At 40.2% G+C, this 72,089-nt stretch overlaps 4 protein-coding genes and 2 pseudogenes across 4 annotated transcripts; 1 reads left to right on the top strand and 5 right to left on the bottom strand.

Annotated features, from left to right (window-relative positions):
* Positions 1-7,173: 7,173 nt before the first annotated feature.
* On the bottom strand, positions 7,174-8,118 carry LOC129558413 (olfactory receptor 7E178-like). The gene has a single exon (XM_055429555.2). The coding sequence runs from the start codon at positions 8,101-8,103 to the stop codon at positions 7,174-7,176; it is 930 nt and encodes a 309-aa protein (XP_055285530.2). The 5' UTR covers positions 8,104-8,118.
* A 10,811-nt stretch (positions 8,119-18,929) lies between these two features.
* On the bottom strand, positions 18,930-19,957 carry LOC129558404 (olfactory receptor 7E178-like). The gene has a single exon (XM_055429531.2). It carries the CDS (start codon positions 19,857-19,859, stop codon positions 18,930-18,932), a length of 930 nt encoding a protein of 309 aa, XP_055285506.2. The 5' UTR covers positions 19,860-19,957.
* Positions 19,958-34,459: 14,502 nt separating this feature from the next.
* Positions 34,460-35,449, bottom strand: LOC129559007 (olfactory receptor 7E24-like; annotated as a pseudogene).
* Positions 35,450-44,899: 9,450 nt separating this feature from the next.
* LOC129558499 (olfactory receptor 7E24-like) lies at positions 44,900-45,829 on the bottom strand. Its single transcript, XM_055429686.2, has one exon. The coding sequence runs from the start codon at positions 45,827-45,829 to the stop codon at positions 44,900-44,902; it is 930 nt and encodes a 309-aa protein (XP_055285661.2).
* Positions 45,830-51,644: 5,815 nt separating this feature from the next.
* On the bottom strand, positions 51,645-59,953 carry LOC129558422 (olfactory receptor 7E178-like). Its single transcript, XM_055429573.2, has 2 exons — positions 59,943-59,953; positions 51,645-52,587 (listed from the first exon to the last, which is right to left on the bottom strand). The coding sequence occupies exons 1-2, from the start codon at positions 59,948-59,950 to the stop codon at positions 51,645-51,647; spliced, it is 951 nt and encodes a 316-aa protein (XP_055285548.2). The 5' UTR covers positions 59,951-59,953.
* A 7,056-nt stretch (positions 59,954-67,009) lies between these two features.
* LOC129558596 (olfactory receptor 7G2-like) lies at positions 67,010-67,985 on the top strand (annotated as a pseudogene).
* The last annotated feature ends 4,104 nt before the right edge of the window (positions 67,986-72,089 follow it).

Here is a 72,089-nt window from a genome sequence, read left to right as displayed (position 1 = left end):
GTGTCTGACTCTTTGTGACCCCATGGACTGCAGCATTCCAGGCTTCTCTGTCCATCACCAACTCCCAGAGCTTGCTCAAACTCATGTCCATCGGGTTGGTGATGCCATCCAGCCATCTCATTCTCTGTCATCCCCTTATCCTCCTGTCTTCAATCTTTCCCAGCATCAGGGTCTTTTCCAGTGAGTCAGTTCTTCACATCAGGTGGCCAAAGTATTGGAGTTTCAGCTTCAGCATCAGTCCTTCCAGTGAATATTCAGGACTGATTTCCTTTGGATGGACTGGTTGGATCTCCTTGCAGTCTGAGGGACTATCAAGAGTCTTCTCCAACACCACAGTTCAAAAGCATCAATTCTTCGGCACTCAGCTTTCTTTATAGTCCAACTGTCACATCCATACATGACTACTGGAAAAACCAGAGCCTTGACTAGATGGACCTTTGTTGGCAAAGTAATGTCTCTGCTTTTTAATATGCTGTCTAGGTTGGTCAGAACTTTTCTTCCAAGGAGCAAGCATCTAATTTCATGGCTGCAGTCACCATCTGCAGTGATTTTGGAGCCCAAGAAAATAAAGTCTGTCACTGTTTCCATTGTTTCCCCATCTATTTGCCATGAAATGATGGGATCAGATGCCATGATCTTAGCTTTCTGAATGTTGAGTTTTAAGCTAACTTTTCACTCTCCTCTTTCACTTTCATCAAGAGGCTCTTTAGTTCTTCGCTTTCTGCCATAAGTGTGGTATCATCTGCGTATCTGAGGTTATTGATATTTCTCCTGGCAATCTTGATACCAGCTGTGCTTCATCCATTCCAGCATTTCTCATGATGTACTCTGCATATAAGTTAAATAAGCAGGGTGAAAATATACATCCTTGATATACTCTTTTCCCAATTTGGAACCAGTCTGTTGCTTCATGTCCAGTTCTGACTGTTGCTTCTTGACCTGCATACAGATTTCTCAAGAGGCAGGTCAGGTGGTCTGGTATTCCCATCTCTTCAGGAATTTCCTACAGTTTGTTGTGATCCACACAGTCAAAGGCTTTGTTTGGCATAGTCAATAAAGCAGAAGTTGATGTTTTTCTGGAACTCTCTTGCTTTTTCGATAATTAAATTTTAATAAATATTCTGAACTTTTTTCACTTTTGCAGTTTTTCTCTATCAGTGTTAGACATGCTCGAGAAAAAGTCTGAGGTTGGTTTTTGTTGTTTTTGTGTGTAGTGGCTAGGTAACCCTTCTTAACTGTGTCTCTACTCCTAAAAATTTATGAAGCATTGATTTCTCATCAAACCTAACTCTTACAAACAGTTGGAGAGCCTAGGATCAAAGCCAAGTCTCAAACCCCAAGTTGTCCTTCTTAGGATCACCTTATGATCTCTTCAAGTCATTCTTCCTTATTGAGAAATTGCATTTTTTCTACATTCAGCTCCATGAAAGCTACTCAGGCCTTCATTTCTCCTACAGGTCAAAACATGATGCCATTTGGGAATAATCAAAAGGGGAAAAAACCCCAAAGACTAATATCCCAAATACCTGGGAAATTTGTGCATCTGTAAAATGAGTATATTAACTGTACTGAAGTTATAGGGTTGCTGGAAGAAATCAAATTAAAATAAATGTAAAATACTTAACCAGTGTTATTAGTGCTGGCTGATCAATCTAATTACCTTTTGATCTTTCAAAATTTAGCTATGGACTAGCCACAACCTAGAACCAATCAGATCAGAATCTCTACTCATAATTCCTTTGGGCAAATGAACATATTGTCGGGGTAGAGAAACATTGTTAAGCAATTGATAAATATTGCAGTAATGTTATCTATCATTAAAACCATATTACCCACTAGTGCTCATGCTTAGTCGCTCAGTCGTGTCTGACCCTCTCCCACCCATGGACCATAGCCCACCAGGCTCCTCTGTCCATGGGATTTTCCAGGCAAGAATACTAACGTGGATTTCCATTTCTTCCTCATATTACCCACTGCCCATATTAAAATAAAAATATTTGATAATACTTTCTTTAGAATGTATATTTATTACTAATGAAAATAGAGGGATTTTGCTGTCCCTGAGTGATCTTATTCCCCTGCACATCACCAGCTCAGAGGCAAACACATCATGAATTGGGTAGACACAATTTTCTTTCAGTGTTTCCATAACACTAGTCTTAAACTATGTATTCATAAGCAATTTTGTTGAAAACTTACCTAGGTCCTATCTAACATAGATAAATTCTCATTGACCACAGTATTGGTAATTTGGGATTGACATGCACACACTACTATATTTAAAATAAAATGCCTCTCATTAAAGAAATGATGCATAACATGATCAGAGGGATAAATATCACTTTATTTTTTGAGTTTTTTATTATGACATAGCTATGAAAATTCTTACAACCTTATGTACATTACACTAGTGAGAATTTCCAAAAGGTATATGCATACAAGAGTATTGATTCAGTGTTAAAATTTGAAACATGCAATTTTTCTGTTAACTACTTACAAAAGTTATGCTAGTGGAAAAATCAGACCAAATCAACTACATGTTCTGATATACAAGGTGTAGAATTAGACAGATCCTTGAAGGCTGATTAGGAATAGTCCTTTCAGGACAGAGCCATATGAAAATTCACATCTTGTATAGGAAATGATATTTCTATAATTTGGACTTACAAAATGGGCTGGAAAATGCATTATTATCCATGGAAAACCATATCATTGACAATATTCATACCACAAAGCCCCCTGCAAACAGTTTGGTTCATTCTGTTAATTTAGATATGAGCTCACCACATCCCAATTGAAGGAACTGATGGCTATACTTCTGTTTGATCATCTGGGACTAAAGTAGGTTTTAAAAGAAAATAATCTGGTGGGAAAGAGCTCTGGGGTGGGAATTAGGAGGACGATTCATGGGGTCGCAAAAAGTTGGACACGACTGAGTGACTGAACTGAACTGAACTGTCTGAGTCCACTTAATATTTCACTCACTTAATGTGCATTATGTGTAAATCTCCCCACTTCTCTGCACTTGTATCCCTCACATTGAAGTAGGGCCAACAACACTCATTTGTAGGACGTGTGTGGTGTTGAGGAAAGGGAAATTTCCTCTTCTACCCCTCTGGAGTTCTTGTGGCTGCAATAATAACAAAATTGACACAAGACAGATTAACAGGAGATAAAGAAACAAATTTGAATTCCTATACATGGAGGTCTCATAAAAATAGGACTTAAAAAGTGGCCAAAGCAGGTAGTTTTTTACTTTTTAGACAAAGACACAATAAATTGGTGAGAAATTGAGAAGAGAAAGAAACACAGGCTTTAGGCTTGGGGCAGAGAATGAAAGAAACAATCAGATTTGTTTGTATAGGTTTCTATGCTTCAAATTCCCCATCTCTGGGAACAAAGTTGTCCTCCAACTTCTGGGGCAGGAATGCCCCTTTCATGTGAGAGCTTTATTCCCTGCCTTTCCAGGAGTCACAGAAGGATCAGAGTTTCCCTCTTGGATTAGCTGCTTCTCAAGCAACTTCAGTATAAACTAATCAATAAACCATTGCAGCACATTTTGGAGCAGTCCACCCAGATCCCCAATAGTAGTACCTAAGAGGCCAGGACTTAATAAATATTCAGCTATGGTTTTTATTTTATCTATTTGCTTTTTATAAGTTTTTTTTTAAATGTGGACCTTTAAAAAGGCTTTGTTGAATGTGTTACATTATTGTTTCTGTTTTAGTTTTTTGGCTGTAAGGCATGTGGAATCTTAGCTCTCCAACCAGGGACTAAAGCCATACCCCCTGCACTGGAAGGTGAAGCCTTAACCACTGGACCACCAGAAGAAGTTCCAGTCACAGCTTTTAATTCAGAAGTTGAATCTTTATTGGACTAGTTAGCTTATTGATGAAATACAATCCTAATAAATTTTAATGATCTTACAGTCTATTATATGAGAGAGAACTAGAACCCTGTCATGTCCCAGAGAATTCATTTATAGAACGAGTGGAAATCCTAAACTGTGTCTCAGTCTACACAATTAAATTAACTTTCCTTTCTCTTTCACTGTCTCTCCTTTAAAAAAAAATTTATGATTCACTACTTGTTAAAATAATATTGTAGATTCTATTAAATGGGAAATGATAGGTCCCTTAGAAAATCACACAGAGGCATATTAACCCTGCTTTATGCTTTGTCTAGGCCTACAGGACATGACTGGAAGGAATGAAGGGGCAGGCAGGCAGGAAGGGTCCAGCATGCATGCTAAGTCACTTTAGTCGTGTCCCAGCTCTCTGTGACTCTATGGGCTGTTGCCCATCAGGTTCCTCTGTCCGTGGGGTTCTCCAGGCAAGAAAACTGGAGTGGGTTGCCGTGCCCTCCTCCAGGGGATCTTCCTGATCCAGGGATTGAACGCAAGTCTCCTGCAGCACTTGCACTGACAAGTGTATTCTTTGCCTCTGAGCCACTTAGGCAGCCTAAACTTGAGGATAACAATATCTAAAATTTACTTTGCAGTTACTGCAATGCATCCATGAAATATTTAGCACCCACTTTGTTTCATTCTTACTCATGTAGTTGTATCAACTGGATATCAATTTAGTTGACCAGTTTCAGGCTCAAAATTATTAAGTGCTTACTCAGTGTCATTCAGGTACTAAGTAGAGCAGATCAGTTCAGTTCTGTCACTCAGTTGTGTCCAACTCTTTGCGACCCCATGGACTGCAGCACGCCAGGCCTCCCTGTCCATCACCAACTCCCAGAGTCCACCCAAACTCATGTCCACTGAGTCAGTGATGTCATCCAACCATCTCATCCTCTGTCATCCCCTTCTCCTCCCACCCTCAATCTTTCCCAGCATCAGGGTCTTTTCAAATGAGTCAGCTCTTCACATCAGGTGGCAAAAGTATTGAGTTTCAGCTTCAACATCAGTCCTTCCAATGAACACCCAGGACTGATCTTCTTTAGGATGGACTGGTTGGATTCAAAATTAACTTGTGGGTGTATGAGGCTCATGCACTCTCCATTCTGTTTCTCTACACTTCAGAGGGTTTAAACAGAGGTTCAGAAGTCTCTTCCCAACTTTCCTTTTTTAAATTATTTATTTTAATTGGAGGCTAGTTACTTTACAATATTGTATATGCCTTTATACTGTTTCTTGTTTCCTGACCAGCACCCTGACTCTACTCCCTTAGAAATCCACAGAGTATAAATTACAAGAATGAAGGCACAAGTTGATAATGAAGCAAAATCCAAGGTTAAAGGCAAGAGAGAGAAGTGCTTTGAATTGCATAAGGTGATGCTTTCTAGGACCCCCAGTGTCAACTCAGCCTTCCTTTCTATAACCGATGTAGCAGGTGCCACACATGGTCTCCACTGAGTCTACTGTGAACACCCAAAAGGAACAGCACAGTGAGCACGGGGTCTGTGCCTGGGAGGAAAAGGAAGAGAGTTTGCTTTTTGCTATTTTTACTTATAGTGGCTCGATAAAACTTATATATGTCTCAAATCCTTAGCATTTGTGAAGAGTTCTCATCAAATCCAACCCTCTAATGAACAGCTGAGCAATTTAGGACCAAAGCCATTCTCAAACCCTAAGTTAGCTGGGATTCTCCAGGCAAGAATACTGGAGTGGGTTGCCATTTCCTTCTCCAAGGAAGAAGGACAGTTTAGAGAGACCTATTTCCTGATCAGGTAGAAAAGATGCCCAAGGAAGATAGAAACAGTTTGGGAGGAAAATAGAAATTTAGATGAGCTCTTGGATCTCCACCACTAAAAACGACATCAACTTCATAAGCCTTTGAGCTGATATATGCATTTTGGTACCCTCCTACTGTCTCTCCTATCAGTTCTCTGCTTTGGTGATGAGAAAACACCCACCCCACCCCCACCCCCCACTCAATCCCTCCTGCATTCGTGTCTCCCACTGCACTTGGCACTCACTGGGTTGTGCTTGTCTCCACTGGACCAGGACTGAGGGATGCAGATCACCTGTGCCTCCCTTACCTGGTGTTTGATGAGGGCTGAAGCTTTGTGGTGAGGACTGGCAGCAAGACAGCCTCAGGTGTGGGCTTTTTGGTGCAGACAAAAACTCTGGGAGGAGGAGACACACAGGTATGGAATCCATTGGACTGGAGCTGGCTAACTGAAGGGCTGGGAAGCACAGGTTGACTATCTAAAGTGATGCAGTCTAGAGACCTCAATACACTTAGAAAATAATTAATCATCTACGATCTCTTAAACTCTGAGGATTTGCTAATTTCATGAAGAAAGAAAAGGAGAATAGTGAATGTATTAGGAATGATCTAGACTCATCAACTTCTCAGGGGAGTTTGACCTCTACTCCTCAGCTCTGACTTCCAAGTTTTTTTTTTTCCTTCTTATTTCAGTTAGATAAAACATGTGACTTTCATATCTACAAATCCGTTGAATCACTTATGTAATTTAAAGATATTTAGATCCACCTAACACACAGAGAATAAACATAAGAAAATTATAGAAACAGTATGTAACAAGAAAGAGAGAGCTGTGTTTATTTTGTGAAGATAGGAGCAAGAATACCTATGACCAGGAGTCCTGGGTCATAGGCAATGAAAATAAGAAGGGTATACTGATGCACCATGCAAAATCCTAGAAGGGTGATGACTGATTTGGGGCATCCAGATAGTCTCCCAATTACATTAGAGATAGTAGTGTTGGAAAAGACTCTTGAGAGTCCCTTGGACTGCAAGGAGATCCAACCAGTCCATTCTAAAGGAGATCAGTCCTGGGTGTTCATTGGAAGGACTGATGCTAAAGCTGAAACTCCAATACTTTGGCTACCTCATGTGAAGAGTTGACTCATTGGAAAAGACTCTGATGCTGGGAAGGATTGGGGGCAGGAGGAGAAGGGGACAACAGAGAATGAGATGGCTGGATAGCATCACCGACTCGATGGACATGAGTTTGAGTGAACTCTGGGAATTGGTGATGGACAGGGAGGCCTGGCATGCTGTGATTCATGGGGTCGCAAAGAGTCAGACACGACTGAGCGACTGAACTGAACTGAAGAGGAAAAAAATGTGTAAACAGAACAGAGGACCAGATAGGTACATGTAAGCTATGTGACCACAGAACAGAATCACTGCGTATGTTTGGTTTTGCTAGATTTTCTACTCCTATGAACCAAAATAAGATACTATGGTGTTGAGATTAGGCTATTCTGCTGATAATCCTCCACAGGGTACTCTTAATGTCTTTGTTCCTTAGGCTGTAGATGAAGGGGTTCAGCATAGGAGTGACCACAGTGTACATCACCGAGGGCACTGCACCCTTCCTGGGGGAAGACAAGACAGCTGAGCTGAGGTACACCCCAAGGCCTGTTCCGTAAAATAAGCAAACAACAGACAGGTGAGAGCCACAGGTGGAGAAGGCTTTGGACTTAGCAGCTGATGAAGAGACTCTCAGAATGGAGGATATAATTCGAATATAAGAGTAAAGGATCCCTGAGAGTGGAATCCCACCAATGATGGTACCAATGAAATAAATTAATATTTTATTGGTGGTGGTATCAGAACAGGCAAGGTTGAGAAGTTGAGGAGGGTCACAAAGGAAATGAGGAATTTCCACATTGGTACAGAAGGTAAGCTGTGACATCATCAAGTAGTGTAGCAGGGAGGTCAAAAGACTGACGGCAAATGATGCCAGGACCAGCAATATACATAGGCGGGGGTTCATGATGACCAGGTAGTGTAGGGGGTGACAGATGGCCACCAACCGGTCATAGGCCATCACTGTCAGAAGGAGACTCTCCAAACCTGCAAAAAGGGACAGGAAGGTCACCTGTGCTAGACAGCCTGCATAGGTGATGGATTTGCTGTGTGTCTGGAGGTTCACTAGCATCTTGGGGATGGTAGTGGTGCTGATACTGATGTCAGCCAAGGACAAATTGGAGAGGAAGAAGTACATAGGGGTGTGGAGGTGGGAGTCAGAGCTGATGACCAGGATGATGAGTAGGTTCCCAAGCATGGCCACTAGGTACATGGACAGGAAGAGCCCAAAGAGAAGGGGCTGCAGGTCTGGGTCATCTGAGAGGCCCAGGAGGAAGAATTCTGAGACACCTGTTAGATTTTGTAGTTCCATGTAGAGGGGATACCTTTGAAAAAGAAGAGAGTATTGAATAAACAGAACAATTGTAGGGGCATACAGATAAGTGTCCATACTTTGGATTTAATCAATTCACAAATATTAAAAAATTTTTTATTATGATACAGCTCTGAAAATTCTTGCAATCCTCTGTATACTACACTAGTGAGAATTTCCAAAAGACATATGCATACAAGAGTATTGCTTCCATTTAAAAAACTGAAACATTAAATTTTTCTATAACTATCTCTGCTGCTGCTGCTGCTAAGTCACTTCAGTCGTGTCCAACTCTGTGTGACCCTATAGATGGAAGCCCACCAGGCTCCCCCGTCCCTGGGATTCTCCAGGCAAGAACACTGGAGTGGGTTGCCATTTCCTTCTCCATAACTATCTCTACACATTATGCTAATGGAAACATCAGACAAAATCAACCACATGCTCTGATTTTCAAGGTGTAAAACTAGAAAGATCCTTGAAGGCTGACTAGGAATAGTCTTTTCATGATAGAGTCACATGAAATTTTGCACCTTATTTTATAGGGAAATTTTGCATTCCCTATAGGGAATGATGGGGCTTCCCAGGTGGCTCAGGTGGTAAAGAATCTGCCTGCCAATGCAGGAGATGCAGGAGACTCAGATTTGATCCCTGGGTCTGGAAGATCCTCTGGAGGAGGAAATGGCAACCCACTCTAGTTTTCTTGCCTGGAAAATTCCATGGACAGAGGAGCCTTGTGGGCTATGGTCCATGGGGTTGCAAAGAGTTGGACATTACTGAGCAACTGAGCACAGATTTATAAAATGGGCTGGAAAATGCATTACTATCCATAGAAAACCCCATCATCCTTAATATTCATACAGTAAAGATCACTTGCAAGCAGTTTGGTCCATTCCGCTAATTTACCTATGACTCATCACATCTCAAAAGAAGGAATTCATGGTTTTACTTCTATTTGATCATGGGACTAACGTAGGTTTTAAAAGAAAATAATCCAGTCTTTTGGACTCTGTGGGAGAGGGCGAGGGTGGGATGATTTGGGAGAATGGCATTGAAACATGTATATTATCATATGTGAAACGAATCGCCAGTCCAGGTTTGATGCATGATACAGGATGCTCGGGGCTGGTGCACTGGGATGAACCAGAGGGATGGGATGGGGAGGGAGGTGGGAGGGGGGTTCAAGATGGGCAACACATGTACACCCGGGGCAGATTCATGTCAATGTATGGCAAAACCAATACAATAATGTAAAGTAATTAGCTTCCAATTAAAATAAATAAATTTTTTAAAAATTAAAAAAATAAAAACATAAAAAAAAATTGAAAATAATAAAAGAAAATAATCTGGTGGGAAAGAGCCCTGGGGTGGGAATTAGGAGGACTTTGTCTGAGTTCCACATGTTTCACCCACTTAATGTGCATTCTGTGTAAATCCCTCACTTCTCTGCACTTGTATCCTTCACATTGAAGTAGGGCCAACAGCACCCATTTGTAGAATGTGTGTAGTGTGGAGGAAGGGGAAATTTCCTCTTCTACCCCTCTGGAGTTCTTGTGGCTGTAATAATAACAAAATTGACACCAGAAAGATTAACAGGCGAAAAAGTAATAAATTTGAATTCCTGCACATGGAGGTCACATTATAATAGGGCCTAAGAAGTGGCCAAAGCAGGTAGCTATTATCTTTTTTAGGCAAAGAAACAGTAAGTTGATGAGGAATTGAGAGAAAGAAATGTAGGCTTTTGGTATTTCATGAGTGAAGAATCTAAACAGATTTAGACTTGGGGTGGTAAATAAAAGAAACAATAAGATTCGTTTACATTGGCTTCACAAAGAGTCGGACATGACTGAGTGACTGAACTGAACTGAACTGAGTTGAACACTGGCTTCTAGTATCCAAATTCCCTATCATTGATCATAAGGGTATCTTTCCACTCCCGATGCAGGAGTGCCCATTTCAAGTATGGATATGAGACTTGGACCATAAAAAAAGGCTGAGTGCCAAAGATTTGATGCATTCGAACTCTGGTGCTGAAGAACACTCTTGAGAGTCCCTTGGACAAAAAAATCAGACCAGTCAGTTCTAAAGGAAATCATCCCTGAATTTTCACTGGAAGGACTGATGCTGAACCCAAAGCTCCAATACTTTGGCCACCTGATGCGAAGAACTGACTCATTGGGAAAGACCCCAATGCTGGGAAAGATTGAAGGACGGGGAGAAGGGGACGACAGAGGATGAGATGGTTGGATGGCATCACTGACTCGATGGACATGAGTTGGAGCACACTCCAAGAAATAGTGAAGGACAAGGAAGCCTGGTGTACTGCAGTCCTTGGGGTTAAAAAGAGTCAGACACGACTGAGCGACTGAACAACAACAAATACAGGCTTCTAGGCTCCAAATTCCCTATCTTTGATCATAAGGAGGTCCTTCCCACTCCTGATGCAAGATTGCCCCTTTCATGTCAGAGATTTATTCCCTGCTTTTCCAGGAGACAATGGACTTTCCCTCTTGCACTGGCTGCTTCTCAAGCAACTTCTGTAGAAACTAATCAATAAACCATTGCAACACCTTTTGAGACCAACCTCCTTAATCCTCAGTAGTGGCACATAAGAGTGGTCAGTACTTAAAAAATATTCAGTTACAGTTATTTAAATTTTTTTTAAGTTTTTTTATGTGGGCCATTTTTAAGGTCTTTTTTTAATTTGTTACAGTATTGTTTCTGTTCTAGTTTTTTGGCCATGAGACATGTGGAATCTTAGCTCCCCAACCAGGGATTGAACCCAAACCTCCTGCATTGGAAGGTGAAGTCTTAAGCACTGGACCACCAGGGAAGTCCCCAGTCAAGGCTTTTAAATCAGAAGTTGAATCATTATTGGGCTATTTATCTTATTGATGAAACACAATCCTAATAAAGTTTTAATGATCTTACATTCTATTATATGAGAGAGAGAGAAGAATGAGTGGAATCCTAATATGTGTCTCAGTCCACCTGATAAAACTAACTTTCCTTTTTCTTTAACTGATTCTGCTTTTAAAAAAACCTTTATGTTGTCACAGCCAGTGCTCTGTGACAACCTAGAGGGATGTGATAGGGAGGGAAGTGGGACAGGATTCAAAAGGGAGGGGATACATGTATACCTATGGCCAATTCATGTTGATATACGGCAGAAACCATCATAACATTGTAAAGTAATTACTCTACAATTAAAAATAATAGTAAAGTTACAAATTTTTATGATTCACTATTTGTTTAAATAATTGTGTTGTACACAAAAAAGAATTTTACTTTTTGAAATGTTAATGTTTTTCTTTTTGCCAGTTTTTCTAAATGTTCTATGGACATCTAATAACAACGTATGAGTACCCGGGGTGGATTCATGTCAATGTATGGCAAAACCAACCAATATAATATTGTAAAATAGAAAAAAAAAAAGAAAGGAAAAAAAAACCAAAATCTAAATATATTTGTGTAGGATATGATTAATATAGATTAATTAAATATAAATTTCTATATTTAAATTATTAATGACATAATTCAAGATTCTCCTATTCTTGTTTTTTCTGCATTTGATAAAATATTCTCAGAGAAATATTAATATGTCTCACTATGATTATATATTTTTCTTTTCCCTTATATTTCTTCTGATTTTTTCTTTATGTTTCTTTATTGTTAAGGTGTCTAATGATATATGATGTCTATGTTTGTGACTTGTACCTTTGACCATTAAAAATATTCATCTTTGTTTCACATAGAGGACAGACTTATGGACACGGGAGAGGGGAGGAGTGGGTGAGATGTATGGAGGGTAACATGGAAGCTTCATTACCATATGTAAAATAGACAGCCAATGGGAATTTGTGTTATGTCTCAGGGAACTCAAACAGGGACTCTGTATCAACCTAGAGAGGTGGGATGGGGAGGGAGACGGGAGAGATGCTCAAAAAGGAGGGGGCATATGTATACCTAAGGCTGATTCATGTTGATGTTTGACAGAAAAACAACAAAATTCTGTAAAGCAATTATCCTTCAATTAAAAAATAAATAAATTTTAAAAAATTAATCTTTGTTTCGTTAAAAATAAATAATTTTTTAAAAATTATTGAATGTTGTAGATTTTATTAAATGGAAAATGATAGGTCCCTTAGAAAGTGACACAAAAGCATACAAGTACTGGTTTATGTTTTGTTTAGTCCTGTAAGACATTGTGCTGCAGTCCATGGGGTCACAAAGAGTTGGACACAACTTAGCAACTGAACAACAACAACAAGAAACTGTAGGAAAGAATGAAGGGACTAGCAGGAATGACCCAGCATATGGAAGCCTTAGCCTTACTGCCTGTGCTGTGTTCTGAGAACCCAGGAAGGGTCTATTCAATATTTAACAGAGACTTTTGTTCTTGTAGCCTATTCTGTGCCAAGCAAAGAGAGGCTCTGAGAAATTGGTTATGAATAAGACTCAGTTTTCCCTGGAGGCATTCAGAATCTATTTGCATAAGGACAAGAACTATCACATAAAATGTTCTTTCAGGATCTGGAAAAAACCAAATCTCAGACCACAGAATATTTTAATTGAGTAATTGGTACTTAAACTCAAGGATAATGATAATAAAGCAATACCTAAAATTTACTCTGCCATTGTTGTAATGCAAATGCATCTAGGGAACATTTAATCACATGCTTTTTACTTCTTTTGTTTCATTCTTACTTAGGCAGTTGTATCAATTGGATATCAATTTTGATGACCAGTTTCAGGCTCAAAGATATTAAGAGCTTGTCCAGTATCATTCAGATAATAAATAGAGTGTAAGATTCAAAGTTAAATTGTGGGTTTCTGAGGTCCATGCACTGAACTTGTGCACTCTGTTTCCCTACACTTCAGAGAGTTGAAGCAGAGGTTGAGAAGTCTCTTCCAAACTTCCTAACATATATACCTTTATACTATTTCCTGTTTCCTGATCAGCACCCTGACACTATACTCTCTTAGAGATCCAGAGGTTATAAATTACACGAATGAAGGAGCAGGCTGACAGTGAAGCAAAATTCAAGATTAAAGACAAGAGAGAGAAGTGCCTTGAGCTGTCAAAAACGGATATTTTCTGGGATCTCCAGACAGTTAAGAATCGGCCTGCAATGTAGGAGACATGGGTTTGATCCCTGGGTTGGGAAGATCCCCTGGAGAAGGGAATGGCCACCCACTCAAATATTCTTGCCTGGAGAGATCCATGGACAGAGAAACCTAGCACGCTACAGTCCATGGGGTTGCAGAGTTGGACACGACTGAGTGACTAACACTCCTACTTTTTCACTTTCACCTTCAACTCAGTCTTCCTTCCTATCACTGATGCAGCAGGTGCCACATATACTGTCCATTGTGTCTACTGTGAACACCCAAAAGGAAGAGTACAGTGATTAGGAGCTCTCTGTGTGCTGTGCTGTGCTTAGTTGCTCAGTCATGTCTGACTCTTTGTGACCCTGTGGACTGTAGCCCACCAGGCTCCTCTGTCCATGGGGATTCTCCAGGCAAGAATACTAGAGTGGGTTGCCATGCCCTCCTCCAGGGTTTCTTCCCAACCCAGGGATTGAACCCAGGTCTCCTGCATTGCAGGCAGATTCTTTATCATTTGAGCCACCAGGGGAGCCCAGGGGGTTTCTGCCTGGGATGAAAAGGAAGAGAGTTTGCTTTTTGGTGTTTTCCTTTTTAATAGCTTAATAAAACTTCTTTGATATGTCTCAAATCCTAAACATTTATGAAGGGTTGATTTATCATCAAATCAAACCCTTTTATGAACAGTTGAACACTTTAGGACCAAAGCAGTTCTCAAATGCTAAGTTGGCATTTGTATGCCAGCTGAAGAGCTTTATTTTTTATTTTTTAAATTTTGAATTCTTATTTTAAAATTTTTAATTGGAATATAGTTGATTTACAATGTTGTGTTAATTTCAGGTGTACAGTCAAGCGAATCAGTTATTCACATACATATATCTGCTCTTTTTTAGATTCTTTTCCCATATAAGCCATTACAGTATATGGGGCAGATGTGCTATACAGTATGTCCTTATTAGTCATCTATTTTATATATAACAGTGTGTATATGTCAATCTCAACCTCCAGATTTATCCCTCCCACCCTTACCCCCTGGTAACCACAAGTTTCTTTTCTACATCTGTGACTCTATTTCTGTTTTGTAAATAAATCTATTTTTTTAAAAAGAGTCCACATATAAGTGATATCATATGATATTTGTCTTTCTCTGTCTGACTTACTTCACTCAGTATGACTGTCTCTGGCTCTAAGAATCTAAATATCCATCAACAAACGAGTGGATAAAGAAGATGTGGTAGATATATACAATGAAATATTACTCAGCAATTTTAGAAAAGAACAATATCATGCCATTTGCAGTCACATGGATGGAAGTAGAAATTACTATGAACTTTTCAATAAACTCTTATTTAGGGGTTACATTTTCCCCTAATTCACCCTTGCATGCAGTTTGGATTGGCAGGAGAGAAAATGGTCTAGGTGCCCTATGAATGGAGACTCAAAGTTTACATTAAAATCTGACTTTACTTCCTTTTTATCCCAGGGCTTGATAAAATTGTGTTAAAATACTGTGATCTTATCCTCAGTTGTAAAATAATTCACATCGCTGTCTTTTGAGGCTGGTAATGCATATAAAAGGAAAGAAACAAGCTACTTAAAAACTAAGCTTGAAAAATAAAAAAACTAAGCTTAGCCCTTGGCATATCAATTCCTACATAAGACTTTGTGATTCTGTGTTTACAGTCATCGTTTTCATCACCATCACCTTCATGATCATTTGGTGCACTTAGGAGACAATTTAGAGGGACCCATGTCATGATTAGGTAGACCAGATGCCCATGGTAGACAGACTCAGTGTGTAGGGGAAGTAGAGGTTTAAATGAGAGTTCTAGGATGCCCAAAATGTCCAACAACATCAACTTCATAAGCCTCTGAGCTGATCTTTGCATTTTGGTGCCCTCCCACTGACTATCCCAACTACCCCACTGCCTTGATGATGAGAAAACAAGGTTCCCCCAATCCCTTCTACCTTCAGTGTCTTCCACTGCACTGGCACTCACTGGGCTGTGCCGTGTCTCTGCTGGAGCAGGGTTGAGTGAGGCAGATTGCTTTCCCCTCCCCTACCGGCTCTTGGATGAGGAATGAGGCTTCAGACTGGCAGCAAGATGTACTCGAGACTGGGCCTCCTGGTGCAGACAACAACTCCAGGAGGGAGAGACACACAGGTATCAACCCCATTGGACTTGAGCTGGCTAACTGAAGAGCTGAGAATCACAGGCTTATTTACAGTGATGCAGCCTTGAGACCTCAATGCAGGTAGCACATAATTTGCCAGATTTGTCCAAGGTCTCTCAGTCTCTGAGGATTTGCTAATTTTGTGGAGGAAGAAAAGAAAAAAATGAGATTTAAACTTGTCCTCTTCTTGGGGGAGTTTGACCTTTACTCATCACCTCTGACTTTCACAATGTTTATCTCATCATAATATTCGGACAACTTTTTTTCAATTAGAGAAAACAATGTGACTTTTTAATCTGCAGATCCACTGAATCAGTTATGTAATTTAGAGAGATTTCCATCTTCTAAAACATGATTTTTCTATTTCCTTAATTAACACTGCTGTCCTGGGAAACCCTATTTTTCATTCTGAGGTTCTGGTTTAGGGTTTTGGGAAATTATGTTTAGAGATTGATGGGTTTTTTTTTTCTATTTTGAATGAGAGTTCCAATTCTAGTTCTAACATTACAGAATTTTAAATTTTAAGTTCTAGCTATTTAATATTCTAGCTCTAATTTTTCTGTCCTGTTGTTGTATATTGTATGTTATTGCATGCATGCTCAGTCATGTCTGACTTTCTGTGACCCCATGGACTATAGCCCACCAGGCTCTTCTGTCCATGGGATTTCCCAGGCAAGAATACTGGAGTGGGTTACCATTTCCTCCTCCAGGGAATCTTCCTGACCCAGGGGTTGAACCCAGGTTGAACCCAAGAATCTGCACTGAAGGCAGATTCTTTACTCACTGAGCCACTGTGCTATATTACACAACTGTGAATTTTGACATACTTATCTGGAAACTTGCTGGCTTGTTTGAACACTTCAAGGGGTCTCAGAGAGTCTACATTCAAAATATAGGTCAGGACTTCAGTCTTATCAAGGCTTAACTAGGATAGTATCTGATTCCAAGCTCACTTTCATGGCTCTTGGTAGGATTGAGTCTTTTGAGGGCCAGAGGACTCCCTTAGTTTTTTACCAAATAGGTTTCTGACAGCATGGCAGCTGGCTTCCATCAGAGCAAGGTGGTCAGTTGGCGGGAGCAGGCTGGCAACCTGAAACCCGAGCTGTTCTACATGTTAAGGTTGGAAGGGACAGTCCAATATTTTTCCAAATTCAATTCATTGAAAGGAAGTCACTGTATCCAGTCTATACTCAAGAAGACAGATATACAAGGGCATGAATATAGGAGGAAGGTTCATTACAAGCACATAGACCTCACACTTTTTCAGGAGCATTGACTCTAAGAAGAATTGAAACTATAGAGATGTTTCTGTGTTTGATAGCCTTGTTGTCAACCCATCACAGGATCATCTTTTCAAGAAGAATTAGCTGGAGAAGACCTGGCAGAGGGAAGAGTATGCCCTGTTGTGGGTACTTCTGCAGATCCCGCCATGCTGCTCCTGGACATACAATCAGGAGGCCAGAGGTATTCCTTTAGGCATTGATTACTGATGGCTGAATACACTTAACATTGGAGCAATAAGCCCTTCATTTCTGACAGGACATATTTTTATTATTATTATTTTACAGTATACAGTTCAATGGCATTAATACATTTACATTGCTTTGCAACCATCACCACTATCCATCTCCACATCTCCAGAACGTTTTCATCTTCCCCAACTGAAACTCTGTGCCCATTAAACACTAACTCCCCCTCCTCCTCCCAAAGTCTCTGGCAACCACCATTCTACTCTCTCTCTCTCTCTCTCTCTCTATGAACTTGACTATTATATCTGTGGAATCATTCAAATTTTGTCACTTTGTGTCTGGTTATATAATATGACTGGGGTAAAGTTAGATGGAATGGGAAGGAGAATTATTAGAAAAAATGGAAATCAGTTTTGCTCTGATAGGTTCTCTCCCATCTACTCCTTGGGAAACACACATCCCCGTTTTCCTAGGAAAATTCCAGTTGATAAATTTATTCAAACTGAATATTAACTGTATCCTGTTTCATTTTCAAAACACTCTGGTTTGGAAATGAAATAGGCATCCCATTTGCTCAAAAATCTTTAAGGAGCAAAAATAGATGCCTTGGTTATTAAGTTAGGGTTTTTGTGCGTGTTTGCTAAGTCACTTCAGTCATGTCTGACACAGCACTATGAACTATAGCCCACCAGGTTCCTCCATCCATGGGGCTTCTCCAGGCAAGAATGCTGGAGTGGGTTGCCATGCCGTCCTTCTGGGGATCTTCCTGACCAGGGATCAAACCCATGTCTCATGTCTCCTGCATTGGCAGTTAGGTTCTTTACCACTAGCACCACCTGGGAAGCAAGTTAGGGTTTAGATTCACCTAATACATAGGGAAAAAAATCATGCAAAAAGTACATAAGTAGTAAACTTCTCCCGCCCGAGAAAGAGGGAGCTATGATTATTTTGCAATGATAGAGACAAGACTACCCATGATGAAGAGTCTTGAGTAAGACATAATGAAAGTGAAAATGGTACACTGCTGTGTATTCAAAATCCTGGAAAGGATATGACTCGTATGAGGTGTCCAAATAAGCCCTCAATTCCATTAAACTTATTATAAGAGGAAAAAGCTGGAAACAAGATTGCCAGGAGAAATATCAATAACCTCACATATGCAGATTACACCACTCTTATGGCAGAAAGCAAGAAGAACTAAAGAGCCTCTTGATAAAGGTGAAAGAGAGTGAAGAACTTGGCTTAAAACTCAACATTCAGAAAACAAAGATCTTTGCATCCGGTCCCATCACTTCATGGCAAGCAGATGGGGAAACAATGGAAACAGTTAGAAATTTTATTTTGGGGGCTCCAAAATTACTGCAGATGGTGACTGCAGCCATGAAATTAAAAGACACTTGCTCCTTGGAAGAAAAGCTATGACCAACCTAAACAGCATATTAAAAAGCAGAGACATTGCTTTGCCAACAAATATCTGTCTAGTCAAAGTTTTGGTTTTCCCGGTAGTCATGTATGGATGTGAGAGTTGGACTATAAAGAAAGCTGAGTGCCCAAGAATTGATGCTTTTGAACTGAGGTGTTGGTGAAGACTCTTGAGAGTCCCTTGGACTGCAAGAAGATTCAAGCAGTCCATCCTGAAGGAAATCGGTCCTGAATATTCATTGGAAGGACTGATGCTAAAACTGAAACTCCAATATTTGGCCACCTGATGTGAAGAACTGACTCACTGGAAAAGACCCTGATGCTGGGAAAGACTGAAGGCAGGAGGAGAAGGGGAGGACAGAGGATGAGATGGTTGGATGGCATCACTGTCTCAATGGACACGAGTTTGAGTAAGCTCTGGGAGTTGATGATGGACAGGGAAGCCTGGTGGGCTGCAGTCCATGGGATTGCAAAGAGTCAGACATGACTGAGTTTCTGAATTGAACTGAAGAGGAAAAAAATGTGTAAACAGGAAGCAGATACAGAAAGACACATATACGCTATGGGACTGCAGATCAGAATTTCTTCTTGCACATGATTGACCTTGCTGCCTTTTCCAGTCCTATGAATAAAAAGAAGATAGCATGGCTGTTGACTTTAGGCTATTCTGTTGATAATCCTCCAGAGGGCACTCTTGATGTCCTTGTTCCTCAAGCTGTAGATGAAGGGGTTCAACATAGGGGTGACCACAGCGTACATCACTGAGGCCACTGCGCCCTTCCTGGAGGAAGATGAGGTGGCTGAGCTGAGATACACACCAAGGCCTGTTCCATAAAATAAGCAAACAACTACCAGGTGAGAGCCACAGGTGGAGAAGGCTTTAAACCTCCCACCTAATGATGAGATTCTCATAATGGAGGACATAATTTGAGTATAAGAGTAAAGGATCCCTGAGAGTGGAATTACACCAAAGACTGTACCAATGAAATATATTAATATGTTATTGGTGGAGGTGTCAGAACAGGGAAGGTTGAGGAGTTGAGAAAGGTCACAAAAGAAATGAGGGATTTCCACTTCTGCACAGAAGGTAAGCTGTGACATTACCAAGTAATGTATCAGGGAGGTCAAAAGGCTGATGGAAAATGACACCAGGACCAACAAGCCACAGAAGCGGGGGTTCATGATGACCAGGTAGTGTAGGGGGTGACAAATGGCCACCAACCGGTCATAGGCCATCACTATCAGAAGTAGACTCTCCAAACATACAAAAAGAGAAAAGAAGGTCAACTGAGCTAGGCACCCTGCGTAGGTGATGGATTTGCTGTGTGTCTGGAGATTCACTAGCATCTTAGGGATGGTGATGGTGCTGAAACTGACATCAGTCAATGATAGGTTAGAAAGGAAAAAGTACATGGGGGAGTGGAGGTGGGAATCAGAGGTGACAGCCAGGAGGATGAGCAGGTTCCCAAGGATGGTGACCAGGTACATGGACAAGAAGAGCCCAAAGAGGAGAAGCTGAAGTTCTGGATCATCTGAGAGGCCCAGGAGGAGGAATTCTGAGACACCTGTTAGATTCTGTGGTTCCATGTTGATGGAACACCTTTTGAAAAAGAAGAGAATATAGAATAAACAAATCAATTGTAGAGGGACCCAGATAAATGTCTATGCTTTGGATTTAAGCAGGTAACAAAGTGTTTAGGCTTGAAGACCACACATCCCATGGTCTTCAGCAATACTTCTTAGCTGTGAACACATATTTTGTTATTGTTGTTCAGTTTTTAATCATGTTCAACTCTTTGCAACCCCATGGACTGTAGCATGCCATGCCCCTCTGTCTTCCACTATCTCCGGGAATTTGATCAAATTCATGTCCATTGAGTCAGTGATGCTATCTAACCATCTCATCCTCTGCTGCCCACTTCTCCTGCTGCCCTCAATCTTTCCCAGCATCAGGGTCCTTTCCAATAAGTTAGCTCTTTGCATTAGGTGGTCAAAGTATTGGAGCCTCAGCTTCAGCATCAGTCCTTCCAATGAATATTCAGGGTTGATTTCCTTTAGGATGGACTGGTTTGATCACCTTGCAGTCCAAAGGACTCTCAAGAGTCTCCTCCAGCACCAAAAATTGAAAGCATCCAATCTTTGAAGGATCACAGCTGTGTTGTGTTGAAGGAGCTTGCATAAGTCAATGAAACTATAAGCCATGCTGTGCAGGGCCACCCAAGATGGATGGGTCATAATGAAGAGTTATGATAAAATGTGGTCCATTGGAGAAGGAAATGCAACCCATTCCAGTACTCTTGCTATGAGAACTCCATGAACAATATGATAAAGACAGGAACACATCTTTACTGATGCTCAAAGTACTGACCAGTTTTTTTGTACATCTACTTTAAAGGTACGAGGCCAAAGATTTGAGAGAAGTAATGATAATTTGAGATCAGAACTTAATGAACACAGTAACATATTTGTCCCCTGATTTTGAAGGAAGTGTATGAAATTGAAAGTATTCTTTTCTCTATTTTTTAAAAAAAATCTGATTAAAGGACACTAAGAAACACTCAAATGTACTGTATCTAATCCAAATGTAGTACAAGAAGTTTCCTTGATGTGCATCTTAGTCCTAAAGAGCTAGAATCATGTTAACTGGATCCTAAATTAAAATGAAATGTTCAGAGATAGCATTCATATGCAAATTATCTTTAAGAGTTTTTCCATATTTACTTGATTTTATGTCCTCCATCTTCCATGGAGATAAGGCTGGGTTGTCTGTCAAAATTCCTTCACATATTACTCAAATACAAATATTTGGCCTTGGTGGACTTCATATTTTGATAAATATATTTTGTTGAAAGCATAAAATCATGCAACATCACTGATCCTGATTACTATATGATATGCCAATGATTAAAAAATAATTCACTTTTAATAAATGCTTTTTTTTTTTCATTTTTAAAGTGCTATCAGTTCAGTTCAGTTCAGTCTTTCAGTCATGTCCTACTCTTTGAGACCCCATGAATCACAGCATGCCAGGCCACCCTGTCCATCACCAACTCCCAGAGTTCACTCAAACTCACGTCCATCGAGTCGGTGATGCCATCCAGCCATCTCATTCTCTGTCGTCCCCATCTCCTCTCGCCCTCAATCCTTCCCAGCATCAGAGTCTTTTCCAGTGAGTCAACTCTTCGCATGAGGTGGCCAAAGTATTGGAGTTTCAGCTTTAGCATCAGTCCTTCCAGTGAACACCCAGGATTGATCTCCTTTAGAATGGACTGGTTGGATCTCCTTGCAGTCCAAGGAACTCTCAAGAGCCTTCTCCAGCACCACAGTTCAAAAGCATCAATTATTCAGCGATCACTCTCACAAAAAGGTCTGAAGTTGAGTTTGCCTTTTGTTGTTTTTGTTTGTAGTGCTAATTAAAACTTCTTAAATATGTCTCTAAATTGTTTTAGTTGAGTCTGAGTCTTTGTGACACTATGAGTTGTAGTCTTCCAAATTCCTCTGTCCATGGGATTTTCCAGACAAGAGTACTGGCATGGGTTGCCATTTCCTTCACCAGGGGATCTTCCTGACCCACGGATCAAACCTGCACTTCTTGTGTCTCCTGCATTGGCAGGCAGGTTCTTTACCACTGGCACCATCTGGGAAACTCCAATATATCTCTTCCTAAACATTTGTGAAGGGTTGATTTCTCATCAAATCCAACTCCCTCACACACTTGAAAATTTTAAGACCAAAGTCTGTTCTCAAATGCTACGTTGGTCTTCTTATACCAGCTTTTCAAGTCATTTTACCTTATTGAGAAATATTTCTCCTACATTCAGCTTCCTGAAGACAACTCAGGTCTTCATTTCTTCTGACAGGTCAAAACATGATGTAATTTGGGAAAAATCAAAAGGGGAAAAGCTAAAGACTAATATCAGAAAAGTAGGATAAAAAGTATATTTTTCCATCTTGGGCAGAAAAGCTGGTAACCCCTGATAAAGATTAGTAAAACATTTAACCTTGTTTCTTGGGATTGAGACTATGTACCTCTTGAAATTTACCAATAAAAAACTTCATGAGAAAAGAAAAACAATACATGAGTAGTTTGTACATCTGTAAAATGGATATATTAATTGAACTGGACTCAGGGTTGCTCTGATAGCTCAGTTGGTGAAGAATCCACTTGCAATGCAGGAGACCCCAGTTCAATTCCTGGGTCACGAAGATTCACTGGAGAAGGGATAGGCTAATCACTCCAGTATTCTTGGGTTTCCCTTGTGTCTCAGCTGGTAAAGAATCTGTCTGCAATGCAGGAGACCTGGGTTTGATCCCTGGGTTGGGAAGATCTCCTGGATAAGGGAAAGGCTACCCACTCCAGTATTCTAGACTAGAGAATTCCATGGACTGTATAGTCTATGGGGTTGCAAAGAGTCGGACACAGCAGAGTGACTTTCACTTACACTTTCTTTCAAGGTTGCTATAAAAATTAAATTAAAATAAAGTACTTTAGTAGTGGTTATCAGTGCTAGCTGATTGATCTTCTTGATCCTTTTGATCTTTTAAAATTTAAGCAAAAGAGACACAGATGTATAGAACAGTCTTTTGGACTCTGTGGGAGAGGGCGAGGGTGGAATGATGTGGGAGAATGGCATTGAAACATGTATATTATCATATGTGAAACAAATTGCCAGTTCAGGTTCAATGCATGATGCAGGATGCTCGGGGTTGGTGTACTGGGATGAACCAGAGGGATGGGATGGGGAGGGAGATGGGAGGGGGGGTTCAAGATGGGGAACACATGTACACCCGGGGCAGATTCATGTCAATGTATGGCAAAACTAATACAATAATGTCAAGTAATTAGCCTCCAATTAAAATAAATTAAAAAACTACTCTCTTAAAAAATAAATAAAATAATATTTAACTATGAATAGACCACAGCCTAGAACCAATTAGATCAGAATTTCTACCTGTAGTCCTTCAGGCATACTTACCAGGTGGCACTAATGGAAAGAATCTGCCTGCCAATGCAGGAGACACAAGAGACGTGGGTTCAATCCCTGGGTCAAGAAGATCTCATGGAGTAGAAAATGGCAATCACTCCAGTATTTTTGCCTGGAGAATTCCATGGACAGAGGAGCCTGGTGGGTGACAGCCCATGGAACCACAAAGAGTCAGACACGACTGAGCAACTGAACACACACACACATCTAGCCTGGATAGAGAACCAATACTAGTATATTAATTGTTGCATTAATGTTATATATTATTACTACCATTATAACCATACTAAAAATATAAATATTTAATAATGCTCACTTTAGAATTCATAGTTATTACTGATAAAACCTGAGGATTTCTTGCTATTTCTGCATGATCTTATTCCCTTGAACTTCAATTGCCCAAAGGTAAGCATTGTCATGAATTTGGTATATGCATTTTCCTTTCAATGTTTCTTTAATATTGGTGTTGATTTTTGTATTCACAAGAAATTTTCTTGAAAACGCACTTAAATACTATTACAGTAAGCATATTGTTAACTGAATTCTGATATACAAAACATTGTCTTTTAAGCCTCTTGAAAAGAAAAGATATATCCATTTGAATGCAGAGTTCCAAAGAATAGCAAGAAGAGATAAGAAAGCCTTCCTCAGTGATCAATGCAAAGGAATAGAGGAAAACAATAGAATGGGAAAGACTAGAGATCTCTTCAAGAAGATTAGAGATACCAAGGGAACATTTCATGCAAAGAGGGGCACAATAAAGAACAGAAATGGTGTGGACCTAACAGAAGCAGATGATATTAAGAAGAGGTGGCAAGAATACACAGAAGAACTGTACAAAGAAGACCTTCATGGCCCAGATAACCACGATGGTGTGATCACTCACCTAGCGCCAGATATCCTGGAATGTGAAGTCAAGTGGACCTTAGGAAGAATCACTACGAACAAAGCTAGTGGGAGTGATGGAATTCCAGTTGAGCTATTTCAAATCCTGAAAGATGATGTTGTGAAAGCGCTGCACTCAATATGCCAGCAAATCTGGAAAACTCACAAGTGGCCACAGGACTGGGAAAGGTCAGTTTTCATTCCAATCCCAAAGAAAGGCAATGCCAAAGAGTGTTCAAACTACCACAAAATTGCACTCATCTCACATGTTAGCAAAGTAATGCTCAAAATTCTCCAAATGAGGCTTCAACAGTACATGAACTGTGAACTTCCAGATGATCAAGCTGGATTTAGAAAAGGCAGAGGAACCAGAGATCAAATTGCCAACATCCATTGGGTCATTGAAAAAGCAAGAGTATTCCAGAAAAACATCTACTTTAGCTTTATTGATTACACCAAAGCCTTTGACTCACAACAAACTGGAAAATTCTTCAAGAGATGGGAATACCAGACCACCTGACCTGTCTCCTGAGAAATCTGTATGCAGGTCAGGAAGCAACAATTAGAACTGGGCATGGAAAAACAGACTTGTTCCAAATCGGGGAAGGAGTACACCAAGGCTGTACACCCTGCTTATTTAACTTCTATGCAGAGTACATCACGAGGAACCCTGGGCTGGAAGAAGCACAAGCTGGAATCAAGATTGCTGCGAGAAATATCAATAACCTCAGATATGCAGGTGACACCACCCTTATGGCAGAATGTGAAGAAGAACTAAAGAGCCTCTTGATGAAAGTGAAAGAGGAGAGTGAAAAAAAAGTTGGCTTAACACTCAGCCTTCAGAAAACTAAGATTATGGCATCTGGTCCCATCATTTCATGGCAAATAGATGGGGAAACAGTGGAAACATTGAGAGACTTTATTTTTCTGGGCTCCAAAATCACTGCAGATGGTGACTGAAGCCATGAAATTAAAAGATGCTTGTTCCTGGAAGAAAAGCTATGACCAAGCTATACAGCATATTAGAATGCAGAGATGTTACTTTGCCAACAAAGGTCCATCCAGTCAAAGCTATGGTTTTTCCAGTAGTCATGTATGGATGTAAGAGTTGGACTATAAAGAAAGCTGAGTACAGAAGAACTGATGCTTTTGAACTGTGGTGTTGGAGAAGACTCTTGCGAGTCCCCTGGACTGCAAGGAGATCCAACCAGTCCATCCTAAAGGAAATCAATCCTGAATATTCATTAGAAGGACTGATGCTGAAGCTGAAGCTCCAGTACTTTGGCCACCCGACGTGAAGAAGTATCTTATTGGAAAAGACCCTGATGCTGGGAAAGATTGAAGGCAGGAGGAGAAGGGGATGACAAAGGATGAGATGGTTGGATGGCATCACCGACGTGATGGATATGAGTTTAAGTAGGTTCCGGGAGTTGGTGATGGACAGGGAAGCCTGGCATGCTGCAATCCATGGGGTCGCAAAGAGTCAGACACAACTGAGTGACTGAACTGACCTGAACTGAACTGAAGTACATACATTTGTTTCAATACATAAAGTGAGCATAGTATATCCTGAGGGATAAGCTGAGTTTTCAGTTAGGGAAATTATTGCACCATCCTTCATAATGCACAAATGAGAATTTCCAAAAGATATATGCACACATTATCATTTCAATTGTAAAAACTGAAACCTGTCCAATTTAACTATTAATTATCTGTAATTGTTTTCCTAGTGGAAAAATCAGACAAGATCAAGTACACGTTCTGATTTTCAAATTTAAGTCAAAAAGATTCCTGAAATCTGACTAGCAATAGTTTTTCATGATACAGCCACATGAAAATTCCCGTTTTGTAAACGACTGTTATTTTCATGTGTCAAATTTCCTAAATGGGCTGGAAAATGCATTGCCATTCATAGAAAATCTTTGGCCCATAATATGTATTCAAAAAGTCCCTGCAAACCATTTGATGCATTCTGCTAACTCATAGATGGAGCCACCAAATCACACTAGAAGGAATCCATCATTCTATTTACTTCCATTTGGTCATTTGGGACTAAAGCCGGTTTGGAAAGAAAGTAATCAGTTGTGGCACTCTGGTGGGACAGAGCCCTGGGATCGGAATCAGCAGAGTTCGTCTGGAGTTTTCACCCACTAAACATGGAGTGTGTGGAAATCTCTTCACTTCTGGGCACTGGTACTCCTTACATTGAAGTCGGGCGAATAACATCCACTTGTAGGAGATGTGGGTTATCGAGGAAGGAGAAATTTCCCTTTCTACCCTCTCGGGTTCTTGTCCATGGAATAATAATAGCACTGACACAATAGGAGAAAAAGAAACACATTTGAATTCATGCACATGGAGGTTTCATAGAAATGGGACCTAGGAAGTGTCCAGAGCAGGCAACTTTTATACTTTTTAGAGGAAGAAACAATAAATTGGTGAGGAATTGGCAGGACAAAGAATTTTAGTATTTGGGTGCTTAATTAGTAAAGAATCTAAATAGTTTGGGCTTGAGGTAGTAAATTAAAGAGATGCAGAGTATTATTTATACAGGCTTCTAGGCTCCAAATTCTCCATCTCTGATGATAAGTGGGTCCTTCTATCTCCAAATGCAGGGAGTACACCTTTCATAAGAGAAATTAATTTCCTACTTTCATGGAGACAGAGAAGGACAGAGTTTCCTTCTTATATCAGCTCCTCCTGAAACAACTTCAGTTCATACCAATCAATGCATCATTTTGGCATGTTTTGGGGTGACCCATCCTGATCCCCTGGAGGAGGACATGGCAACCCACTCCAGTATTCTTGCTTGGAGAATCCCATAGACCGAGGAGCCTGGTGGGCCACAGTCCATGGGGTTGCAAAGAGTCTGACATGACTGAAGCAGCTTAGCACATAGCACAACCTGATCCCCAATAGCGGCCTCTAACAGAGGTCAGTGCTTAATAAATATTCAATCCTGATTCTTAAATCAGAATTTGAGACATCCCTGGAGTAGTTTCTCCTTTGCTTTTCGCTTCCCATCTTGTCACAACTATTTGTAAGGCCTCCTCAGACAGCCATTTTGCTTTCTTTGCAAGAATTGATGCCTTTGAACTGTGGTGTTGGAAAAGACTCTTGAGAGTCCCTTGGACTGCAAGGAGATCCAACCAGTCCATCCTAAAGGAGATCAGTCTTGGGTGTTCATTGGAAAGACTCATGTTGAAGCTGAAACTCTAGTACTTTGGCCACCTCATGCAAAGAGTTGACTCATTTGAAAAGACCCTGATGCTGGGAAAGATTGAGAGCAGGAGGAGAAGGGGATGACAGAGGATGAGATGGCTGGACGGCATCACCGACTCGATAAACATGGATTTGGGTGGACTCAGGGAGTTGGTGATGGACAGGGAGGCCTGGTGTGCTGCGGTTTATGGGGTCGCAAAGAGTTGGACACAACTGAGTGACTGAACTGAACTGGAGTAGTTAGGTATTGATGAAGTACAATCTTAATAAATGTTCAATGATCTTATATTCTATCCTATAGCAGAGGCACAGAAACCTATCATTGTTCAGGGAAGTCATTCATACAATGATTGGAGATCCTAAAATATGTCTCAGACCACACACTCAGATTAGTTTCCCTTTTTCTCTCTCTCTCTGGTTCTCTCTCTCTCTCTCTCTCTTTTTCTTTTTCTGAAAAGGGCTGTTTATTTTCTTTTTTTCCCCATTTTTCTTTCTTTTTAATTTTTAATTGGAGGATAATTGTTTCACAATATTGTGCTGGCCTCTGCCACACATCAGTGTGAATCAGCCATAAGTATACATATGTCCCCTCCCTCTTGAACCTCCCTCCCACCTCCCACTCCATCCCACCCTTCAAGGTTATCACAGAGCACCTGATTTAAGCTCTCTGCATCATACAGCAAATTTCCACTGGGTATCCATTTTACATATGCTAATTTCTTTTGGGACCTAGTGTTGTTTTTTAAAAATAATCTCATGTTTTAAATTCTATTAAATGGAAAATAATAATTCTTGTAGAAAGTGACACAGAGGGTTACAAACACTGATTCATCTATTGTCTAGTCCTATAAGACTTCACTGGAAGTAATGTCAAAACAAGCAGAAAAGTGCCCAGTGTGTGGAAGTCACATTGCCCACACTCTTTTTGAGAACCAAAGAAAGGTCTATAAATATTTTAACAGATTTTTGTTCTTGTATCCTGTTCTGTGCCAAGCAAGGAGAGGCTCTGAGAATTCAAGAAATGAAAGAAGCTCAGATGTGTCCCACCAGGCACTCTAACTCTATTTGCAGAAGAACAAAAATAAAATGTTCAGACTTCCCTGGAGGTCCAGTGGTTAAGAATCTGCCTACCAAGGCAGGGGACACAGATTCAATCCCAGGTCCAGGAAGCTCCCACATGCCTTGGGGTAATTAAGTCCGTAAGCCACAACTCCTGAAGCCCACACACCCTAGAGCACCTGCTCTGCAGTGAGAGAAGTCATCACAATGAGAAGCCCATGCACCGCAGAGAGTAGCCCCTACTCGCTGCAACAAGAGAAAACACATGCAGCCATGAAGACCCAATGTAGCCATAAATAAATAAATTGTAAAAAAAAATGTTCTCTCAGGATTTAGGGAAAAATACTTCTGATCACGGCATATATCACTTAACCTTAATGCTGCTGCTGTTGATGATGATAAAGATATCTAGTTTACTCTGGTATTGCTTTAATGCATCCATCACACATTTAGTCACATGCTTAATACTCATTTTGTTTAATTCTTATGCACCACGGTTCTATCGACTGATATCAATTTAAATGACAACGTTCAGGCTGAAAGATATTAAGATCTTTCTCAGTGTCTTTTAAATACATATAGAAGATATGACTCAAAATTGACTGTGAGTCTCTGAGGCCTGTGCACTGAACTTCTTCACTGTTTGCCTACACTTCAGAGAGTATAAGTAGGGGATCAGAGGTGTCTTCCAAACATTCTAAGGTATACCTTTAAACTATTTCTTATTTCTTGCCTAAGAATAAAGTCCAACACCCTCACTGTGTATTCCCTTAGAGATTAAGAGGATATAAATTACAAGAATGAAGGAGTAAGTGGATACAGAAACAAAATCCAAGAGCTGGCTCAAGAGAGAGAACTGTCTTGAATCCTTATAAATGGAATCTTTGTGGAATTCCCATCATCAGCTCAACCTTCTTTCCTATAGTTGATGCAGCAGTACCACCACAGCTTTCCACTGTGTCTACCATGAACCCCCAAAGGAAAGAGTCCAGTGAGCAGGACATCTCTGCCTAGGATAAAGGAAGAAAGTTTGCTTTTTGCTATCTTTGTAGTGGGCTGATAAAACTTCTTAAAGATATTGCAAAACCTAAACATTTGTGAAGGGTTGATTTCTCATCAAATCCACTCCTCTTATGAATACTTGAGAAATTTAGGACCAAGGCCATATCTGAAACCTAAAGTTGGCCTTTTATGACAATTTTAGAATTTTCAAGCCAATTTTCCCTTTTCAGTTCAGTTCAGTTCAGTCTCTCAGTCGTGTCCGACTCTTTGTGACCCCATGAATCGCAGCACACCAGGCCTCCCTGTCCATCACCAACTCCCGGAGTTTACTCAAACTCATGTCCATAGAGTCGGTGATGCCATCCAGCCATCTCATTCTCTGTTGTCCCCTTCTCCTTCTGCCCCCAATCCCTCTCAGCACCAGAGTATTTTCCAATGAGTCAACTCTTTGCATGAGGTGGCAAAAGCACTGGAGTTTCAGCTTCAGCATCAGTCCTTCCAATGAACACCCAGGACTGATCTCCTTTAGGATGGACTGGTTGGATCTCCTTGCAGTCCAAGGGACTCTCAAGAGTCTTCTCCAATACCACAGTTCAAAAACATCAATTCTTCAGCGATAAGCTTCCTTCACAGTCCAACTCTCACATCCATACATGACCACTGGTAAAAGCATAGCCTTCACTAACGGACCTTTGTTGGCAAAGTAATGTCTCTGCTTTTTAATATGCTATCTAGGTTGGTCATTACTTTCCTTCCAAGGAGTAAGTGTTTTTTAATTTCATGGCTGCAATCACCATCCTTTTAGAGGACTGCATCTCTTCTAAATTCAGCTCTTTGAATACAGGTTGAGTTAGCAGAAAAGAATACTATCTACATGCCCTATAGATGGAATTTCATTTTCTACATTCAAATCTGAATTTAATCCTTTTCTACCCCAGAGCCTAGTAAAAAATTGCATTAAAGTCCTGTGTTCCTATCCTTAACTGTAAAAGCATATTTGGGAGGTGATAATGCAGATAAAAGGAAACAAACTATATGAAATCTTAACTGATCTCCTGGCATGTGGAATCCCAGGTAAAAAATTATAATTTTGTGGTTACTGTTCATTTTCATGACCATCCCCCTCATGATCATCTGGAGTACTTAGGATATAGTTTAGAGGTTCCTATTTCTTGTTCAGGTAGAAAAGATGCCCAAGGAAGAGAGAAGGGAGGAAAATAAGCACTTAAATAAGAGTTCTAAAATCCCCACCAGTAGCAACAACATCAATTTCCTAGGCCTCTGAACTGAATCTATGTATTTTGGTGCCCTCCCACCGGCTAGCCCAACTGTCCCACTGCTTTGATGATGAGAAAACAAGGCTCCCCCAATGCCTCCTGCATTCAGTGTCTCCCGCTGCACTTGGCACTCACTGGGTTGTGCTGTGTCTCTGATGGGGCAGGACTGAGGGATACAGATTGGCTGCCCCTTTTCCACCTGGTGTTAGATGAGGGCTGAGGCTTTGTCCTCAGGACTGGCAGCAAGGCAGACTCAGGTGTGGACCTCCTGGTGCGGACAACTCTGGGGGGATGGGACACACAGATATGGAACCCATTGGAGTGGAGCTGGCTAACTGAAGGTCTGGAAAGCACAGGCTGATTATTTATTGTGGTGCAGTTTTGAGACCTTAATGTACATAGCATATAATTAGCCAACTTGGTCCATGGTTTCACAGTCTCTGAGGATTTGCTAATTTAATGGAGGAGGAAGAGGAGAAAGTGACTGTTTTAGGAAGGATCTAGTCCAGTCCTCTTCTCAGGAGAAGGCTGATCTCTTCTTCTCAATTTTGACTTCCAGGTTATTTGCCTCATCATAAAATTCAGGCACATTCTATTTAATAAGAGAAGGGAATATGTGACTCTTATATCTGCACATTTATTGAGTTCATCATGTAAACTAGAGAGATTTAGGTCTTCCATAACAGGATTCTGACAGTGTTTCTAATTCTTTAGTTAAGATTTCTTTTTTTTAAATTTCAAGCTCTTGTTTTTAATTTTCCAATTTAGAAGCAGACTGTTGCCATGGTTTAAGGACATTAGGATGGCACAAGTCTAACAGAGTTTTTGTATAAGCAGAATGAGCTTTTACATGTCTACAAACCCGAAAATTGGATTAATTTGTAAAACTAGCATAGGATCAGGCCTATGGTAGAAAAGCATTTGATTTATATGAAGAGGGCTAAGAAGTCAAGAAAACATTATAAATGATCATACAAATCAGGTCCAGCATCTTGGGCAAGCTGTCTACCTCTGATGTTGTCGTCTTCTCATCCCGGTGTAGTGTAGTTTCTTCTGAAAAAAGTCCTTCCATCCAGGTTGGAGACAGTCCTTTAAATTATGTCTTTTATTTATTTATTTTTTTAGTCCTGGTTGCATGTCACGAGGCATCTGATCTTCATCCAAAGATAGGTCACTGAGATAAGCTTCAGAAACAAACTTAGGGTGTTCTTTAAGAATTCAATTAAATTTTACATTACTATCACATAACAGCAAGGAACTATCCAAGAAATAAGTCTTACTACCTCCATTGGTAGACCGCCATTAACAAACTGGGATTTAACACTTATTGAAACATCATTTTCTCCCTAAAATCACCCTCATTTTTACCAAATATAACCAAATTAAGACTTGTTTAAAAAATAGATCTGTTCTCAATAAACTTGACCTGATTATTTATATAACCATAGACCCCCCCTTTTTTTTTTTGCTGAGACTTTTATGGAGTCTCAAACTTAACTTTATTTTTTTATTGGAGGCTAATTATTTTACAATATTATATTGGTTGGTTTTGCCATACATTGACATGAATCCGCCCCGGGTGTACATGAGTTCCCCCTCCTGAACTTCCCTCCCACCTCCCTCCTCTGAAAATTTCTTACTTTTTATGTAGTCTTGCTTTGAAGTTTTAGATTTTATGCCTTGGAGATGTATTGTGTTTGCTATTTTGAATGACAGTTCAAATTCAAGTTCTAATTTAGGTGGAATTTAAAATTTTTAATTGAAATTAATTATTTTTGCTCTAATTTTACTACTCAGTTGAAGTACGTTTTCACATTGCACAAATCTTTATTTGATGTATTTATCTGCCAGACCACCTGACCTGTCTCTTGAGAAACCTGTATGCAGGTCAGGAAGCAACAGTCAGAACTGTACATGGAACAACAGACTGGTTCCAAATAGGAAAGGAGTACGTCAAGGCTGTATATTGTCACCCTGCTTATTTAACTTATATGCAGAGTACATCATGAGGAACGATGGGCTGGAAGAAGCACAAGCTGGAATCAAGATTGCCGGGAGAAATATCAATAACCTCAGATATGCAGATGACACCACCCTTATGATAGAAAGTGAAGAGGAACTAAAAAGCCTCTTGATAAAAGTGAAAGAGAAGAGTGAAAAGGTTGGCTTGAAGCTCAACATTCAGAAAACAAAGATCATGGCATCTGGTCCCATCATTTCATGGGAAATAGATGGGGAAACAGTGGAAACGGTGTCAGACTTTATTTTTTGGGGCTCCAAAATCACTGTGGATGCTGATTGCAGCCATGAAATTAAAAGACGCTTACTCCATGGAAGGAAAGTTATGACCAACCTAGACAGAATATTGAAAAGCAGAGACATTACTTTGCCAACCAAGGTCCGTCTAGTCAAGGCTATGGTTTTTCCCATGGTCATGTGTGGATGTGGGAGTTGGACTGTAAAGAAAGCTGATCGCCGAAGAATTGATGTTTTGAACTGTGGTGTTGGAGAAGACTCTTGAGAGTCGCTTGGACTGCAAGGAGATCCAACCAGTCCATTCTAAAGGAGATCAATCCTGGATGTTCATTGGAAGGACTGATGCTAAAGCTGAAACTCCAATACTTTGGCCACCTCATGTGACAAGTTGACTCACTGGAAAAGACTCTGATGCTGGGAAGGATTGGGGGCAGGAGGAGAAGGGGACGACGGAGAATGAGATGGCTGGATGGCATCACCGACTCTGTGGACATGAGTTTGAGTGTACTCCGGGAGTTGGTGATGGACAGGGAGGCCTGGCGTGCTGTGATTCATGGGGTCGCGGAGAGTCGGACACGACTGAGCGACTGAACTGAACTGAACTGAACCCATTCCTCCTCCCAAATCTTCTCTATGCATGACTCTGCCCTCCAGTAGTATGAATTGGACTTCATTTAGTATCTAATACACATGGAATCATTTAATATTTGTCCCTTTCTGTCTGGCTATTTAATATGATTGGGGAGAAGGGTGACTGACTAGGAAGAGGAATTAGCAGAAACATTGGGGATCAACTTTGCTCTGGTAGGTACTCTCCATTCTATTCCTGAAGGAGCATTTGTCAGTTTTCCTAGAAAAGTTCCATGTGAAAAATAAATATTAATAGTGTACCACTTGAATTTCAAAATATGAGCAGGACCTTACTCATACTACATGTTAAAAAATCTGGCCACAATCATTAAGAAACAAAACTATACTAAATGTCTATTTAAAATGTCTAAATGTAACTAAATTTCTACTAAAGTATACTAAATATACTAATTTCTACCTAAAGAATGTCTACCTAAAGGTAGCATTTAGATACTCTTATTAAATAACGGGAAAAATCATAGGCAAAGTATAGAAATAATCAATAAGAAAAAAGAGAGAGCTACAATTGTTTTGCAATGATAGAAACAAGACGGTCTGTGATCAATACATTGTCTTTATGTATCCTGGATAATACATAGGAATGTGAGAATGGTATACTCATATGCTATGCAAAATCTAAGAAGAATTATGACTAAAGTGGGAAGTCCAAAATAATTTCCCAATTCTGTTAAAGCTATTCCAAGAGGACAAATTGTGTAAAGAGAAAGCCAAGAGCTAGATAGATACATATATGTGACATAACCACAGCATCTTGTTTCCTGCAGCACATATTTGATTTTCCTGCCCTTTCCAGTCTCATGAACCAAAAAAGACCAAAAACCAACAAAAAAATATGACATTAGCACTGAGATTAGACTATTCTGCTCATGATCCTCCAGAGGGCATGCTTAATGTCCTTGTTCCTCGGGCTATAGATAAAGGGGTTCAGCACTGGGGTGACCACAGTGTACATCACCAAGGCCACTGCACCCTTCCTGGGGGAAGATGAGAGAGCTGAGCTGAGGTATACACCCGTGCCTGTTTCATAAAATAAATAACTGCCAGGTGAGAACCACAGGTGGAGAAGGCTTCGTACTTCCCACTTGATGAGGAGATTCTTGTAATGGAGGATATAATTCGAGTATAAGAGTAAAGGACCCCTGAGAGTGGAATCCCACCAATGATGGTACTAATGAAATAGATTAATATGATACTGATGGAGGTGTCAGTACAGGAAAGGTTGAGAAGTTGAGAAAGGTCACAGAAGACATGAGATATTTCACTATCTGCACAGAAGGTAAGCTGTGACATCATCAAGTACTGCAGCAGGGAGGTCAAAAGGCTGATGGAAAATGACACCAGGACCAATAAGCCACAGGGGCAGGAGTTCATGATGACCAGGTAGTGTTGGGGGTGACAAATGGCCACCTACCTGTCATAGGAAATTACCATCTGAAGGAGACTCTCTAAACATGCAAAAAGAGAGAAAAAGGTCACCTGAGCTAGACACCCTGCATAGGGGATGGATTTGCTGTGTGTCTGGAGATTCACTAACATCTTGCAGACAGTGGTGGTGCTGAAACTGATGTCAGCCAAGGACAAACTGGAAAGGAAGGAATACATGAGGGTGTGGAGGTGGGGGTCAGAGATGACAGCCAGAATGATGAGCAGGTTCCCAAACACGGTGACCAGGTATATGGACAGGAAGAGCCCAGAGAGGAGGGGCTGCAGGTCTGGATCATCTAAGAGGCCTAAGAGGAGGAATTCTGGGACACCTGTTAGATTCTGAGGTTTCATGTTGATGAGGTATCTTTAGAAAAAAGGAGAGAGTGTTGAATAAACAATTATGGAGGCACCCAGATAAGTGTCCAAACTTTGTATTTAATAATTCACAAATAGTTTTCACTCTTGAAGACCACACACTCCAGCACCTTCAGCAATATTTCTCAATTATGAGGACGTCTTTTTTGATGCCCAGAGTATTCACCAGTTTCCTTTTCTTCTTTTTTTTCAATCCAGAGCTTCTGTTTAATCAAAAGACACTGTAGGAAATGAAAGCAAAGTCACGGAGGGACAGAACCCCTTGGTAACATGTTGGTTACTAGTTTTCTACTGCTGCCTCAACTCATTACCAACCACATGCTGCTGCTGCTGCTAAGTCACTTCAGTCGTGTCCGACTCTGTGCGACACCACAGACAGAAGCCCACCAGGCTCCGCCTTCCCTGGGATTCTCCAGGCAAGAACACTGGAGTGGGTTGCCATTTCCTTCTCCAATGCATGAAAGAGAAAAGTGAAAGTGAAGTCGCTCAGTCGTGTCCGACTCTTAGCGACCCCATGGATTGCAGCCTACCAGGCTCCTCCGTCCATGGGATTTTCCAGGCAAGAGTACTGGAGTGCGGTGCCATTGCCTTCTCCGACCAACCGCTTAGGGACTTCAAAAACAAGGGAAATGTGTTATAGTTCTACAGGCTAGAAGTCTGGCATGGGTATGACTGGGCTAGAAGCAGATTGTCAGTAGTGCTGGTTTCTTCTCAAGTTTCCAAGGAGGAGTTTGTTTCCAGCTTCTGGATGCTCCTTCTTCAAAGCAGCAAGGGCACACCCCTCTGACTCTACTTCTGTGGTCCATCTCCCTCTGGTTGTGGCCAGGAAAGCCTCTCTGCTCTGAAGGACTCATGTGATTCAATGGACCCACCTGGATTTCACAGTGTCATCTCTCCATCGCAAGATTTTTAGTTTAAGTACATCTGCCAAGTTCCTGTTCCCACGTACTGTGACATACTCATCAGTCCTGGGGATTAGCGCAAGAAATCTTTAGCAAGGGAAATATTCTGCCTACCACAACCTAATAAAAAAATCATGGTCTCATACCCAGGATTTTTTTTTTCAAACTTTAAACCTTTTATTTTGTATTGGGGTATACCCGATTAACAATGTTGTGGTAGTTTCAGGTGAACAGCGAAGGGACTCAGCCATACACACACATGTATCCATTCTCCCCTCCCATCCAGGCTGCCACATAACATTGAGTAGAGTTCCATGTGCTCTACAATAGGTCCTTGTTGATTATCCATTTTGAATATGGTTGTGTGTACATGACTTTCCGAAATTCCCTAACTATCCCTTCCCTACACTTCCTACGCTGACCCTGGGCAGCCATAAATTTGTTTTCTAAGTCTGTGTCTCTTTCTATTTTGTAAGTAAGTTCATTTGTATCATTTCTTTTTAGATCCCCCATACAAGGGATGTCATATGATATCTCTCTTTCTCTGACTTATTTTACTCAGTATGATACTCTCTAGGTCCATCCATTTTGCTGCAAACATACCAAATATTTAAAGAACTCCTAGGTGTTGTTATTTAGTTTCTAAGTCATGTTCAACTCTTTTGCGATTCCATGGACTGTAGCCTGCCAGGCTCCTCTGTCCATGGGATTTCACAGGCAAGAATGCTGGAGTGGCTTGCCAATTCCTTCTTCTAGGAATCTTACTGACCCAGAGATAGAACCCACATCTCCTGCATTGGCAGGCAGATTCTTTTAACACTGAACCTCCAGGGAAGTCATCATTAGTTTCTTTTTTCTTTTTTTATAATTCTATTTATTTTTTTATTTTTTTAAAAAAATTATTTTTATTGGAGGCTAATTATTTTACAATATTATATTGGTTGGTTTTGCCATACATTGACATGAATTCATGTCAGTGTATGGCATCATTAGTTTCTTTAGTACTGATTTTGAAGGCTTGGGGTCAAAGAATGTTAGCGAGGTAAGGATATTTTGAGATAACAATTCTATGAACACAATAATATATCTGCTCCCTAGTTTTAATGGGAAAATAAAAATGAAAAAATATTCTTCTGATTTAAAAAATTATATTTAGAGGACACTGAAAAGCACTCAAATATACTGTATCTTATCTAAATGCAATACAAGAAAGTTCATTGACTTGCAATGTAGTCCTAAAGAGATGAAATCTTACTCACTGGATTCTAAGTTAAAATCAAATGTTCACAGTCAGATAGCATTCCTGTTTGCTAGTTAACTTTAAGCATTTTTCATCATTTTTTGCTTTTATGAGATGCATCTTTCATGGAGATAGGAACTCACTCAAATATGTGGGTGGTTTGGTCAGTTTCTTCAGATGTAACTGATAAACACTTGGTCTTGGTGAACTTCACATTTTGATGAATATGTTTTTGTTGAAAGAACAAAGCCATTTGGCATTGCTTATCTTGAAGATAGCATTAATATACAATGCACCAATGATTAACAATTAAATTTTAATATATATCTGAACTTGTTTTTCATATTTCCAAATTTTAAAAAATTGGAGTATAGTTGCCTTACAATGTTGTGTTAGTTTCTGTAGTACAACAAAGTGAATCACGTATGTGTAAACACATATCCCCTCCCTCGTGGACCTCACTCGCGCTTCCCCATCCCACGCACCTAGGTCACCACAGAGCACCCAGCTGAGCTCTCTGCACTATACAGTAGCTTCCCATTAGCTCTGTTTCATGCAGTACACAAATGTCAATTTTAGTCTCCCAATTTATCCCATCCTTCTCCTGCTCCATGACCACAAGTCTATTCTCCATGTCTGTGTCTCTATTCCTGCCCTGCAAATAGGTTCATCTGTACTATTTTTCTAGATTCTTTTTTCTAGATATTTGTTTTTCTCTTTCTGACTCACTTCACTCTGTATGACTGTCTCTAGGTCCATCCATGTCTCTACAAATGACCCAATGTCATTCCTTTTTATGGCTGAGTAATATTCCATTGCATATATGTACCACATCTTTATCCATTCATCTGTTGATGGATGTTTAGGTTGCTTGTGTTTCTTGGTTGTTGTGAATAGTTCTGCAATGAACATTGGGGTGCGTGTGTCTTTTTGATTTACGGCTTTCTCAGTGTATGCCCAGCACTGTGATTGCTGGATCATATGGTAGCTCTATTTTTAATTTTTAAAGGAACCTCAATACTGTTCTCCATAGTGGCTGTATCAGTCTACATTCCTACCACTCCCTAACACCATACACAAAAATAAACTCAAAATAGATGAAAGACCTAAATATAAGATTGGACAGTTTAAAGTTCTTAGAGGAAAACATTGGAAGAACACTCCTTGACATAAAGCACAGCAAGATCTTTTTGGACCTACCTCCTAGGATAATGAAAATAAAAGCAAACATAAAAATGGGACCTAATTAAAATTAAAAGATTTTGCACAGCAAAGACAACCATAAATGAGATGAAAAGACAAACCTCAGAATGGGAGAAAATATTTGCAAATGAAGTAATGGACAAGGTATTAATCTCCAAAATATACAGCTTATGAAACTTAATATCAGAAAAAATAAGAAACTCAATTAAAAAATGGGTGGAAGACCTATGCAGACATTTATCTAAAGTGTGTTAGTTGCTCAGTCGTGTCCAACTCTTTGTGACCTCATGGACTGTAGCCTGCCAGGCTCCTCTGTCCCTGAAATTCTCCAGGCAAAAATACTGGAGTGGGTTGCCATTCCCTTCTTCAGGGGATCTTCCCGACCCAGGGATCGAACCTGGGTCTACTGTACTGCAGGCAGATTCTTTACCATGAGCCATTGGGGAAGCCTCCCGCCAAAGACATAGAGAATGTTTTCTTAATCCATGTCATACACTCTCAGAGAAAGGTTGGAGGGTGAGTTTACGTTTTGCTGTGTTTGTTTGTAGTGGGTAGGTAAAACTTCTTAAATATGCCTCTAATCCTAAGTATTTTTGAAGGGTTGATTTCTCATCAGATCCTATCTTTTACAAACAGTCAAAAAATTTAAGACCTAATCAGGTCCTAAACACTACTTTGGCCCCCTTATGCCAACTTAAGAGCTTTTCAAGCCAATTCTTCTTTATAGTGAGCTTCTATTTCTCCTAAATTCAGCTCCCTGAGTGTCGGTTGGATTGGCAGGACAGAATACTGTCAAGGTGCCTTATAAATGGAGTTTCACTGTTGGTGTTCAAATCTGACTTTATCCCCTTCTCTACCACAGGGCCTGATCAAAATTGCATTAAAACTTCCACTCTCAGGAGTAAAATGATAATGAATGTTTCTCTTTTTTTTTGTGGGGGGTGGTAAGTCAGATAAATGGCTTCCCTATTGGCTCAAAGAGTAAAGAATCTGCCTGCAATGTGGGAGACTAAGGTTTGGTTCCTGGGTCAGAAAGATTCCCTGGAGAAGGGAATGGCAACCCACTCCAGTATTCTTGCTTGGGGAATTCCACTGACAGAGTAGCCTGGCTGACTGCAGTCCAGGGTTGAAAAGAGTCGGACACTACATAAAACTTTCACATTCACACTTTCAATGCAAATAAAATAACAAAGTACATTAAAAAATCACTTCAGCCTCTGGTGTTTGAATTCCTACACAGGTCTTTGTAATACTGTGGTTATTGTCATCATTTCATCACCATCACCTTCAAGATCATCTGGAGAACTTAGGGGACACTTTAGAGGGACCTATTTCCTAATCAGGTAGAAACGATGCTCAAGGAAGATAGAACCAGTGTGGAAGGAAAGCAAAAACTTAAATAGGTGTTCTGGGATCCCCACCACTAACAATAACATAAACCTCATAGGCTTTGAGTTGAATCTGTGCATTTTAGTGGCCTCCCACTGACTATTCCAACCGTCCCACTGCCTTGATGGTGAGCAAACAAGGCTCCTCCAATGCCTCCTGCACTCAGTGTCTCCTACTGCACTTGGAGCTCTCTGGGCTGGGCTGTGTCTCTGCTGGGGCAGGACTGAGGGATGTAGATTGGCTGCCCGCCCCCACCTGCTGTTGGATGAGGGCTGAGGCTTTGTCCTCAGAACAGGCAGCAAGACAGACTCAGGTGTGGGCCTCTGGTGCAGACAACAACTCTGGGGGGGATGAGACACACGGGTATTGATCCCATTGGACTGGAGCTGGCTAACTGAAGGTCTGGGAAGCACAGCCTGATTATGTACAGTGACGCAGCCTGGAGAACTTCATACACGTAGCAAATGAGCCAAACTGGTTCATGGTTTATCAATCCCTGAGGGTTTGCTAATTTAATGGAGGAGGAAAAGGAGAAAAATGAATGTACTGGGAAGGATCCAGTAGAGCCTGGAGGAGGCTGACTTCTGCTCCTCACCTCTGCCTTCCAGTTTATTTTCTCATCATAAAATTCAGACACATTTTTTTTTTCAATTAGGGGAAGCAATACGTGATTTTATGTCTTTAAGTCCACTGAATTAGTCATGAAATTTAGAGAGATTTAGGTCTTCCCTTCCAAGATTCTGATAGCATTTCTATTTTCATGGTTAAGATTTCTGTCTCTGGCATTGTCATGTTTTGGTGTTTTTTTTTTTTTTTTTCTATAGTCCTTGTCTGGAGTTTTGGATTTTCTACCTTGGAGATTTATGATTTTTGGAATTTTGAATGACAGTCCAAATTCTAGTTCTAATACACTTGGAATTTTAAATCCTAAATTCTATTAATTTAAGGGCTTCCCTGGTAGCTCAGACAGTAAAGAATCTGCCTGCAATGCAGAAGACCTGGGTTTGATCCCCGGTTCAGGAAGATTCCCTGGAGAAGGAAGTGGAAACCCACTCCAGTATTCTTACCTGGAAAATTCCAAGGACAGAATTAATTTAAAATTCTAACTCTTAAGTTTTCTCTTCATTTGATATATGTTGTTACATTACATAACTGTTTATTTTAACATATTTGTCTAGCAACTTGCTAGTTTGCTTAAACACTTCAAGGGGCATCAGAGAATCTATATACAAAATGGGGGCCAGTGCTATAGTCTTATCAAGGCTTGACTAGAAGAATATTTGATTCCAAGCTCACTTCCATGTCTGTTCGTAGTACTGAGTGCTTTGGGGACTAGAGGATTCTCTTAGTTTCTTACCTCTTAAGACTTGGCAACTGACTTCCATCAGAGCAAGGTGGCAAGTAGACTGGAGAGGACTGACAAGATGAAAGTTGAGCTATTTTACACATTAATGGTGGAAGCGACAGGCCAATAGTTTTCCAAATTCAGTTTACTGGAAACAAGTCACTGTGTTCAGTCCAAGGAGACACGTATGTGCAAGGGCATGAACAGAGGTGGTGGGGATCTTTGAAAGCATCTTTGAAGCTACCCACTTAACCAGCCTCATTCTCCCTCTGTACAGTTGACTCTAAAAAAAATAAAACTATGGAGATATTTCTCTGTGTTTCAGCCTTGGATCCAAAACATCATCTTTTCAAGAAAAATTCCCCAGAGAAGAACTAGAACATGAAAAACTTGCCCTGTTGTGGGTACTTTTGCAGATCCCACCTTGCTGTTCCTAGCCATACAGTCAGAAATATCTCTTGTTTCTCTTACACCCATAGACTCCTTCCATCACTGTTAGAATAAGCCACAGCCTTTCCAGTACTGGAGTTCTACAAACATCTCAGTGTTCACCCCTTAGTCATGTCTGACTCTTTATGACCTTTGGACTGTAGCCCACAAGGCTTCTCTGTCCATGGGATTCTCCAGGCAAGAATACTGGAGTGGGTTGTCGTGCTCTCCCCCAGGGGATCTCCCCGACACAGGAATCGAACCCGGGTCTCTGGCATGTCCTGCATTGCTTATTTCTACTCAATAAAGAGGTCACATCTCTCTCTAAGTATATTTTTCTTTAAAACCTTTGTGTTTGAACTCTTGGTGTTCATTAAGACAGTGTCCTTTTAGTTTTAAAGCAGGACACGTGAGATGCGGTCTGTTGTGACCTTCTACATCTTATCCTTGTAGTACTCCTGGCTCATAGTCTATGTATGAGGAACTCAGAGATTAAGTCTTCATTAAATGAGAGACAGAAAACTAGACATATGCAGTTTTCTCAATTAAGCTGTGCATGCTGCTGCTGCTAAGTCGCTTCAGTCGTGTCCGTCTCTGTGTGACCCTATGGACGGCAGCCCACCAGGCTCCCCCATCCCTGGGATTCTCCAGGCAAGAATACTGGAGTGGGTTGCCATTTCCTTCTCCAATGCATGAAAGGGAAAAGTGAAAGTGAAGTCACTCAGTCGTTTCCGACTCTTCACGATTCCATGGACTGCAGCCTACCAGGCTCCTCCGTCCATGGGATTTTCCATCAAGAGTACTGGAGTGGGGTGCCATTGCCTTCTCCAAACTGTGTATATTTATCTATTTTTCTGTCTATCAGATAATAAGAATATTCAATTACATTGGACATGGGACTTCCCAAGGGTCACAGTGGTAAAGAACCCACCTGCCCTACAGGAGACACAAGAAATGAGGGTTCTATCTCTGGGCTGTGCAGATCCTCTGGGATAGGAAATGGCAACCAGCTCTAGTATTCTTGCCTGGAAAATTCCATGGACAGAGGAGCCCGGTGGGCTACAGTCCATGGGGTTGCTAAGTGTTGGATACGATTGAGCACTGAGCACATTCAGCACAAATTGGACATGGAACCCTAGGAACCAACGCACTTGTGGTTGTATCTGATATGAGGGCAGTCTTGTGAGGATGGTTCTCTCGATTTTGTGGTGTGGCAAGTTCTCTTCAGTATGAAAGGGCAGTGGAAAAAGTAAAGCCAAGTTGAAGCCCCTCAGAGGTGTATGAAAACCACCAGGGTGCTCTAAATATGATCCCTTAGAGTTGGCTGCAGCTGGGGGAAAAGGAATCAAATGCTTACATACTCATATCATACAGTCTTCGGATGTGGGTTGCCTGGGGCTCTCTGTAGCTGAGGGAAATCCCTCTAGAAGTTGATTCTTTTTTAAAAAGTTTCTTTATTTTAATTGGAGCATAATTACTTTACAATATTGTGATGGTTTTGCCATACCTCTACATGAATCTTGAGGGCTGAGTAACACCCAACATTTGGGGAAAGCATCTCTCATTTCTGACTGATTGTGTGTGTGTATGTGGTAAAACAACCTAAGATAATTTTTACACTGTTAACTATTTTTAAGTGTACAGTTAAGTGGCATTAAGTATATTCATATTGTTTTGCAACCATAACCACCATTGATCTCCAGAACTATTTTGTCTTCCCCAACTGAAACTCTGTGCCCATTAAACACTAACTCCCCTTTCCTCCTCCCAAAGCCTCTGGCAACCATCATTCTCTTCTTTGTCTATAGGAATTTGACTACTTTAGGTACTTCATATGAGTGAAATCACTCAACTTCTGTTCTTTATGTCTGATTATATAATATGATTGGGCTTCCCTTGTGGCTCAGAGGGTAGAGCATCTGCCTGAAATGAGGGAGACCTGAGTTCAGTCCCCGGGTTGGGCAGATCCACTGGAGAAGGAAATGACAACCCACTCCAGTACTCTTGCCTGGAAAATTCGACAGACGGAGGAGCCTGGTAGGCTACAGTCCATGGGATTGTGAAGAATCGCACACAACTGAGCAACTTCACTTATGTAATATAACTGGGGAGAAGTTAGATGGAATGGGAAGGAGAATTATCAAAATTGGAAATTGACTTTACTTTGGTGGGTACTCTATATCTACCCCTCAGGAAGCACACATCCCAGTTTTCCTAGTAAAGTCCCAGTTAACAACTTCTTATTCAGACTTAGTATTCATACTGTCCTATTTTAATATCAGAATACTTTGGTTTGGAAATGAAATTAAATACCCATCCTATTTGCCAAAATACATTAAGGAGCAAAAATATATTAGGTGTCTTTGTCATTAAGGTAGGGTTTAAATACACATACCAAATAGGGAATAATAATAGGAAAACATAGAATCAGCTGTTGTTTAGTCACTAAGATGTTTTGGGACCTCAGGGACTGTAGCCTGCCAGGCTCTTCTGTCCATGAGATTTCCCAGACAAGAATACTGGGGTGAGTTGCCATTTCCTTCTCCATGGGATCTTCCCAACCCAGGGATTGAACTCTCATCTCCTGTACTGCAGGAGGGTTTTTTACTAACAGTAAAAGCCCATAGGAAAGCCCAGCAGGAAAGCCCATAGATTCAGTATATGACAAGAAATAGATTTGTGTTTATTTGGAGGTGATAGAATTAAGACTGCCTGTGACCAAGGGCTTTGGGTAATACATAAGGAAATTTAGAAGTGTACAATGAGGTGGTGTGCAAAATCTTGGAAGGGTTATGACTTCCAAATAAAGTCCCAGTTTCATAGAGCTAATTTAAGAGGAAAAAAAATGTGTAACCAGAAAGCCAGATTGCTACATATATGCTATGGAACTGCAGATTCACAGTTACTTGTTGCACATATTTGATTTTACTGTCTTTTACAGTCTTAACAAGCAACAACAAAAAAATTACACAAGTATTTAAACTAGGCTTTTCTGATGATAATTCTCCACAGGGCATTCCTGATGTCCTTGTTCCTTAGACTGTAGATGAAAGGGTTCAGCATAGGCGTGACCACAGTGTATATCACCGAGACCACTGCACTCTTCCTGTGGGAAGATGAGATAGTGGAGCTGAGATACACCCCAAGGCCAGTTCCATAAAATAAGCAAACAACTGACAGATGAGAACCACAGGTGGAGAAGGCTTTGCACTTCCCATCTGATGAGGAGACTCTCAGAATGGAGGATATAATTTGAGTATAAGAGTAAATGATCCCGGAGAGTGGGACTCCACCCAAGATGGCACCAATGAAATAGATTAATATGTTATTGATGAAGGTGTCAGAATAGGAAAGGTTGAAGAGTAGAGGAGGATCACAAAAGAAATGAGGAATTTCCACTTCTGCACAGAAGGTAAGCTGTGACACCATCAAGTAGTGCAGCAGGGAGGTCAAAAGGCTGATGGAAAATGACACCAGGACCAACAAGCCACAGAAGCGGGGGTTCATGATGACCAGGTAGTGTAGAGGGTGACAGATGGCCATCAACCGATCATAAGCCATCACTGTCAGAAGGAGACTCTCCAAAAATGCAAAAAGAGAAAAAAAGGTCAGTTGAGTTAGGCAGCCTGCATAGGTGATGGATTTGCTGTGTGTCTGGAGGTTCCCTAGCATCTTGGGGATGGTGGTGGAGCTGAAACTGACATCAGTCAAGGACAAATTGGAGAGGAAGAAGTACATAGGGGTGTGGAGGTGTGAATCAGAGATGACAGCCAGGATGATGAGCAAGTTCCCAAGAACAGTGACCAGGTACATGGACAGGAAGAGTCCCAAGAGGAGGGGCTGCAGGTCTGGATCATCTGAGAGGCCCAGGAGGAGGAATTCTGAGACACCTGTTAGATTCTGTGGCTTCATGTTGATGGGACACCTTTCAAAAAAAGTACAAAGTGTTGAATACACAAAACAATGGTAGAGGCACCTAGATAAGTGTCCAAACTGAATTTAATCAATTCACAAATAAAGTATTAGAGGAAAAACATTCCTTGACATAAATCACAGTAAGATCTTTTTTGACCCACCTCCTAGGGTAATGAAAATAAAATGATAACACAAAAACAACAAAAATGATACCCAATTAAAATTAAAAGCTTTTGCACAGGAAAGATAACCATAAATGAGATGAAAAGATGAACCTCAAAATAGGAAAAAATATTTGCACATGAAGCTACGGACAAAAAATTAATCCCCAAAATATACAAACAGCCTGTGAAACTCAGTGTCAGAAAAAAAAATGAATAAAATATGGATGGAAGGCCTATATAACATGTTTCCAGAGACACACAGAAATTTTTTTCAATCGGTATTAAATACTTTCAGAAAAAGATTGGAGGTTGAGTTTACATTTTGCTGTATTTGTTTGTCGTGGCCAGGTAAAACTTCTTTAATATCCATCTACTCCAGAATATATATGAAGGCTTGATTTTTCATCAAATCCCACCTCTTATGAACAATCAAAAAATTTAAGACCTAATCAAGTCTCAAACACCAAGTTGGCCTCCTTATGCCAACTTTTCATGCCAGTTCTTCCTTACAGAGAGTTTGTGTTTCTCCTAAATTCAGCCCTTTAAATGTTGGCTGGATTGGCAGGAAAGAATATTGTCGAGGTGTCTTGTAAACGGAGTGTCACAAGTGACAATACTGTCAAGGTGCCTTGTAAAATGGAGTGTCACTGTCTGCATTAGGATCTGACTTTATCCTCCTCTCTACCACAGAGCCTGATCAAAATTCCATTAAAATTAAATCCCTATCCTCAGGTGGAAAATGATGATAATGCATATTGCTGTCTTTTGGGGAATGGGAATGCAGATAAAGGGCTTCTTTGTTGGCTCAAAGAATAAAGAATCTGTCTGCAATAGAGGAGACCTGAGTTCATTCCCTGGGTTTGAAAGAGCCTCTGGAAAACAGAATGGCTACCCACTCCAGTATTCTTGCAGTTTCCCTGGCTCAGACGGTAAAGAATCTGCCAGTAATGCAGGCAACACAGGTTTGATCCCTGCATTGGGAAGATCCCCTGGAGAAGGGAATGGCAACTCACTCCAGTATTCTTGCCTGGACAATTCCACTGACAGGGGAGCCTGGCGGACTACAGTTCATGGGGTCCTAAAGAGTTGGACATGAATTAGTTACTAAAACATTCACACTTTCAATGCAAATAAAATAACAAACTACATTTAAAAATTACTCCAAAAGAGACACAGATGTGTAGAACAGTCTTTTGGACTCTGTGGGAGAGGGTGAGGGTGGGATGATTTGGGAGAATGGCATTGAAACATGTATATTATCACATGTGAAACGAATCGCCAGTCCAGGTTCAATGCATGATGCAGGATGCTCGGGGCTGGTGCACTGGGATGACCCAGAGGGATGGGATGGGGAGGGAGGTGGGAGGGGGGTTCAAGATGGGGAACACATGTACACCCAAGGCAGATTCATGTCAATGTATGGTAAAACCAATACAATAATGTAAAGTAATTAGCCTCCAATTAAATTAAAAAAAATAAAAATAAATTACTCCAGCCTCTGGCACCTGAATTCCTACACAAGTCTTTGTAATACTGTGGTTATTGTCATCATTTCTTCACTATCACCTTCAAGATCATCTAGAGAACTTAGGGGACACTTTAAAAAGACCCGTTTCCTAATCAGGTAGAAAAGATGCCCAAGGAAGATAGAACCAGTGTGGAAGGAAAACAAAAACTTGAATAAGTGTTCTAGGATCCCCACCACTAACAGTAGCATAAACCCCATAGGCTTTGAGCTGCCCGTTGCATTTTGGTGGCCTCCCACTGACTGTCATAACCGTCCCACTGCCTTGACGGTGTGCATACAAGTCTCCCTCATCCCTCCTGCACTCAGTGTCTCCCACTGCACTTGGCACTCTCTGGGCTGGGCTGTCTCCGCTGGACCAGGACTGAGTGTTGCAGATTGGCTGCCTGTCCCGTACCTGCTATTGGATGAAGGCTGAGGTTTGTCCTAAGAACAGGCAGTAAGACAGACTCAGGTGTGGGCCTCCTGGTGCAGACAACAACTCTGGGAGGATGAGACACACAGGTATGGATCCCATTGGACTGGAGCTGGCTAACTGAAGGTCTGGGAAGCACAGCCTGATTATTTACAGTGACGCAGCCTGGAGAACTTCATGCATGGAGCAGATAATTAGCCAGACTGGTCCATGGTCTCTCAATCCCTGAGGGTTTGCTAATTTAATGGAGGAGGAAAAGGAGAAAAGTGAATATATTAGGAAGGATCCAGTAGAGCCTGGAAGAGGCTGACTTGTACTCCTCACCTCTGCCTTCCAGTTTATTTTCTCATCATAAAATTCAGACACATTTTTTTTCAATTAGGGGAAGCAATACATGATTTAATGTCTGAAAATTCACTGAATTAATCAAGAAATCTAGAGAGATTTTGGTCTTCTCTTCCAAGAATGTGATAGTATTTCTATGTTCATGGTTAAGTTTTCTGTCTCTGGCATTGTCATATTTTTCTTTCTATAGTCCTGGTCTCAAGTTTTGGGCTTTCTGTCTTGGAGATTTATGTTTTTTTGTTATTTTATTTTTTTGAATTTGAAGCCAAGATGCCCAAAGTGAGAGTCACTCTGGGAACCACTGCACTTGTGTTGGTGTCTGAAACGAGGACAATCTTGTGAGAACTGTTCCCTAGACTCTGTGGTTTGGCAAACTCTCTGTAGCATGAAAGGGCAGTGGAAAAGTCAAGCCAAGCTGAAGACCCGCAAAGTTCTATGAAAACCACCAGGGTGCTCTAAAGATGATCCCTTAGATTTGGCTGCAGTTGGGGGAAAGGAGCCAAATGCTTATAACCCCACATTATACAGTCATCAGATGTGGGCTCTCTGAAGCTGAGGCAGATACCTCTAGGAGTTGATTCCTGAAGGCTAACACCCAGATTTGGAGCAATTCATTTCTCATTTCTGACAGGAGATTTTTTTTTTTGTTGTGGTAAGAAAAAAAAAACATAACGTAACATTTACCTCCCTAACTATTTTTAAGTGTACAGTTCAGCAGCATTAATTACATTCACATTGTTTAGCAACCATCACCACCATCCATCTCCAGAACTATTTCATCTTCTCCTAATGGACACTCTGTGCCCATTAAATACTAACTCCCCCTTTCCTGATCCCAAAGCCTCTTGCAACCATCATTCTCTTTATTTATTCTTTTAAATTTATTTAATTGGAGGCTAATTACTTTACAATATTGTATTGGTTTTGCCATACATTGACATGAATCTGCCCCGGGTGTACATATGTTCCCCGTCTTGAACCCCCCTTCCACCTCCCTCCCCATCCCATCCCTCTGGTTCATCCCAGTGCACCAGCCCCGAGCATCCTGTATCATGCATCAAACCTGGACTGGCAATTCATTTTACATAAGATAATATACATGTTTCAATGCCATTCTCCCAAATCATCCCACCCTCTCCCACAGAGTCCAAAAGACTGTTCTATACATCTGTGTCTCTTTTGCTGTCTCGTATACAGGGTTATCGTTACCATCTTTCTAGATTCCATATATATGCGTTGCTCCTGCTGCTGCTAAGTCACTTCAGTCGTGTCCGACTCTGTGTGACCCCATAGACGGAAGCCCACCAGGCTCCCTGTCCCTGGGATTCTCCAGGCAAGATATATGCGTTAGTATACTGTACTGGTGTTTTTCTTTCTGGCTTACTTCACTCTGTATAATAGGCTCTAGTTTTATCCACCTCATTAGAACTGATTCAAATGCATTCTTTTTAATGGCTGAGTAATACTCCATTGTGTATATGTACCAAATCTTTCTTATCCATTTGTCTGCAGATGGACGTCTAGGTTGCTTCCATGTCCTGGCTATTATAAACAGTGCTGTGATGAATATTGGAGTACATGTGTCTCTTTAAATTCTGATTTCCTCAGTGTGTATGCCCAGGAGTGAATTTGACTACTTTAGCTGTGAATCATTAAGTTTTTTGTAACTTTCTGTCTCACTAAGTGATATGATTGGGGAGAAGTTAGATGGAATGAAAAGGAGATTTATCAGAAAATTTTGGAATCAATTTTGCTCTGGTAGGTAGTCTCCTCTCTACTCCTTGGGAAGCATATACCCCAGTTTTCCTAGGAAAGTCCCAATTGATAACTGCTTTTGTAAACTCAGTATTCATAGTGCCCTATTTCAATTTCAAATTTCTCCGATTTGGAAATGAAATACCCATCCTATTTTCACAAAAAGATTATTAATGAGCAATAATATATTGGATGTGTTGATCATTATGGTAGAATATAGATACATATGACAAATAAGGAATAATAAAAGAAAAAGTATAGAATCAATATATAACAAAAAATAGAGCTGTGTTTCCTTCCTTGGAAGGAAAGCTATGACAAACATAGATAGCCTATCAAAAAGCAGAGACATCACTTTGCTGACAAAGGTAAAAATCGTCAAAACTATGGTTTTTCTAGTAGTCATGTACAGATGTGAGAGTTGGACCATGAAGGCTGAGCACCAAAGAATTGATGCTTTTGAATTGTGGTGCTGGAGCAGACTCTTGAGAATCCCTTGGGCTGCAAGGAGATTAAACCAGTCAATTCTAAAGGAAATCAACTCTGAATATTCATTGGAAAAACTGATGCTGAAGCTGAAGCTTCAATACTTTGGCCACCTGATGCAAAGAGCTAACTAATTGGAAAATACCCTGATGATGGTAAAGATTGAGGGCAGGAAAAGTAGGTGGCAGAGGATGATATGGTTAGATAGCATCACCAAATCAATGCACATGAATTTGAGCAAAGTCCAGGAGATAGTGGAGTGCAGAGAAGCCTGATATGCTACGGTTCATGGAGTTGCAAGAGTCGGACATGACTGAGATGCGGAACAACAACAACAAAGAGCAGCATTTATTTTGTAACTATAGAAACAAGACTGCCAGGGACCAAGAGCTCTGTGCAATACACGAGGAAATGAAAAGGTGTAGTGATGTGGTATGCAAAATCTTGGAATGGTTATGACTCAGATTGGGTGATTAAATAATGTTCCAATTCCATTAGAGCTATTTTAATAGGAAAAATGTATAAACAGACAGCCAGATAGGTACATATATGGTGTGAGACAGAATATTTAGAATCACTTGTTGCACATATTTGTTGTTACTGCCTTTACCAGTCTTCAGTTCAGTTCAGTTCAGTCGCTCAGTCGTGTCCGACTCTTTGCGACCCCATGAATCACAGCACGCCAGGCCTCCCTGTCCATCACCAACTCCCGGAGTTCACTCAAACTCATGTCCATTGAGTTGGTAATGCCATCCAGCCATCTCATTCTCTGTCATCCCCTTCTCCTCCTGCCCCCAATCCCTCCCAGCATCAGAGTCTTTTCCAGTGAGTCAACTCATCGCATGAGGTGGCCAAAGTATTGGAGTTTCAGCTTCAACGTCAGTCCTTCCAATGAACACCCAGGACTGATCTCCTCCAGAATGGACTGGTTGGATCTCCTTGCAGTCCAAGGGACTTTCAAGAGTCTTCTCCAACATCACAGTTCAAAAGCATCAATTCTTTGGCGATCAGCTTTCTTCACAGTCCAACTCTCACATCCATACATGACCACTGGAAAAACCATAGCCTTACCAGTCTTAGGAACATATATACATATAGGCACATATGACACACGTATTGAAATTAGGTTCTTCTGATAATAATCTTCCAGAGGGCACTCTTTATGTCCTGGTTCCTTAGGCTGTAGATGAAGGGGTTCAGCATAGGACTGACCACAGTGTACATTACTGAGGCCACTGCACCCTTCCTATGGGATGATGAGACAGCTGAGCTGAGGTACACCCCAAGGCCAGTTCCATAAAACAAACAAACAACTGACAGATGAGAACCACAGGTGGAGAAGGCTTTGTACTTCCAACCTGAAGATGAGACTCTTAGAATGGAGGAAATAATTCGAGTATAGGAGTAAAGGATCCCGGAGAGTGGAATTCCCCCCAAAATGGCACCAATGAAATAGATTAATATGTTATTGATGAAGGTGTCAGAATAGGAAAGGTTGAAGAGTAGAGGAGGATCACAAAAGAAATGAGGAATTTCCACTTTTGCACAGAAGGTAAGCTGTGACACCATCAAGTAGTGCAGCAGGGAGGTCAAAAGGCTGATGGAAAATGACACCAGGATCAACAAGCCACAGAAGCGGGGGTTCATGATGACCAGGTAGTGTAGAGGGTGACAGATGGCCACCAACCGGTCATAGGCCATCACTGTCAGAAGGAGACTCTCCAAACATGCATAAAGAGAAAAAAAGGTCAGTTGAGTTAGGCAGTCTGCATAGGTGATGGATTTGCTGTGTGTCTGGAGGTTCCCTAGCATCTTGGGGATGGTGGTGGAGCTGAAACTGACATCAGTCAAGGACAAATTGGAGAGGAAGAAGTACATAGGGGTGTGGAGGTGGGAATCAGAGATGACAGCCAGGATGATGAGCAGGTTCCCAAGAACAGTGACCAGGTACATGGACAGGAAGAGTCCCAAGAGGAGGGGCTGCAGATCTGGATCATCTGAGAGGCCCAAGAGAAGGAATTCAGAGACACCTGTTAAATTCTTTTTTTCCATGTAGATGGGGCACCTTATGAAAAGAAGAGTGTTGAATAAACAAAAAAATTGTAGAGGCTCCCAGAGAAGTGTCCATTCTTTGGATTTAAGCAATTAACAAATAAAATATTCACACTTGATGACCACATGGCCTAGCATCTTTAGCAATATTTCTCAGTTGTGAGCACATCTTTAATGAGGCCCCAAATATCATTTGCTTCTTTACTTACCTATTTTAGAGGCATAGGGCCAAAGAATGCAAGAGAAGTAAGGACTTTTTTCACATAATAAATCCATGAACGTGATGTAATATGTGTCCCCTTAGTTTTGAAGGAAAAATCTATAGTAAAAGTTTTTTTCTCTCTTAGAAAGGTCATTCTAATTAAAGGATACTAAAAAACACTCAAATATACTGTATCTTATCCAAATGCTGTACAAGAAACTCTCTTGATTTGTAATGTAGTCCTAAACAGCTAAAACCACTCTCTGGGGTATAAATTCTAAAAAAATTCCTAATCAGATGGCTTTTCTATTTTTTAAATTAATTTCTAGAGATTTTTCATATTTATTTGGTTTTATGACATCCATCTTCCATGGAATTATGTGTTCACTCGAGTGTGTGTGTTGTGGTCAAAGTCTCTTCACATATAATTCAAATATAAATATTTGCTCTTAGTGGACTTCATATTTCTATAAGTGTATTTTTAATATCTCTTTTTCCTTAATTTATTCATTTTTAATTGAAGGATAATTATAATATTGTGCTGGTTTCTGCCATACATCAACATGGATGAGCCATAGGTATACATATGTCCCCTCCCTCTTGAGCCTCCCTTCCACCTCCCACCCCTCTAGGTTGTCACAGAGCCCCGGTTTGAGTTCCCTGAGTCATACAGAAAATTCCTACTGGCTATACATTTTTTCTTTTTTTTAAAATTTATTTTTAATTGAATGATAATTGCTTTACAAAATTTTGAAGCATAAAATCACACTATCACTGATCCTGAAGATAGCATTCATATATTATGCACCAACGATTAATTAATAAACTCTAATTAAGACCCTGAACTTGCTTTTCTTATTACAGAATATTTTTCTATCAGTACTATAATAGTCTCAGAGAAAGTTCTGAAATTGAGATTGCTGATTGCTGTTTTTTGTTTGTAGTGGCTAGGTAACACTTCTTAACTTTGATATATCTTTAATCCTAAAGGTTTGTGAAGGGTTGATTTCTCATCAGATACAACCTCTTATGAACCATCAAAAAATTTAAGACCAAATTAGTTCTCAACATTAAGTGGGCTTCTCATGCCAGTTTAAGAGCTTTTCAAGCCAATTCTTTTTTTTTTTCTCATTTAATTATTTTTTATTGAAGGATAATTGCTTTACAGAATTTTGCTGTTTTCTGTCAAACCTCAACATGAATCAGCCATAGGTATAAATTCTTTCTTACAGAGAGTTTGTGTTTCTTTTAAATTCAGCTCCCTGAATGCAGTTTGGGTTGGCAGGAAAGAAGTCTGTTTTGGTGCCTTGTAAATGGAGTTTTGGGCTTCACTGGTGGCTCAGCAGTAAAAAATCTGCCTGCAATGCAAGAGGCCTGGGTTCAATCCCTGGGTTGGGAAGATCCTCTGGAGAAGAAAACGGCAACCTGCTCCAGTATTCTTAGCAGGAAAAACCCCGTGGACAAAGGAGCCTGATGGGCTACAGTCCTTGGGGTCTCAAAGAGTTCAGCCTGACTTAGCCACTGAATAATAACAAACAAAATGGAATTTCACTGTCTGTATTCAAACTGGATTTTACCTCCTCTCTACCACAGGGCAAGATAGAAATTGCTCCTATCCTCAAGTGTAAAGTGATAATATAATAAAGCATGTTGCTCTCTTTTGGGGGGTAATAATGCAGGTAAAAGAAAAAAAGTCACATAAAAACATTAGTTCAGAGCCTGGCACACGAATTCCTACATAAAGCTTTGTGATATTGTGGTTATTGTCACAATTTTCATCACTATCACCTTCATGATCATTTGAAGCACTTGAAGGACACTTTGCTGGGCTGTCGCTTCAGTTGTGTCCAGCTCTTTGTGACCTCATGAACTACAGCCAGGATCCTCTGTCCATGGAATTCTGCTTGCAAGGATACTGGAGCGGGTTGCCATGCCCTCCTCCAGGGGATCTTCCTAACCCAGGGGTTGAACTTGCGTTTCCTGAGGCTCCAGATTTGCAGGCAGATTCTTTACCACTGAGCCACTGGGGAAGCCCAGAGGGTACTTCAGAGAAAACTATTACCTGCTCAAGTTAAAAAAAAGATGCCTACGGAAGACAGAATAATTATGGGAGGAAAATATACATTTAAATAAAAGTTCTAGTATCCCTACCAGTAACAACAGCATCAACTTCATAGGCTTCTGAGCTGATCTATCCATTTTAGTGTCTTTCTACTGGTTATCCTATCTGTCCTCTGCTTTGATGATGAGAAAAGAAGGTTCCCCCAATCCCTGCTGCATTCACTGTCTCCCATTGCACTTGGCACTCACTGGGCTCTGCTGTGTCTCTGCTGGGGCAGGACTAATGGATGCAGATGTCTTATATCTCCCCTACCTGGTGTTGGATAAGGGCTGAGAGTTTGTCCTCAGAACATGCAGGAAAACAGTCTCAGGTATGTGCTTCCCAGTGCAGACAACATCTCCAGGAGAATGAGACACACATATATATAACCCATTGGACTGGAGCTGGCTAACTGAAGCACAGGTTGATTATTTACAGTGATGCACCTTGGAGACCTCCATGCATCTAGAAGATAATTAGCCAAATTGGCCCATAGCCTCTCAATCTCTGAGGATTTGCTAACTTCATGGAAGAAGAAAAGGAGAAAGGTGAATGTATAAGGAAGGACCTAGACCCTTCCTGCTCCCAAGAAGAGGTTGACCTCTTCCTTTCATCTCTGAGTCCCAAGTGGTTTATCTCACCATAAAATTCACACACTTATTTATTCAATGAGAGAAAGCAATATGTGACTTTATATCTGTAAATCTTTGATTAGTCATATAATTTAGAAAGATTTATGCCTTCCATGGGCTTCCCAAGCAGTGCTAGTGGTAAAGAACCAGCCTGCCAATGCAAGAGATGCAAGAAATGTGGGTTCAATCCTGGGTCGGGAAGATTCCCTGGAGGAGGGCAGAGCAACACACTCCAGTTTTCTTGCCTGGAGAATGCCATGGGCAGAGGAGACTGGCTGGCTACAGTCCATGTGTCGCAAAGAGTTGGACACTATTGAAGTGATTCACCCACACATATGCATGTCTTCCATACCAAAATTCTGATAGTATTTCTATTTCTTTAATTAAGATTTTTATCTCTGAGAGCTTGCTACTGTTTTTTGTTTGTTTTTTTAATAGTCCTTTTTTGAGGTTTTGGAATTTATGCCTTGGAAATTTATGGTTCTTGCTATTTTGAATGATAGTTCCAATTCTAGTTCTAATTCTACTGGAATTTAAAATGTTTCAATTCAATTAGTTTAAAATTTAGCTCTACTTTTTCTGCTTAATTGATGTATGTTTTTATATTACACACTGTTTATTGTGAAGCATTCGTCTGGTATTTGGCTTAAATACTTCTAGGCATCTCAGAGTCTACATTCAAAATGTGGGCCTGGGCTATATACTCTTGTCAAGTCTTGACTGGAAGAGTATCTGAACACCAGCTCACTTACATGGGTCGGGAAGATTGAGTCCTATTGGTGAGACTGAGTCCTATTGGAAGATTGAGTCCTATTGGCAAGATTGAGTCCTTTGTGGGCCAGAGGACTCCCTTAGTTTCTTATCAAATGGGCTTCTGACAACAGGACAACTGACTTCTATCAGTGCAAGGCGGTGAGATGTCAAGAGAGGGCTGGCAAGATCAAATCTGAATCCTGGTGATGGAGGGCGGGGAGGGATGGATTGGGAATTTTGAATCAGCAGATGCAAACTAGTGTATACATTAAATAGAATGAATATAAGCAGCTCCTGCAGCTCAATTCCAGAAAAATAAATGACCCAATCAAAAAATGGGCCAAAGAACTAAACAGACATTTCTCCAAAGAAGACATAAAGATGGCTAACAAACACATGAAAAAATGCTCAACATCCCTCATAATCAGAGAAATGCAAATCAAAACCACAATGAGATACCATTTCACACCAGTCAGAATGGCTGCTATCCAAAAGTCTACATGTAATAAATGCTGGAGAGGGTGTGGAGAGAAGGGAACCCTCTTACACTGTTGGTGGGAATGCAAACTAGTACAGCCACTATGGAGAACAGTGTGGAGATTCCTCAAAAAACTGGAAATAGAACTGCCATATGATCCAGCAATCGCACTTCTGGGCATACACACCAAGGAAACCAGAATTGAAAGAGACACATGTACTCCAATGTTCATCGCAGCACTGTTTATAATAGCCAGGACATGGAAGCAACCTAGATGTCCATCTGCAGATGAATGGATAAGAAAGCTTTGGTACATATACACAATGGAGTATTACTCAGCCAATAAAAAGAATGCATTTGAATCAGTTCTAATGAGGTGGATGAAACTGGAGCCTATTATACAGAGTGAAGTAAGACAGAAAGAAACGCACCAATACAGTATACTAACACATATATATGGAATTTAGAAAGATGGAAATATAACCCTGTATACGAGACAGCAAAAGAGACACAGTTGTATCGAACAGTCTTTGGGACTTTGTGGGAGAGGGTGAGGGTGGGATGATTTGAGAGAATGACATTGAAACATGTATGTTGTCATATGTGAAATGAATCAGCAGTTCAGGGTCAATGCATGTTACAGGATACTCGGGGCTGGTGTGCGGGGATGACCAAGAGGGAGGATAAAGGGAGGAGGGAGGTGAGAGGGGGGTTCAGGAGGGGGAACTCATGTACACCTGGGGCAAATTCATGTCAATGTATGGCAAAACCAACCAATATAATATTGTAAAAAAAAAAAAAAGAATAAACAAGGCCCTACTGTGTAGCGCAGGGAACTATATTTAGTATCCCTTAAAAAACAATAATGAAAAAGAAAAAAAAACAAAGCTCAGCCTTTCTGGATGTTTGTGTTGGCAGATTGAGTTTTTCTCATTTTAAGAAATTAGAAACTAACAAATTGTTGATTTTTTCCTTCAGTTTCCCCCCAAAACCCCATGCATGTTGCTCCTTCTCCAATTGCTGTGTTTTGAAAAGAAAAAAAAAATGTGCTACTTTATCACATCATGAGAAAAATATTTTTATCTTCAAGTAATTGGGGGGAAAAGATAGTCTCATTAACAAAGTCATGTGGTTTATCTCACAAATATTATGACCATAGTCAGAGAGCTTGGAGTTGCAGGTAACATATTCTAATCTTGACCTCAGGTCCTGAGTGTGAATCCTGTTGGATGCTTTCAGCTCAATAACTCAACGTCTTTGTGGTCAGAAATGAGATCTTGAAAATCGGAAAAACTATTTGGGACTTTATTCAATTGTAAGTTTTCAAAAGGTAAGTGATGGAATCTGATCAACTCTTCAAGTCACATAATCCTTTTCTACTCTGAGGTCATATCACATGGTGGCATGAGGTCAACTCTAAAGTCTGGAAGCCTGAGTTCAAATCCCTTCACCACCTCTTACAAAAGCACCATGAATCCATGTATGTATAACTTAAACTTACCTTATACCTAAGTGAAATTATGGTAAAGCAGAGCATGAGAAAAGTACCCGACTTATAGGTGTATAGAAAGGATGAAATTAGCTAACAAAAGTAGATGCTGAGATAGCTGCCTAGCAGTAGCCATAACTCTGTTATTAGTGGTGGTGGTAGAATATAATAATGATTATTTCAGTATTACGAAAGTGAAATGAAAGTTGCTCAGTCGTGTCTGATTCTCTGTGACCCCATGGATAGTCCATGGAATTCTCCAGGCCAAAATACGGAGTGGGTAGCTTTTCCCTTCTCCAGGGGATCTCCCTAACCCAGGGATCAAATCCAGGGATCGAACCCAGGTCTCCTGCACTGCAGGCGAATTCTTTACCAGCTGACCGACAAGGGAAACCCAAGAATGCTGAGTGGGTAGCCTATCCCTTAACCAGTGTATATTCCCAACCCAGGAATCGAACCATAGTCTCCTGCATTGCAGACAGATTCTTTACCAGCTGAGCTACCAGGGAAGCCCATTTCACTATTATGATTTCTAGTAATTTTACTGTTTTTTTTTTTTATTTTACAATATTATATTGGTTGGTTTTGCCATACATTGACATGAATCCGCCCCGGGTGTACATGAGTTCCCCTTCCTGAATCCCCTTCCTACCTCCCTCCTCATCAGTTCTAATGAGGTGGATGAAACTGGAGCCTATTATACAGAGTGAAGTAAGCCAGAAAGAAAAACACCAATACAGTATACTAACTCATATATATGGAATTTAGAAAGATGGTAATGATAACCCTGTATACGAGACAGTAATTTTACTGTTAATCAGAAAATTTAGAACACAGATTTTGTGATAAGAACTCAAATAGTAAGACATAGAAATGAAAATAAAAATTAGAAGAACAGATTTTTAAGGATCCATTGACAATGAAGAGGCTTAATTCACTCATGGATTTGAACTCCCAACAGAGCTATGATGACCTGGGTCACCACCTGCTCAGGAAGTGTGCTGGGTATGTACAAAGCAGTGGATGAGTTAATTATCCATGCTCCATAGTGTTCAATGCTTTAGAAGAGTGGTCCTCATGTGTGACCATCACAGTAGCAACATCAACATTTAGGAATATTTTTAGACGGGCACATTTTTTAAAAATTGTTTATTTTTGGCTGTGCTGGGTCTTCGCTGATGTGTGTCAGCTTTTTCTCTGATTGCAGTGAACAGGGGCTACTCTCCAGTTGCGGTGCTCCGCTTCTCATTGCAGTGGCTTCTGTTGCTGCAGAGCACAGGCTCTATGGCACGCAGGCTTCTGTAGTTGCAGCACTTGGGCTCAATTGTTGTGGCTTCCAAGCTGTATTCCACAGGCTAAGCAGTTGTAGTGCATGGGCTTAGTTGTTCCACAACATGTGGAATCTTCCTGGATCAGGGATCAAACCCGTGTCTCCTGCATTATAGTCAATGAAACAGAGTAGATGTTTTTCTGAAATTCCTTTGCTTTCTCTTTAATCCACCAAATGTTGGCAATTTGATCTCTGATATCTTAACTATGTTTATAAATATATTATTTGGCCAATATGGAAAATAGGTTTCCACACTTAAAATTGGAATCAGGCTTTCTGATTTCAGAAATTAAATAGAGATGCCTTTGTATGTAACATTAATAAAGAATAGATTGGGAGTTTGGGATTGACATGTTCATATTGCTATATTTAAAATATAATGCCTTTCCATGAAAAAATAAATAAATAAAATAAAATAAAATTCTGTGCCCTCCCCCCACAACAATAGGAAGGAAGCCTGGAATTAATTAGAAAAAAAATGTTTATATGCGAAATGCAGGTGTATATGAATGGGTGGATAGAATACATGGCATACACTTGGTCTAAGAAGGTCAAGGATTATCCATCATGAAATTCTCTCTTGTGCTGCTGTGGTCTTTAAGAATTTGCACAGCCCAGGGATCAGAATGGCATCAAAAATATTTGTCTAATGAGGAGTTTTGGTTATTGATCCCCAGGGGTGTAGCTGTGGTTAGCCGTCAGCTTATTATATGAAACAGCCCTTGCCTTCCTAGGAAAGGCACACCTGAACTGGCTTTCAGAGGTGATCCTTCTTGACCAGGAGTCCATGGTCTCACATGCTCTGTCTGCCCTTCCCGAGGACAAATCTTCTGTCTCCAATATCCAAGTGTCATGTCAAGCATCATTACACATGCCAGTCAGGTAAAGTCCCTTAGTTAATGATTTGGGGATTTTTTTTTTTTTTTTTTTGGTAACAGGAAAAGTGCTTTACTAAAAATTTATCTAAGGGACACGATGAGCAGAGTTCAAGCACGTAATGATCAAAATGAAGTGTCCTATGAGATTCCAGACAACCTGTCTTTTTGTTGACAAGTTTGTACCAATGCTCACCCAGTTCTCAATCTGCTGGTCTTCTATTTCCTTTAAAAATGAAAGAACTCCGTATCCAGTCTTTATTCTCCTAAGCAAAAATGTGCCCTTTCTCAAACCTGATGCCTCATAAAATTTTCTGACATTTGCTTGAATGCCATGGTGGTTGTGGGGAAGAGATTTGGTCAATTTTTCCTTTATTTCCCTTTCTGGTTCTTCAAATACCACTGCACAGAAGTTTGTTTGCTTTATTGCTGTTCTTGGGCTGTGAAGACACAAGGGATAAGTAGAGACACACAAAGCCTTAGTGGCTATCCTCCTAGCAAACCTGTATCTATAAAATTTCCAAGAATTTAATTCATGAACAGCGAAGATAGTATAATACCTTTTAAAAAATATAACAATCCTTAAACTACTTTGAAACTTTAAAATGGTGACATTCTGTTCCCAACTTCAGGTCTTAAATATAATATAAGAACATAATACACGTACAAAAGACATCCGTTTTGTATCCCCCTTAGATCTTATTCCCTCCTCCTGAGAGTCAAAATCATCTTGAATATGATGGTGTTCCCCCTTGCATTGTTTTATATTGTGCATGTGTTCACAAACATATGTAAGACAAATGCATTAACCATAATACCTATGAGTTAGGAAACAGAGAAATAAAGTATGATGTAATAATATAGTGTTAAAATATCCCTGCAATGTGGGAGACTTGGTTTTGATTCCTGGTTGGGAAGATCCCCTGGAGGAGGGCATGGCAACCCACTCCAGTATTCTTGCTTGGAGAATCCCCATGGACAGAGGAGCCTGATGGGCTACAGTCCATAGGGTTACAAAGAGTCAGACACAGCTGAGTGACTAAGCACAGCAGTATAGTGGGGTTTCCCAGGTGGCTCGGTGGTAAAAGAATCTGCCTGCCAGTGTGGGAGACACAGAGACGTGGGTTCGATCTTTGGGCCAAGAAGATTCCCTGGAGGAGGAAATGCAACCCACTCTAATATTCTTGCCTTAAAAATTCCATGGATACAGGAGCCTGATGGGCTACAGTTCATGGTGTTTCAAAGAGTTGGCCACGGCTGCATGACTGAACACACACACAACAGTATAGTGGAATACTCTCTGGTAATTAAAATTAATGAAGAGGGATTAAAAATATCAACAATAAAGAGAAGATAAATTACACAAAAACGCCAATTGTAAATGGCATATACTATGTGGTCCTAACTATATAAAACTTCAAAATGCAGTACAATACAATTGTCCACAAAACAATAACCCTGCTTATAGTAAAAATTGTTGAAGAGCAATGTATATGTAATTCATTTAGTGGTTCTCTTGAGGAAGGAAAAGCATCAAGATTTGCCAACGCATAATGTGGAGACTCCATATACATCTGTGTTATTTATTGCAATAAAACACCTAGAATGAGGACTGTGATGTGTGTGAATTTGATACTTTTCACAAGATGGGAATGCTGCTTGTACTTATTTCTGTATTTCTTTGCTTGAATAATCCTCCAGGTTTATATTTGTTGTGGATTATTACTTGTAAGTGTTCAATATATATTTTAAATTTTCTAATGTTGTAGACTTTGTCATTCAAAAAATTTATCTTACCATATTCATAATTGGTGCCGATTTGTGTATCTGATTTATTTTATCATTTATCTCATTTTAATTTCTATCTCTTTCATCGTGTGTCCATGGCCAGTGAACGTAGATATCATCAATGTTTCCTTCATATCTTTTCTATGTGATAATGATTTCTAACTGGAGTTTAAGCTCATAACACATCTCTGAAATTTTCAGTTGCCATGGAAGAATATTCATTCCCCTTTTCTATTGTATTCTTTCAATCTGATCACTGCTTCCTTCGGAGGAGTGTAATGAGCAAGATGCCTTTGTTCATGAAGAAAATTTTAAAATAGGGTAGGTGAGTACAAGGGTCTCATATGCTGAGTATTATGCTGATGGCTCTTTATTCATTTCTCATCATTTCAATATTCCATAATATTTTATAATAGCTCCCATTAAATAAATGAGTACATTGAAGTTTCTTACACAGTTGAACAATTTTTGAATTCTCAAAGAAAGTGCTGGTCCTGGATTCAGTTCATAGTATTTGAGTCTAAATAATATACCAGTTAATAAGGACTGACATAGCCACTTCTGTCTCCCCCAGCTGCGGAGGACTATTGCTTTAGAGTCCTGTAGGATGCCTGAATATATATGTTGTTGTTCAGTCACTCAGTCGTATCCAACTCTTCGTGACCCCATGGACTGCAACACTCCAGGCTTCCCTTTCCTTCACCATCTCCTGGAATTTGCTCATGTCCAATGAGTCAGTGATGCTATCTGACCATCTCATCCTCTGCCACTTTCTTCTTTTGCCCTCAATCTTTCCTAGCATCAGGGTCTTTTCCATCCAGTTGACTCCATCAGATGGCCAAAGTATTAGAGTTTCAGCTTCAGCATCAGAACTTCCAATGAATATTCAGGGTTGATTTTCTTTAGGACCCACTGGTTTGGTCTCCCTGCTATCCAGGGGACTCTCAAGAGTCTTCTCTAGCACCACAGTTTGAAGGGATCAATTATTTGGTGCTCAGCTATAAAATTTTTATTTTGCCTACACTGGGTCTTTGCTTCAGTGCTGGACTCTTTGTTGCTAGTTGTGGCATGTGGGTTTCTCCCTGTGATGCACAAGCTTTGCTTGTTGCAACAGGAGGCTCTAGAGGAGGTGGACTCAGGAGTTATGGTGCAGAGGCTTAGTTGCCGCATGGCATGATGTATCTTAGTTCCAAGACCAGGGATGGAACCCACATCCCCTACATTAGGAGGTGGATCACTAGGGAAGTCTCAGTGCCTGAATATTTTTGAAGTGTCATATGTCTGTCTTATCTTGTAGTTTCCTGTCTTCTAAGGACCAAAAATTGTTGTTCTGCAGGCATGCTCAGTCTCTTCAGTTGTGTCTGACTCTTTGTGACCCTATGCACTGTAGCCTACCAGGCTCCTCTGTCCATGGGATTTCCTAGGCAAGAATATTGGAGTGGGTTGCCATTTCCTTTTCCAAGAGTTCTTCCCAATCCAGAAATCAAACCCTCATCTCCTATAGCTCCTGCTTTGGCAGGCAGATTCTTAACCACTGAGCCAACTGGGAAGCCCAAATTTTTGCTGTTTTAATCTATTTTTTGAAGCTTATGCATTTAATTCTTTCTCATCTAGCTGTTTTTTTTTAATGATATCTCACCTATCATCTTAGGGGAAGAAATCCCCCTAGGATGAAACACAATATGTGATATTTGTCCGGCTTCTCTTAGAATCAATTGCTAATGCAGATGAGTTGCATATCATGAAGGAATCTACATGACATTTTCTTTTTTAAAGTGAAAATTGATATAATAAAACTTCAAACTCAAACATAATCAAGTCTTTTCTAAAAGTATTCCGTTTTGTTACTATTGTAAATTAATCTTATTTTTGACCTTTATAAACTACCAAAAATAAAGAGCTGGTTTTATAAAAAGGTCAAGTAAAAAATTGTTATGGGTGAGGTTATATGTCATTTCTAGTCTTTGCTCAGGTGCAGAGCATATACCTGTATAGATGCCGTGACCTGCTACACAATACTTCATGGGTAAAGACGAACATATGTTGTAGGCAGGAGAAAAGATCTGGCGCATTTTCAAGATGAAAATATTAAACTGTTAAAGGGAAATTATAAAATCTGAGTGTTGGTTTCGGAATGCTAATTCTGTACTATCCAGAGTAAACTCAGTGATGAGAGGATCTGAGCTCAGACTTAATATTTTCTATCCACTGTGTATTTCATGACCTTGATGTAACCTCACCTTACCTAAGTGTTCCCATGGATGAATAGAGATACATTACAACTCAGATATGATAAATGTAACTTAGATCTGATAACTCATCTATAATCTGATAAGTCCCTCAAGTCATTTTGAGATATGTCAAGTTTGGGGCACCACACTCCACAAGACAGATTAGATACATGCATTCTCATCTTTCTGCTTGTTTGAGGCAAGAAATAATTCTAAAGGAAATGCAACGAAAAGAATTAAATACTTAGGAATATATCTACCTAAGGAAACAAAAGACTTGTACATAGAAAACTATAAAACACTACTGAAAGCAATCAAAGAGGACACTAATAGATGGAGAAATATACCATGTTCATGGATTGGAGGAATAAATATTGTAAAAATGAGTATACTACCCAAAGTAATTTATACATTTAATGCAATCCCTATCAAGCTACCAACGATATTTTTCACAGAACTAGAACAAATAATCTCACAATTTATATGGAAATACAAAAAACCTCGAATAGCCAAAGCAATCTTGAGGAAGAAAAATGGAACTGGGGGAATTAACCTGCCGGACTTCAGGCTCTACTACAAAGCCACAGTCATCAAGACAGTATGGTACTGGCATAAAGACAGAAATATAGATCACTGGAACAAAATAGAAAGCCCAGAGATAAATCCACGCACCTATGGACACCTCATCTTTGACAAAGGAGGCAAGAATATAAAATGGAGAAAAGACAGTCTCTTTAAAAAGTGGTGCTGGGAAAACTGGTCAGCCACTTGTAAAAGAATGAAACTAGAACACTTCCTAACACCATACACAAAAATAAACTCAAAATGGATTAGAGAGCTAAATGTAAGACCAGAAACTATAAAACTCCTAGAGGAGAATGTAGGCAAAACACTCCCCGACATAAATCACAGCAGGATCCTCCATGACCCACCTCCCAGAATATTGGAAATAAAAGCAAAATTAAACAAATGGGACCTAATTAAAATCAAAAGCTTCTGCACAGCAAAGGAAACTATAAGTAAGGTGAAAAGACAGCCTTCAGAATGGGAGAAAATAATAGCAAATGAAGCAACGGATAAAGGATTAATCTCCAAAGTATACAAGCAGCTCCTGCAGCTCAATTCCAGAAAAATAAATGACCCAATCAAAAAATGGGCCAAAGAACTAAACAGACATTTCTCCAAAGAAGACATAAAGATGGCTAACAAACACATGAAAAAATGCTCAACATCCCTCATCATCAGAGAGATGCAAATCAAAACCACAATGAGATACCATTTCACACCAGTCAGAATGGCTGCTATCCAAAAGTCTACATGCAATAAATGCTGGAGAGGATGTGGAGAGAAAGGGACCCTCTTACACTGTTGGTTGGAATGCAAACTAGTACAGCCACTATGGAGAACAGTGTGGAGATTCCTCAAAAAGCTGGAAATAGAACTGCCATATGATCCAGCAATCACACTCCTGGGCATACACACCGAGGAAACCAGAATTGAAAGAGACACATGTACTCCAATGTTCATTGCAGCACTGTTTATAATAGCCAGGACATGGAAGCAACCTAGATGTCCACCTGCAGACGAATGGATAAGAAAGCTTTGGTACATATACACAATGGAGTATTATTCAGCCATTAAAAAGAATACATTTGAATCAGTTCTAATGAGGTGGATGAAACTGGAGCCTATTATACAGAGTGAAGTAAGCCAGAAAGAAAAACACCAATACAGTATACTAACACATATATATGGAATTTAGAAAGATGCAAATGATAACCCTGTATACGAGACAGCAAAAGAGACACAGATGTGTAGAACAGTCTTTGGGACTCTATGGGAGAGGGTGAGGGTGGGATGATTTGGGAGAATGGCATTGAAACACGTATGTTGTCATATGTGAAACGAATCACTAGTTCAGGGTCAATGCATGTTATAGGATGCTCGGGGCTGGCATGCAGGGATGACCCAGAGGGAGGATAAAGGGAGGAGGGAGGTGGGAGGGGGGTTCAGGAGGGGGAACTTATGTAAACCCGGGGCGAATTCATGTCAATGTATGGCAAAACCAACCAATATAATATTGTAAAATAATTTGCCTCCAATAAAAAATAAATTAATTACCCAAATAAAAAATAAAGGAAATGTCACATTTTATTCTTTATTTCAGTCTCAGCACTTGGCACAAGGTGTGAAAAGGTGTTGGTGATCAATAAAAATAAGAGCCAATAAAGTGTGGAATGTGATGATGGAGGGAAAAATTAACAAAGGGAAATACTTAAATGCTCTTCTGGGTTTATAATATACATAGAATTTTATTTCTTTATATTCAATATTTAAGCACTGTTTTTTTCAAACTTTATCATATATCAAATTCATCTGGTGGGTTTGTTGAAACTTGAATTTCTGGCCCTTGCCCTTGTGTTTATCAGCAGTAAATCTACAGTGGTACCAAGAATTTGCAGTTCTAATCAGTTCCCAAGGGCTGCTGCTGCTCACCTGGGGACCCTTCATTTTATTTTATTTTCACTCCATTTTTCCTTCAGATTTGTCAGCAATATGGAAACCAGAAATCAAACAGATGTCTCCAATTTTTATCTCCTGGGATTGACAGATAATCCAGAACTACAGCTCCACATCTTCTTCCTGTTCCTGTCCATGTACCTGATCACTCTCCTGGGAAACCTGCTCATCATCCTGGCTGTCAGCAGTGACTCCCACCTCCACACTCCCATGTACTTTTTCCTCTCCAACCTGTCCTTTACTGACATCTGCATGAGCACAACCACGATCCCGAAAATGCTGGTCAACATCCAAGCACAAAATCAGAGCATCACATATTCAGGCTGCCTCATCCAGATGTGCTTCATCATGGTTTTTACCTTTCTGGAAAATTTTCTTCTTACTGTCATGGCTTATGACCGTTATGTGGCCATTTGTCACCCCTTCAGATACTCAATTATCATGAACCCACAAACCTGTGGCCTGCTGATTATATTCTCACTGTTGCTAAGCATTCTGAATGCTCTGCTCCTCAGTCTGACAGCATTGCGGCTGTCCTTTTGTAAGAACCTGGAAATCCCTCATTTTTTCTGTGAACTTGCTCAGGTTGTCAAGCTAACATGTTCTGATACCCACATCAATGACCTTTTGTTATATTTGGTGGGTAGCATATTTGGTGTCGTTCCTCTCTCTGGGATCATTTTCTCTTATACTCAAATTGTCTCCTCTGTTCTGAGAATGCCATCAATGGGTGCAAAGCTGAAAGCTTTCTCCACCTGTGGGTCTCACTTGTCAGTTGTTTCCTTATTCTATGGGACAGGTTTTGGGGTTTATATAAGTTCTATACTGACTGGCTCATCCAGGAAGACTGCAGTGGCTTCAGTTATGTACGTGGTGGTTTCTCAGATGATGAACCCTTTTATCTACAGCCTGAGAAACAGGGACATGAAGGGAGCCTTGAGAAAACTCATCAGAGGGACACCTTCTTTTCTGTGGTTGTGCCATCTACCTTGGACTTGTGTTTGTAGAATGAGGCAAAATAATAGTTAATAGATATATGTAGAATATTCCATTTGTAAGTGGCAGAATATACATTTTTTTATATGCGTGGACATTCTGTAGCATAGATCATATGTGGATCATTGATATACAACAAAGGAGGCAAGAATATGCAATGGGTAATTGACTATATGTATATAAAGGAATTATATATAAATAATATATATAAGAAACCTCCTTCAAAAAAGGAGACCCAGGTTCAATCCCTGGGTCAGGAAGATCCCCTAGAGAAGGAAATGGCAACCCACTCCAGTATTCTTGCCTGGGAAACCCCGTGAACAGAGAAGAGTGGTGAGCTACAGTCCATAGGGTCACAAAGAGTCAGACACTACTGAGCGACTAACAATTTCACACTTCCATGTATATACACATATATATAATATATATGCAATATTACTCAGCCATAGACAGGAATGAAATTTTGCCATTTGCTACAGCATGAGTGGGCCTGGTGGGGGTACCATGCTTAGTGAAATTAGTCACAGAGAGAAAGACAAATAAAGTATACTATCACTTACATGTGGAATCTAAAAAATAAAATGCATGAGTGTATGTAGCAAAATTAAATAGACTCACAGATATTGAGAACCACCCAGTTGTTACTAGTGGGAAGAAGAAGGTAGGAGAGGCAAGGACTTGGCAAGGGGTTAAAGGTACAAACTACTATGTATAAAATAAATTAGCTACAATAATATATTGTACTGTAAATGTAGCCAATATTTGATAATTCACCTCATTCTACAGCAGAAACCAATACAACACATACCCTAATAAAATATATAATAACTTTAAATGCAGATTGATTTATAAAAATTTTGGATGACTAGATTGTACAACTGAAACTAATCTAATAATGCAAATCATCTACACCTCAGGAAAGATAAATAAACACTAGGGGTGCAATGTACAACATGATGACACTAGTTAATATTGATGTACAATATATAGGAAAGTAATTAATCTTGAAAGTGAGAAAATGTATTTTCTTTCTTTTTTCTGTCTTTTTATTGTATCTCTTGATTATGACAGTTAGCTGAACCTGTTGTGATAATTATTTCACAAAATATGTAAATCAAATGATCTGCTGTATACCTCACACTTATACAATGATATGTGCTAATTATTTCTCAATAAACTAAGAAAAAAGAAATGTACAATGAAATTATTGTGGCAAAATTGGAAAAGGTGGATATGAACTCTGAAAAGGGATTAACTACCTATGTTGATTGAAACAAAGTTGTCCAAACAGAAGTGGAAAGAAGTAGATGGTGTGCAGCTACCTTGCCTCAGAGAGTCAGGCATTGGCCATCATGAACTCATCCATTCTAGAGTCTTGATCTGGAAGGTCCAGGGATCAGCATGACACTAAAATAGCTTGTCTAAGGAGGGGTTTTAGTTATTGATCCCCAGGGATGTAGAGATTGCAAGAGTCTGCCTGTGACCACCTCACAACAGTCTTCGCTCAGTAAGGAAGCAGGACACCTGAACTTCCTTCCAGAGATGATCTTTCTTGACCTGGAGCCCGTTGCCTCAATCAGTTTGTCTGGTCCTTCTGAGGACAGATCTTCTGTCTTCAAGATCCATGGGGGATACTAATATCAAGTACCATACTTCAGTGATGTCAGCCAGGTAACACAAAGTCTCTTTGAGATTGTTACACTATAATTTCTTACAGGAGAAGCAGTGAGGAGAGACATAAGATTAAAACCAAGACCCTTGTGACCCCCAACAAACCTTGACTCTCTTTTTCACACGTTCACATATATGTTTGAATGAATTCTCACCCAGCACTTTTTCCACTGGGATCCTACACTCTCTCTACAATGGCAGGACCCATTTTTCTCCTGAGTAGAAATCCTCCCCTTCACCAACATGGGTGCTATAAAATTTTCAGATGTTTACTTGAATTCTTGTGCTGGTGGTGAAGGGGTTTGTACAAAGTATTAGTTTGCTGTGCTGTGTACTTAGTCACTTAGTCGTGTTCGACTCTTTGTGACCCCATGGACTGCAGCCCACCAGGCTCCTCTCTCTATGGGAATTCTCCAGGCAAGAATACTGGAGTAGGTTGCCATGCCTTTCTCCAGGGGATCTTCCCACCCCAGGGACGGAATCCAGGTCTCCCACATTGCAGGTATTCTTTATCATCTGAGCCCCTGGGAAGTTAGTGTTTCCATAACAGAGTAGCACAGACTGGCTGGCTTAATAGCAAATTTATTGTCACAGTTCTGGAGATTGGAAGCCTAGATCAAGGTGTCAGCAGGACTAGTTTCTTCTGAGGTCATTTTTCTTGGCTTGTAGCTGGCCATATTCTCCATATTTCTTCATGTGGTCTTGCCTCTGTATGTGTGTATCCAAATATCTTCTTGCTGGATTAAGGTTCACCTTAATGATTCCATTTTAATGAAATTACCTCTTCAAAGATCTTATCTCAAATACAGTCATATTCTAAAGATTAGGATGTCAGTATATGAATGAAATTAAATTAAAAGACACTTACTTCTTGGAGGGAAAGCTATGACAAACCTAGACAGCATAATAAAAAGCAAAGATGTGACTTTGCTGACAAAATTCCATATAGTCAAACCTATGATCTTTCCAGTAGTCTTGTACGGATATGAAATTTGGATTATAAAGAAGGCTGAGCATGGAAAGAGTGAAGCTTTTGATTTGTGGTGCTGAAGAAGACTCTTAGTCTATTGGACTGCAAGGAGATCAAATCAGTGAGTCCTAAAGGAAATCAACACTGAGTACTCCTTGGAAGGACAGATGCTGAAGCTCCAACACTTTGGCCACCTGATACAAACAGTCAACTCATTGGAAAAGACCCTGCTGCTAGGAAAGTTAAGTTCAGTCATTCATGTCCAACTCTTTGCAACCCTATGTACTGTAGCATGTCAGGCTTCCCTGTTCATCACCAACTCCCGGAGCTGGCTCAAACTCATGTCCATTGAGTCAGTGATGTCATCCAACCATCTCACCCTCTGTCATCTCCTTCTCATCCTGCCTTCAATGTTTCCCAGCATCAGGGTCTTTTCTAATGAGTCGTCGGTTCTTTGCATCAGGTAGCCAAAGTACTGGAGCTTCAGTTTTCAGCATCAGTCCTTCCAATGAATATTAAGAGTTGATTTCCTTTAGAATTGACTAGCTTGATTTTCCTGCAGTCCAAGGGACTCTCAAGAGTCTTCTCCAACACCACAGTTCAAAAGCGTCAATTCTTCAGTGCTCAGCTTTCTTTATGGTACAACTCTCATATCCATACATGACTACAGGGAAAAGCATGGTTTAGACTATACAGACCTCTGTCGGCAGAGTAATATCTCTGCTTTTTAATATGCTGTCTAGGTTGGTCATAGCTTTTCTTCCAAGGAGCAAACATCTTTTAATTTCATGGCTGCAGTCACCATCTTTAGTGATTTTGGAGCCCAAGAAAATAAAGTCTGTCACTGTTTCTGAGGATGTCTTACAAATAGCTGAGAAAAGAAGAGATGCTAAAGGCAAAGGAGAAAAGGAAAGATACACCTATTTGAAAGCAGAGTTCTAAAGAATAGCAAGGAGAGTTCAATGCATGATACAGAATGCTTGGGCCTGGTGTACTGGGATGAACCAGAGGGAAGGGATGGAGAGGGAGGTGGGAGTGGGGTTCAAGATGGGGAACACATGTACACCTGGGGCAGATTCATGTCAATGTATGGAAAAACCAATACAATAATGTAAAGTAACTAGCCTCCAATTAAAATAAATAAATTTTAAAAATAAAAAAATTGTAAAAAAAAAAAAAAAAAAAGAAAGAAAAGAAAGCCTTCCTCAATGATCAGTGCAAAGAAATAGAGGGAAACAATAGAATGGGAAAGACTAGAGGTCTCTTCAAGAAAATTAGAGATACCAAGGGAACATTTCATCCAAAGATGGGCCAATAAAGGAATAAATGGTGTGGGCCTAAGAGAAGCAGAAGATATTAAGAAAAGGTGGCAAGAATACACAGAAGAACTATACAAAAAAGATCTTCATGACCCAGATAACCACAATGGTGTGATCACTCATCCTGAGCCAGACATCCTGGAATGCAAAGTCATAGGAA

The sequence above is a fragment of the Moschus berezovskii genome, chromosome 8 (assembly GCF_049115385.1).
Source record: "Moschus berezovskii isolate FMDL1 chromosome 8, NW_MosBer_1.0, whole genome shotgun sequence".
Classification (NCBI taxonomy): Eukaryota; Metazoa; Chordata; class Mammalia; order Artiodactyla; family Moschidae; genus Moschus; species Moschus berezovskii.
Note: the sequence above shows the minus strand (reverse complement) of the source record. Positions and strands in the feature narration are given on the sequence as shown.

Bases quoted from the DNA above. Each gene is read 5' to 3' on its own strand.
- LOC129558413 (XM_055429555.2), bottom strand. From the start codon at position 8,103: ATGGAACTACAAAATCTAACAGGTGTCTCAGAATTCTTCCTCCTGGGC.
- LOC129558404 (XM_055429531.2), bottom strand. From the start codon at position 19,859: ATGGAACCACAGAATCTAACAGGTGTCTCAGAATTCCTCCTCCTGGGC.
- LOC129558499 (XM_055429686.2), bottom strand. From the start codon at position 45,829: ATGAAGCCACAGAATCTAACAGGTGTCTCAGAATTCCTCCTCCTGGGC.